General features: G+C 39.3%; 2 protein-coding genes across 2 annotated transcripts in view; one reads left to right on the forward strand and one right to left on the reverse strand.

Annotated features, from left to right (window-relative positions):
• Window positions 1-20,010: 20,010 nt before the first annotated feature.
• Window positions 20,011-57,319, reverse strand: LOC143023776 (chitinase domain-containing protein 1). Its single transcript, XM_076182391.1, has 10 exons — window positions 57,109-57,319; window positions 52,942-53,048; window positions 48,222-48,371; window positions 45,251-45,428; window positions 44,990-45,102; window positions 26,046-26,203; window positions 25,659-25,762; window positions 25,479-25,558; window positions 25,207-25,355; window positions 20,011-25,048 (listed from the first exon to the last, which is right to left on the reverse strand). The coding sequence occupies exons 2-10, from the start codon at window positions 53,029-53,031 to the stop codon at window positions 24,907-24,909; spliced, it is 1,164 nt and encodes a 387-aa protein (XP_076038506.1). The 5' UTR covers window positions 53,032-53,048; window positions 57,109-57,319; the 3' UTR covers window positions 20,011-24,906.
• An 11,018-nt stretch (window positions 57,320-68,337) lies between these two features.
• The window catches only part of LOC143023784 (uncharacterized), a 5,055-nt gene continuing 1,303 nt past the window's right edge, over window positions 68,338-72,089 (forward strand). The window contains exons 1-2 of the mRNA XM_076182400.1: window positions 68,338-68,526; window positions 68,772-69,552. Of these exons, the coding sequence (XP_076038515.1) occupies window positions 68,462-68,526; window positions 68,772-69,552 (846 nt within the window). The 5' untranslated portion in view covers window positions 68,338-68,461. The remainder of the gene's footprint in view (window positions 68,527-68,771; window positions 69,553-72,089) is intronic.

Below are 72,089 nucleotides of genomic sequence, written 5' to 3' on the forward strand. Positions count from 1 at the left end.
ATGGACCGTCTCCAAAACGAAGTGTTCAGACCTTCGTTATCCGAATTCATCGGACACTATTCAGATTGCAGCTGGACTACGAGCAACGCAACTCCTCTGTTGTTTCTCTGTTTAAGAAATATCATCAAATATCTATTTGTCCTTCACTACCAGAAGCTTCTACCAGAAGAAACTACTAGAATCTGCCCCCTTCCAGAAGTTATCGTTCACCTCAATCCACCACTACCAGAAGCTACCCCTACCAGAAGTTATCGTTCACCTCAAACCACCATTTCGTCCTCCTAATGACGGCTGGAAAGACTTGTCTACACCATAATACTTCGTTTCGGCCACCTGATCATATGAGATACAAATTACTTGGTAAATAATCTGAATCCTTTTATTATATGTTCATTTATGTATTATGTGTTATTTTTGTTAGTGTAATAATATTTAGTTTTAACAGAGAATTTAATTATCCTGCCTGAACTCTCTGTCATTCGTCTGAACTGCGCACGGCCTTAATTTTTTTTTTCTTTTTTCTTTTTTCTTTTTCGTGTCGCGACTAGCGTGCCCCATAGGTGATTCGTGACAGATAGGAACACAATTATATATATATATATATATATATATATATATATATATATATATATATATATATATATATATATATATATATATAAAAACTTCGGACCTGCATCACCTCTCACATTACATCACACAAAACAAAACGACTCCAGTAGTATTCAAGCTAAAGATCTACAAGCTACCTTCACTTCAGTACCCTAAAAAGACACATCCACACACAGATCATAAAACAAATGTTCATCCATAGATCACCAAATTCTATGCTTCAACAGACTCCCCCAGGAATCAACCCAACAGAGAAATCACTCCCAGGGTAAGCAAGATGTTGAGATCTGCCCTGCATTAAAACAATATCAACACAGATTTGCCTGACAGTATACATTAAGTCCATGATGCAACCGCTACTCAAAGACAGTGTACGTTATACTACATTGCCTTACACTCACTCCAGACAGCCCCACAAAATCTCTTCAGTAACCGGTGGTCACAGTCGGTAATCCCAGGAGCCGCGGATTATTCGCAAGGGAGAACCGAGGCAATGGATTTATTCATTTCACTTTTTTTTAACATAAGAAGAACTTATATAGGCACTGTAACCCTATTCCTACTCCTACTACCCGGTGCCCTAAAAACAAACCCATACACAAACGTTACAAGTATGTCATATGAATGAAATATATATTTACAAATGGATTAAGAAATATACCGGCCATCCAAATATTCCATGGACCGTTGAACAGGAAACACTCCATGGGATAACCAGATCACAATATCAGCTATCACCTGCTCCAGACGATCTGATTGTGCATCATAAGACCATCTACAACAGAAAGACAGCACTACGACCTGACCTACTGGCCCATAACTTCAAAACTAGTATCAAAGTGAAAGTGGTGGGTTTGTGCCATGGCGGTGCCAGCTGTTAAGTTCCTGGGCACCAACTGCAACTTCTGGACGGCAACTGCAACTCTTAAGCAGCCGATATGAACACTCACAACAGAGATGTTCTCTGACTGGGATCTTGTTCTGCGACGCCACGCAGATGACCCTACCTGGTTTCGATTTTTATAAATGTGTAGTGCATGCAAGTCACCGTATAACAATACTGTGACTATTTAGCAAATGGTATTTGCTCGTGAATCACCTCAAACTATATTAACGTATGTGAAATATAAAGAATGGCTATTTACAGTTATACACTAATGTTGTATCTAGAATTATGGCAATAACTGTCTTGTACCTCAATGTATACACACTTCTATGATATCATATGTTTACATTGTTCAATATATATATATATATATATATATATATATATATATATATATATATATATATATACATACACATTTATCAACCACAATTCATTTTAATTCTAAGCCATCAACATCGAGAAACTCGAGGAGGCATACATGCAGTTTCTCGATGTTGATGGCTTAGAATTAAAGTGAATTGTGGTTGATAAATGTAAATCTGTTCACTCGGACGCATTTAGTGTTGTATATATATATATATATATACATATATATATATATACGTATATGTATATATATATATAAATATATCATATACATATACTGTATATATATATATGTATATGTATATATATATAAATATATATATAATATGTGTGTGTACACATATAAGCAAATTTTCCGTGTATAGAAAAGCCACCAATATATATACATATACATATACATAAATACACACACACACACACACACACACACACACACACACACATATATATATATATATATATATATATATATATATATATATATATATATATATATATATATATATATATATATATATATATGGGTAGTAAGTTCTCATTGCACGTAACATTACATGCACTAACTCACACAACAAATTGGTTCTTATCATATACTACAAAAGTACAAAAGTCTCCAGCCTTGTCATTAGAAACAACTTGACTAAAGACAACAATCTCCTTAAACAGACTAATGTTATATACCAGTTCACTTCCCCCAGAAAGTTATAAACTTCTCCCCAATGCCTCATACATTGGTGGTACTACTACCTCTGTGAGCAGGAGACTCACTGCTCATGCTCGTGAAGGTAGTATACACAAACACATGACACAAGCACACAATAAAACTCCTACCAGGCAAGATCTAGTCAATAACACAAAAATACTTAAACAATACAACAACCACAAGAAACTACATATTTAGAAAGAATTTAAATCACACAATACACCCCTATCATCAATATACAGACTGAAACATTTACTTCTTTACAGCTACATGACTAGGCTGTATGGTAACAGCGAACATCCTCCAGTGACCAAATGTCCTGCTACCACGCGATCATACAAAACCCCTACCCTCTTTGACCTGACGTCCAGCTAATGCTAAGCCTCCACCCCCTTGACCTAACGTCTATTTCCAACTTACCTCTCCTAGCATCTTCATTCACCTATATTTAAATACTGATCTGTATGTTCATTGTTACTTACCTAAAGATGGTTGTATGAGTCAACCGAAAGCTTGTATTTTATTTTGTGTAATATTTTTCTGTCGAATAATACCATAGAACTCGGAAGCGTTGTGTTTAACCTCCCTTCAAGTTATAAACAATCCAATCTGAAAATCGAGGAAATCTCTAAGATAGTGGATAAAGAATTAGCTCTGGTATTCAATCAGACATATATATATATATATATATATATATATATATATATATTTATATATATATATATATATATATATATATATATATGTATGTATGTATCATTCACCATGGTCATGGACAAACTGTTGTTTCAAGAACTGTCTAATTTCTGCAACCGGGACTGACATTGGATGACCCTACAACTTGGCCATATAGGTAGTCGCTTGATAGATTTTCTCGATGACAATTACTTAGTTCAGCATGTAAAAGAGCCCACAAGACATGGAAACTTACTCGATCTATTGATCACTAGCCGCGAAAGCATGATAACCGATGTAGAAGTCGGTGAAACTATTGCAAATAGCAATCACAACTTAGTTAGATTCATACTGGAAATTTTTTAGAATAGATACTTGTGTTTCTAAAATACTCGATTTCAGTAAAGCTCAGTTCATAGGACTACGTCAGGAGCTTCAACTTACAGAATGGGAAGCAAAATTAAGCGAAAGACCTGTAGATCAGATGTGGGAAATATTTCAAAATACGCTTACTAAGATGATTCATACTTAAATTCCATTTAAGGACAGAGGTCCCCCAAATCAGGCTCGCCCAAAATGGCTTGACAAAGAAACTGAAAAAGGTATTGCTAAAAAGAGAAAGGCTTATAAGAAATACAAGTGCTCGGGTGCATTTAATGACTATCAAAGTTATTTATTAATACAGAGAGATTTAAAAAAGACAATAAAAAAACGAAAACGACAATACGAAATGAATATCGCTGATAAATCCAAAGAGAATCCCAAATAATTCTATAGTTACATTAGAGATAAAAAGGTTATTAGGAATCACATTGGTCCACTATTATCTCCTGACGGTCAACTTGAATATTCAAATGAAGAACATTGTGATATTTTAAACAATTATTTTAACTCAGTATTCGTAAACGGAACACCTCAAAGTGAACTCCAAACTGAAACCTGTGAAAAGTCTAGGGTGAACTTACTACGGTAAATATAACAAAAGAAAAAAAATTAATAGATGTATAGAAAAACTCAACGTTAATAAAACACCAGGGCCTGACGGTTGGCATACAATAATCTTAAAGGAAATGAAAAATGAGATTGTTGTTCCATTAGAAATTATTTTAAAAAACTCCATCATATCCGGAGATGTCCCAAGAGAATGGAAGCTAGCTAACGTGACTCCCATATTCAAAAAAGGTGACAAAAAGAAACCATATAACTACAGACCTATAAGTTTCACTTCAATCGTAGGAAAAATTATGGAAACTATCATTAGAGATACTATCGAACATCATTTAGAAAGTAACTGTCTGATAAATGATAGCCACCATGGTTTCAGACTGAAACGTTCTTGCGTGACTAACTCGAATTTTACAACACAGTCATCTCGAATTATGACAAAAGAAACAATATAGATTTAATATATCTAGGCTTTGCAAAAGCTTTTGATACCGTCCCCCACGAAAGACTACTTACTAAATTAGCCTCACACGGAATAAGTGGTAGCCTATTAGTTGGACTAGTAATTGGTTGAATAATCGAAAACAGAGTTATTTTAAATGGAAAAAACGTCTAGATGGAAAAATCGACCAAAACATATGAATCTGTCCCCCCCCCCCAAAAAAAAAAAAAAATAGACTCAGAAGTGACTTGATACTGGTATTGATTCTAAAGGGAATTGATAACATCAAAAGTGACAAATTTTTCACACTGAATGAGAATCCGACAAGAAACAATGGTCTCAAACTGTCAGGGAATAGATTTAATTTGGAAGTGGGTAGAAACAACTTCGCCAACCGTGTAGTTAAGTTAATGAATGGAATAAACTTCCTGCAGAGGCAGTGCAATGTAGTTCAGTTCGAAGCTTTAAGAATCATTTAGATAAACACCTAAGCAAGATGCTGTAATGACTCATTTATTTTATATTATTTATTTTTGTTATCATTTGTCCGTTTGTTTATTATTATTTGCTTGATTCTCATTTATTATTAGTTATATGTGAATCTATTATTATTTACTATTTATGTTTGTTTATTATTTAACTATACATATGCATTTATTCTATTTATTATTATTTACTTTATTATAGTTTTTAGTTATTCATTTATTTATTTATCATTATTAAAAAAAATTCACATCCGACCTTGATATGGACCTCTTTAATGATGTCTGAGTTTGCCATACACAGTCCCCAATGCATAAACCAAAACTATTCATCTAAATTTAGCCTATTACTATTTCAGATGTTAATTCCTCCACTCTTTCATTGTCCTTTCATTGATTAATTTCTAGTCTATGGGTCTTCTTTACTCTCTGGGTAGGAACACATTGCGAGTCGACATATTTTTGATTGAATGGCTCTTCTTATTACCCTCTAATATTCTCACTGAGCCTTCATGTGGAGCCCCATAGTTCTTGAATGTTATCAAATCTCTTTTTATGACTTTTTTCCCTCGACGTAGTTGTTTCTTTTGTTTTGCCTGTTCTCTGCGTATGTTTCTTAACGTTACAATTTCTTAGTTTCCTTTTCCCATAAAATGTATTGCCTAGTAAAAAGTATACATTGTCTTTTTCAAATAATTCCGTCCACTAATATTCACTGTATGTCGTTTGATCTTTTCATTTTCTCCTATCCAGATTTGATATGTTTTGTTCTTCCTGGTAAAATCACTTTCTCAAATTGAATTTCTTCCTTCTCTCGATTTCATTTTTTTTTTCTTTTTTCATTTATTAGATACGATTAGATACTTATGCCCGTGTTGTACATTTTTCACCCCCTGTACCTTTTCCCTTTATATGTTTATTTTGTAATAAAACAATATTTTTCCTTGTGTACGCATTTGTTCACTCCTCTTTGCACATAAATCATAAATTGCGCCAATTCGTTTTCAGTCCAGATTTGCTCTTTAATCACTCTAGTTCAACATGATTTCCGCTTCAATCAACATAAATATCTTTTATATTTTCAGTGTCAAAAGTTAAAACTTATATCGCGAATAAATAATAGATTGTTGCTTATTTGAAATCCAGCCCGATGTTTATCTTTTTATTCTCAATGAAAACAGGTCGATATATTCCTCCGAATTTTGTTGATTCCTCTGAAAACAATGGGAAACAGAGTTTGTAACCAAGCTCTACTCACCTTATTTCAGTCTTTATCTCTACAGACCGAATCAACACGATTTTACGTAAACATCTTTCAGTATTTTTTAATAATCTTTAATCTTCCCTTTATGTGCCCATAAGCTTTTATTCATCTTCTTCTTCGTTTTTCTTCTTCTTCTTCTTCCTCTTCTTTTCTACACGTCCTGGAACAAGAAACACGTGGCTTACGTGCAAAGTCTCTCCTCTCCGATCTTGATTTTAACTTTTATCGCTTATATTGAATTAATCACTTAAGACTCCGGCTACTGTGTGTGTGTGTGTGTGTGTGTGTGTGTGTGTGTGTGTGTGTGTGTGTGTGTGTGTGTGTGTGTGTGTGTGTGTGTGTGTGTGTGTGTGTGTGTGTGTGTGTGTGTGTGTGTGTGTGTGTGCGTGCGTATTTACCTAGTTGTATTTACCTAGTTGTATTTTACGGGAAGGGGAGCTATGCTAGTGGTGTCCCGTCTTTATATCTCATTTTATCTAAACTATTTTTAGATTCATGTATTGTTTTTGCACACACTACTTTCTCATCTAACTTGTTCCAAATGTCTATTACTCTGTGAGGAAAGCTATTCTTTTTCAGATCTCTTCTATAGCTGTCTTGATTTTCTTGTGTGTGTGTGTGTGTGTGTGTGTGTGTGTGTGTGTGTGTGTGTGTGTGTGTGTGTGTGTGTGTGTGTGTGTGTGTGTGTGTGTGTGTGTGTGTGTGTACGTGCATACGTGTAGGTGGGTGGGTTTAGGTTTGTGCGTATTTGTGGGCATTTACGTTTAAACGTATACATCGTACCTGAATGTATTCAAATGCACGATTTTGTTTACCACTGAATATTAATGTCCGTTATAATCATGATAGCAGAGGACAGCTTATACCATCATATTTGAATCAGATATGTACTTTAGTTAAATTACAGATTTTCATAAACTATAGTGTTTTCCCCATTTATCTTTAGAAATGGAGCAAGTGTCACTGACACACCGGGCAGCACTCACGTCAAACATGAGACAAACCCGTGTGCGTTTCTCGCTGTGTACGTATTACTGCCAGTCAACAGTTGCCAGATGTCGCTAGCCATTTATAGAATCGTCCTGTTTTCAAAAAAGGATGTGTTTGTTGGATAATCATTTCACTTTGTGTTAAATTAATAATTAACAATTAGACTCTATAGGTAACGTTTATTCTAGTTCTAGTTAGGTATATAATTTCAAATATGATAATGATGCCATAAGATAGCGCTGTGCAGGAATTTGCAAATAGAAGTACGTGTATCTGCAAACATATAGTCACGTGCTGGGAGGTTGGTACGATGCATTGCATGTAGCTAGATAATGTAGGCCCTTGTGGACACTTAGTTGTAAGCCGAGGTATTTAATATATACTATAATAAGGAGCAATGTGCCTCTGTGTATACTTCTTTCTGTGTGTGGTTGTGTACGTAATGTCTGACAAATAAGATACGCCGGAAAAACGATCTTCTAGAAAAAGGGAAGATGAAAATAGTGTGATTCAAAACTTAAACATTAAAAAAGACTAGGTAATAAAATCCTTATATGTCATTTGCAGCAACTCCACTTCACTACGGGACTTAAATCTCGTGGGCAGCATTAGCTGCCAGCCGTACGACGTGTCGTAATAATACTCGCATCATAAAATATAGTCACCGCTTATATCTATCGTTCTCTCTTTCACCCGTGAATTTTGAAAACCACAGAGAATGTGATTAAGAGCAGATTAGGGAGAATGTAAAAACACAGGGGCGACTATAATAAATATAATCAAGACTCCGATATGGTAGCGTCGCGAATCCACTTGCTCCTCATGACGCCTACGTGTGCGGCACCGTATGGTAGGGGTTAAATACTTGATTTTAGATGTTTGATGTATGCAACCCACTTACTTTAGCCTTAGATTTGAGCGTAATTTTAATGTAAATTTTTAATAATAGGAATTCTTGTAATTAACAAATTCATAATTGTAATGATTATTTCCTAATTGTGTACAGGAACAAGGCACACAACGGTGCACAGCTGCTGTTGGTAATGGCTGACGTTTACAACAATTACCTTCGTCTACGGTTGTCAGATGTCCTCCTCAAAAAGGACAGTTCTTGCGAACCTTCCACCAGCACCATTCCAATGTGCGCTGTCACTCATGCTGGAGGAACAGTTTATACGGTTAAGTCAGCTTCACAAGAGGGCATTTGTTACAATGTGGACCTCTCAATCGGCATGTGCAGCTGCCTCTGTGGAAACACAGGTAGCGTTTGCAAACATCAATTAGCAGCGTCGCAGTACAGCGCAGTTCGCCTTCCACAACTATACGCCTGCACTGTTGCTGAAAAAGAAGTCTTGTATAAGGTGATATACGGCGACAAACCGATGCCGACATCGAATTTTTTAGATGGCTTATTTGCTGATACACCTGTTAATGCAGTATCTCATGGTAATAAAGAACCAGCTGCATGTGACGATGAGGAAGATGTAGCTGTCGTTATCGAGACCCCCGCAGAGACAACAAATGAAAATCAATCAATTGACACCAGCATTGATGAGTTCACAAGCATGATCAATAGAGAATTAAAGAGAACTAAAACCACCTGCATGCTCAGCTCCTTTGCGGTATTTGAACAGAGGCTGAAAGCCTGCAGAAATCCTGCGCAGGTTACTACTTTCCTTCTGACTGCAGGTTGCACTATTTTTAAGGCATCGGAGGCGGCAAAGACAAAAATTCCTCGTCAGCCAACGACCATTGCTAGGCGTCAGTTTGGCCAACCAAGAGGCAAAGCTGCCTTACTGAAAGGCAAGATAACAAAAAGGAAAAGGAATTTAGCCTTAAACATATTAAAAATGTACCAAATGCTAAAATACATTGATGTTTCCATATTACTGTTTCATTTCCTATACCTAACTTATTTCAAATCAATCACAAATAAATACTAACTAATAATTAATGAAAACAATTTAGCATGAGGCATTCAAATAAATGTTCTCTAGGTAATTGCCTTTATTTTAGAATACAGTTACATTTTTATTTATTATTTAGGAAGATTATGAAATACTAGTGTAAACGCCCCTGAAAATCACGGGATGCTGATTTCTCTTAACTTCCAAATAATTCCATCATTTATAGCTTGCTATTACAGTAATTTCATTTGCGTGTTATTCGATTTCGATCTCCTTTAACTATTTATTAATAAATCAAAATGCACATTTTTTCGAAATAAATTTATTATTTCGTTGCTTAGGCGATTACTTTTGATATAACATTTTCAATTGTTATATTTTAAACCAAAAGCGCATCCTAGTCACTCTCAAATGACATAAAAGGATTTTATTACCTAGTCTTTTTTAATGTTTAAGTTTTGAATCACACTATTTTCATCTTCCCTTTTTCTAGAAGATCGTTTTTCCGGCGTATCTTATTTGTCAGACATTACGTACACAACCACACACAGAAAGAAGTATACACAGAGGCACATTGCTCCTTATTATAGTATATATTAAATACCTCGGCTTACAACTAAGTGTCCACAAGGGCCTACATTATCTAGCTACATGCAATGCATCGTACCAACCTCCCAGCACGTGACTATATGTTTGCAGATACACGTACTTCTATTTGCAAATTCCTGCACAGCGCTATCTTATGGCATCATTATCATATTTGAAATTATATACCTAACTAGAACTAGAATAAACGTTACCTATAGAGTCTAATTGTTAATTATTAATTTAACACAAAGTGAAATGATTATCCAACAAACACATCCTTTTTTGAAAACAGGACGATTCTATAAATGGCTAGCGACATCTGGCAACTGTTGACTGGCAGTAATACGTACACAGCGAGAAACGCACACGGGTTTGTCTCATGTTTGACGTGAGTGCCACCGGGCACACGTACCTGCTAAACCAAACGATGCTTCAGTCTTCAAACCATCACGGGTCAATGTGTCCATGCCACTTCATTCATACTCATACATGTTGTCCTATCTGTTGTTTATGAGCGTTGTAATACTTGCTATGCCATATGTATATACTGTAACGCAGTTTCCCTTCCCGCCTCTGAGTAGACATAACATCTCAGGCCAAGCGCGAACAAGTTCTGCAGTCTACTCTGGGGCTGGAGGCCTAAGGCGTCTTTGTTGTATCTTCGTGTCAAAATAAAGCCACATATTTAGGTCGCCAGTGTCGCTTCACGTAGGGGAGAGCACGGGGCACGACGTGAAGACCAGCAAGTTTTATGGTTAGGTGTCATGCTGAGATAAATACTAATGTTTTCCAATCTTTTATTTTTTCATTATCCTTCCATTACTATCGATGTTTTGTTCTCTTTTACTCTGGTGAATTTTTTTTTTTGTCAATCTAAGTGAAAACCTAAGTTGCTCCAACTGAAAAAGGCATTACTGTACAACAGAACAATTGATTAGAAACTAAATTTAAAAAAAAATTCTTATTCGTTTGAAAAAAAAAATGAAAGACATTTGGATAGAATTTTTTTTTCTTTACTGAAGTATATTGCATAAGTTCAATAATTTCACTTCTGGCGCGTTTCAATAGGCAACACAACAGAACTCGCATATGATCTTGATGGAATATTTTCGTAGTAACGCCGTCTACAGTACGTAATGGCCTGGTGACTGAATTTGAGGTGGAGCGAATCCATTGTCTTCTGCACATTAGATTACTAGAACTACACACAAGTTGGCCACAGACACATATACATCTTTTACAAAAGAGTAAACTAAGCTTTCACTGAAGAGACAGAACAACACTTCGAGATACTAAACAGTACACCTATCACAGACACATACACTGATGTGCACACCTTCAACACTGCTATACTAAACGTAGACAAGAAATACATCCCCAAGGACAACAGGAAATCACACAACCCAAATTTCACACCAGAAATTCAAAGCCCCTTCAGACACAGTTATAGTGCCAGAATGACGGCTACGACAGATTTATCAATTGGCTGGGCGATTTGTATAGTACGCCTTCATAAAATCGTGTTCAATCCCGAGCACCACGTATGAGGATGACAATTAGTCAAATATATCTATACAATGTTGATTGAGAAATCCTACGTTAAGTCGGATTATTTTGATTAGTAATCGCCGCCACCATCTCAATCACAAAACTAAATATATATTTTAGAATACGTGGTAGCTTGTGACCAACACACGGTTTATTCCATTCTCCCCCTTTAGGCCTTTTTTTTTCGAATTCCAGGAGGGAAATTAACTACCTCTCATATATTTTTGTTCTATTCTTATTACAATTTAATAATTAACTGATTGAAGCTTGAGATTTCCTTCAATCTAACTAACCTGGATACCGTTACTATAAGTAACATCAAAACGGCCTTACAAGGGGAATAGAATAAAATAATGTTTGTTCAGGAATTACCAGTCAAGTTATATTTATATTGTGGGAGTTTTGGGTGGTGGCAACGATTACTACTGAAAACTATTAGACTTAATATCAGATTTCCCAAATCACCATTATATATATGCTTAACTTTCCTCGTAAGAGGTGCTCTTGAAGAAACACTGTTTTATAAATAACTATGCATTTCGCCCATCCGTTCATTAATTTCATATTTTGACGGCAGATATGCCATTTTGACACTACATATTTTTTGGGTATCAGTGGTGGTATTACAATGCAGATAAAGGCACGCGAGATGGACTGGACTCGGCTCGACTGCTTTGCTACATACTAACAGTTGATAATAGTGTTATTAGATATATTTACAGTAAAATTATTCATAAAATTTACGTACTTGGAGCCAATCAAACATCTCTAATGATGGACTTACCAAATTGTGCCCTAAATTATTTATATGGTCATTCTAGATCTCGATGCATTCTCGAGTTGGTACAAACTTTCAACATGATGATTTGAGTACATTATTTCTCGTAAGTTTCCCCACCAATATGCTCACTCGTACCATACCGCATTTCGATTGCGCTATTTTTGCCTTTAATTTCCAGTCGGAAATAATTCAGGATTCTTTACCACAAGAGAAAAATGGAAAACTAAGGATAAATTTGGACTTTGCTATATATGTTCATAAAAACAATAATTTTACAGTTTGGTGACACGATTGGAATCATGTCAATAGACGGTAATAGAAGGGTCTTGCGTTGCATTAGAGGGTAGTTCATCGCAAACTAGCGTCAGGAACGTATGGGAATTAAGGAATGCAGTGCTCCAGATCACACTGTGTGACGAAGCTCGTTTTAAAGGGGTATATATTTGCATCACACCCTCAAATTATCATCTTCAATATTCTTTCAAGTTATATGCACGATGCCATGGGCCACTGGATGATTTACATCGAACCGACGAAATTTTACGGAATTCGCAGAAAGGCTAAAACTAGCAAAAATGTATTACCGCCGTTTACAAACGAAGCAACCACTCGTATGTGGGTTTTATTGTCTATTCTTTGCATCAAGCATAATTATAAGAGGTGTTAAACAAACGATGGATTCAGTATTTCATTATCAGATAAAAACATTAGTTATAATGATGCATAAGTTACTCGATTTATGTATAATAATTTTAATTTACCATCGTGTGGAAAGATGCTCTGTCGACCGAAAACGCCACAAGAGACGACGAGAGTGCTTGTTATATTAAATATTGTGCAGAAGTAGAGTGAAAAAAGGGAGGGTTGGTATGATGGTTTAGACTCCTACCCACTCCCACCGGGGGAGAGGAAAGTGTGATCGTCGCCTATATAAGGCCCCGTCCACACTGTGCCCCATGAACATAACCTTCCCCTCTCACAAAAACCGATCCCGCGCAAGCGGGTGGTCTTTCCTAGGAATTCAGAATTCAGAATTCAGAATCAACACAGTGCTCCTAGAGGTCGGACGTCTCTCCACTCCAGCTCTCTCGACAAACGCCCAGGAATCTTCGCCGGCCGGTGGTGGCGAGGAGATATATCTCCTTTGCTGCTGCCGGTCTGGCACAGGCCGACCTCTTCGTTGACGTCGGCAGGCGGGTTTACACCAAGACAAATACACACATTTCCCAAGTCACGTAATTCTCTGTTTTCAGAGTAGTGCTTGGAAGAAAAGAGGCACACGCACACTTGCTCGCTGGCTTAGCAGAGGCCCAACCCAGCTCTTAATCAGAGCCCTCATCTAATCGCAGGCTGGTCGATGGAGAGGAATGGGGACGCCTCTCTGTCCAACTGGCCCGCAACCTAACGCTGGCCTCTTCGCTGACGCTGGCGAGCGAGTTTACAATTCTGACATTTACACACAGTTCCCAATCACGTAATTCTCTGCTTTCAGAGTTGTGATTGGAAGGAGAGAGATAATACAACACCCGCCCGCCTGCCCCCCTCGCACCGACACTGACTCAACTCTACAGAATCTCAAACCCAACCTGGGGAAAAGCAGGCAACTCAGGCCTTACCTGTGGCTTATCAGGAACGCGCTCTACACGCGGTAAGTGAACTCTACTCACTTCCCGTAAGATACATACACACACCTCTCACGAACATAGCCACGACACACGCACAAACATCTGCACTTACTTTTTCTTCGACTAAAATTTGCTTCCTTTCTAACTTTCTCTTATACTACATCTCATTTCAGTTTACCTCCCGCTAAAGATTTTTTCGTTTTTCCACCTTTCTCTACTACTACGCCTCCTACCATTTTCTAAACTTTTGGTGATCCTAATCCCGACGTCGGCGCCGCCGTCCAAGTTCCTAGTCCATTTCTCCTGAGCCACGACCACCACCAACCCCTAATCGCTCGCTAAATCGCCCGGTGGCAATAGCTCTCTTTTATACACTACTATCTTTTCATTTTCTTACAGACATTCTTCTCCTCCCATAAAAACCGATCCCGCGCAAGCGGGTGGTCTTTCCTAGGAATTCAGAATTCAGAACCTAACCAACTACGCTTCGGATGTCGGCCATTGCCTCTTTAGAGACCAGGCGCCCATTGCCTCACCTGGGCTTAATCAGGAACGTGCTTTGCTTCACCTGGGGTTAATCAGGAATGTGCTTTGCCTCACCTGGGGTTAATCAGGAATGCTCTTTGCCTAGCTTGGGGTTAACACCAACACCACACGCGGAAACTAAACCCTACTCACTTCTCGTAAGATGCATGTCACGACTCGGCAGCACTGTTGGTAGAGTCACAGACTGTCACTACGGCGGTCCGGGTTCTAATCCTGCCCAGGGCTGAAATAATATCAGAATCGCTGCGCTTCGAGTCGTTACTCCAACTCTCGTGGGCGGGGAGTTGGGTGTGTGTGTGCGTGTAAGGTCACAGCATTATCCATAGATCGATCATACGAGCTCTGAGCTCTCTTCCGGGAGGGAAACAGCGGGTGATCACGAGTCCAGCACGTGATCCAAAGATCAAGGTGAATACATACACACACCTCTCACGAACATAGCCACGACCCACACACACACCACATACTTTTTCTTCGACTAAAATTAGCTTCCTTTCTAACTTTCTCTTATATTACATATCATCTCAATTTACCTCCCACTAAAGATTTTTCTGTTTTTCAATCTTTCTCTACTACTACGCCTCCTCCCATTTTCTCAACTTTTGGTGATTCTAATCGCAGGCGTCGGCGCCGCCGTCCAAGTTCCCTGCCCGTTTCTCCCGAGCCACCACCATCAATCGCCCCTTAGTATATCGCCCATGCAAAAAGCGTTTATTGGCAATAGCCCTCTTTTATATACTACTATATTCTAATTTTCTTACATTCTTCCCCTCCAACACAAACCGATCCCGCGCTAGTGGGTGGTCTGTCCCAAGAAGCCCATAGCCAACATACCCTGAAGATAATCACGACTAAAATTCGCTTCCTTTCTAACTTTCTCTCGACTACATCTCATTTCAGTTTACTATCTTATTCTATTTTTATTATTATTATTACTATTATTATTATTATTATTATTTTTTTATTTATTTTTTTTTTTTAACCTTTCTCTACCACTGCACCTCCCACCATTTTCTCAGCTTTTGGTGTACTTAGATACAGGCGTCGGCGTCGCTGTCCAAGTTCCCTGGCCATTCCTCCCGCGCCACGACCATCATCGCCCCTTAGTAAATCACCCCTGATATTGCACTTATTAGCAATAGCCGACTTTTATACACTACTATCTTTCCATTGTTTACAGACGGTTCTTCCCCTCCCACAAACACCGATCCCGCGCGAGCGAGTGGTCTTTCCTAGGTAGTCCATAGTCCATCAGGCTCAGCAGAGGTCAGACGTCGCTCCTAGCTCTAACTCTCACATTCACCGTCCACCGTTCTTCGCCGGCCGGTTGTGGCAGAGATTTTTTCTCTCCCCTGATGCTGACCGGTTCGACACACGCCTGACATCTTCGTTAACGCTGGCAAGCGGGCTTACATTTTAGACAAATACACATGTTTCCCGAATCACTTAATTCTCTGTTTACAGTTATGCTCGGAAGAAAAGAGACTCACACAAATCTACACTCGCCCGCTTACCCACCGCACTTCCCATCGAATCTACTCTTTAGACTACGCTCCAGTTATCGCCTGCTACCTCGCTAGATCTTTTTTCCTTTAGGGAACCGCCCGTCGCTGACTCAATACCACCCAGTACCGCTCTGCCTCGCTTGGAGCCAATCAGCACCACTATGCCTCGCTTGGGGCATATCAGCACCGCTCTTCCTCGCCCGATGACTTCTGTCAGCAATGCTACACTTATCACCCGCTGCCTCGCTAGAGGCCAACTCTCTTCTCCTTTTAGGGAACCGCCCGCCACTGACTCGTCAGCACCGCTCTGCCTCGCTCTGCCACGCACTGGTGTGCTTACTTCCCCATGTACCCTTTTTGTATCTCCTCTTAGTATACTTAACCCACTCTCTGTAAAACCACACTGAAGGGGATCACAGTGATCGCAATATACATATCTTCAAATATCTTTTTCTCTAATAGTAGGATAGTCAGCTCACATATATTTCTTCAACCATTTCTGGTGGACAGTTTGATCTTTTCAGAGGTTGTTGGGTTTGTGGACGGGGTTGGATTGGGTAGACTAATGATTGTATGGCTGCTGCATAGGATTTTGGGGTTGAATTGGTGAGAGTTAGGGTTGGTGTTAGTTGTGGGGCTAAGCAGGGAGGTGGTTGAGGTGGGCTGGTAGTTGGACTGGAAGATGAATGAGGTGGGTTTGCGGGGGTTGGGGTTTGTTGTGGGGGTGAATTGAGAAGTGGGTTAGTTGAAAAAGAGGAGTTTGGGGTGGTAGTCGGGACCGATGGGGAGGTGGGCAAGGTGAGCTGGGTGTTGGGGTTGGTGGATGTCTGGGTTGGGTGAGGTGGGTTGGTAGGAACTGAGGTCAGTTGTGAGGTTGGGTGGTGGGAATTGGAATTAGTGTGGGGTTGTTCCACAGGATCTATGTTCATTGTTTGTAGCCACGCACGGGAGAGTCACTCCAGTGGGAATATTGTTGGAGAGTCGAACTGGATTTACAAGTTGTAGTGCTTCAGCATAGGTTGTTCCGGGGTTGGCCAACATAGCTCAGGTTCGAGCTTCCCAGAAACTGGTTCATTCTTTGTCTCGGAGACAAAGTACTTCTCGTTTGTAGCAATATACAGTGCAGTCCCATGAGGAAGACACATGGTCTCCTCCATAGTTATTACATTTGAGGGGGTTGTTGCCTGGGGATCTATGTTTGGGAGCGGAGCAGTGAACAAAGGATTACAAAGGAGGAGCATGCCGACAGGAGACCTTTTGGTCCATAACTAGGTCGGATGCGCATAAAATTGATAATAATGATAAATGAAAAATGTAATAATATAAATAATAATTAGAGAATTAAATAGGTAAAGTTAGATGATAAACAAACAGGTAAATAATAATAGATTGACAGATGACAATAAATGATAATCAAAGAAATAATATTAAACAGACAATAATAAATAATATAAAATAAATGGTACACATTAGAGCATCTTGCTTAAGTATTTATCTAAACGAATCTTAAAGCTTCAAGCTGAACTACCTTGCACTGCCTCTACAGGAAGTTTATTCCATTCATTAACTACATGGTTGGCAAAATTGTTTCTACCCACATCCAAATAAAATCTATTTCCTGACAGTTTGAGTCCATTATTTCTTGTTGGATTCTCATTCAGTGTAAAAATTTTGTCACTTTTGATGTTATCAATTCCCTTTAGAATCTTAAAGACCTGTTCCAAGTCACCTTTGAGTCTACACTTTTTTAGGGAAAACAGATTAATATATTTTAGTTTATTTTTGTATGATTTATTTTTCTATATTTGGAATCAGTTTTATGGCTCCTCGTTGTACTTTTTCCAATCTGAGAGAGATGGACTTTTGAAGTCAAAAGATCGCGCAATCAGTCCTAGAATATTATTTGCTTTCTCAGAGGCTGAAATACACTGCTTGGATGATTTGAGATCATTACGGATTATGGCGAGATCCTTTTCACTATCAACATTTGTTAATGAATTTCCAAATAACTTGTAATCGTACTTAGTTATTTTTACCAATGTGCATAACCTTGCTTTGTGTGAAATTTTATTAGCCACCTTTCAGACCATTGCTGTAGTTTATCTAAATCTTCTTGAATATCTAATTAGTTTGAGTTATCATTTGCCATTCCTCAGAGTTTTGTATCATCAGTAAATCTGGAGACAATAGATTTCAGTCTGTGGACTATACCATTTTTATATACTATGAATAGAAGTGACCCAAGAACAGAACCCTGAGGAACTCCACTCATAACATTTTGCCATCTAGAAGTTTTGCCATTTAGAACAGCTCTGTTTTCAATCCTTCAACTAATTACTAGTCCAACTTAATAGGCTACCACTTATTCCGTGTGAAGCTACCGGTAGTTCAGTAAGTAGTCTTTTGTGGGGGATGGTATCAAAAGCTTTTGCAAAGTCTAGATATATTAAATCTATATAGTTTTTTTTTTGTCATAATTTGAGATGACTGTGTTGTAGAATTTGAGTAAGTCATGCAAGAATGTTTCTGTATGAATCCATGCTGGCTATCATTTTTCCCACAATTGAGGTCAAGCTTATAGGCCTGTAGTTATTTGGTTTCTTTTTGTCATCTTTTTTTGAATGTGGGAGTAACATTAGCTAGCTTCCATTCTCTTGGGACATCGAATATGATGGATTTCTTGAAAAAAAAATTTAATGGAACAACAATCTCATTTTTCATTTCCTTTAAGATTCTTGAATGCCAACCATCAGGCCCTTGTGTTTTATTAACTTTGAGTTTTTCTATACACCTTTTAATTTTTTCTTTTATTATATTTACCATATTAAGTTTGCCCTAGACTTTTCACAGGTTTCAGTCTGGAGTTCACTTTGAGGTGTTTCATTTACGAATACTGAACTAATTGTTTAAAATATCACCGAGAAAATCTATCAAGCAACTACCTATATGGTCATGTTCAAAGGTCATCCAATCAATGTCAGTAAAATTGAAATCACCCATTATTTATAAGTCCCAGTTGCAGTTCTTGAAACAACATTTTGTCTTCTGCTAATGATAATATCTTTAGCCTATATATTACACCTACATTCATTTTTTGTCCATTTGTTTGGGTTTATTTTACCCACAAACTATCCTATGCATCCCGTTTCACTTTCTCTATAACACAGGCATAGACATTGCTTTTAATGTACAACAGAACAGCCCAACTTTTCTTTTGGTTTCTATCTTGAAAGTATTTAAATCCCACAATATTAAATTCAGCTTCAAACTCTCCACTGCTTAACCATGTCTTGGTTATTCCTACCATACTGAAATTTCTGTTTTTGACATACACCTGGATTTCTGCGTAGATCCTCTCATTGATCCCCATGGCTCTACTATTCCAACATGAGCCTGCATAGATCTTCAGAAGGATCTCACAGACTATGTGACAGCTCCCACATTCCTTCATCTCCTGAAAGAGGACCTTGTAACCCCAAACTAGTTCCTCAGATCTCACCCTATCCACATCATTACTTCCCATGTAAACAATCGTAACCGTCTTCATCCACCTTTGCTCCCTGATGGTCTGGATACAATTGGCAATCCCACGGCCTGGTGGACATACAAGCTTACAACATTGTTTAGTCTTCCGCTGAAGGATGTTATCATAACCTTGCACCATGGAGTCCATCACCAAGAACTCCTGATTTCCAGCCGAGCACATATTACCTCTTGGCAGTGATATCGCTGTTTGGTATGGCCAAAGTGTTGGCAATTAAAACAACAATGGGGGTGAGGGTATCTTGTATAGAGGTGAATAGGCTTGGGAAAACATAGTTTGAGGGTTGGGTATCAGTATTAGTGGCAGTATGAGGCATAGCGGTGAGCAAGTACAAGGGGAATAGGAGAGAATGGGAAACAAATTTTGGGGTTTTGGTTCGCAAAGTCTGGGGAGATGGTATAGCTTGGTAGAATTAAAAAATACCCAGGCTGCTCCTTTCTTAATCTCCCAGCTGCAGAAAGGTGAGCCCCTTTGGGGGTGCATGGCATATACACCACCTCATGCCAGAGCACTCCATTAGGAGAGCTATGTCAAAAGGCCAAACTTGTCTATCTGATCTAATATGTATGCTGATTTCTTTGGAATTCAAACCATTCAATACTGTTTCTTTTCAATCTTTATGAATATGGCACACTCCATGCCTACATTAAAAAATTACCATAAAGAGGAAATTTTAATTTTTTTTTCTTAATTTGGAAATTTATCAAAGTGAAGTGCTTTTGATAGTAGAATTGCTATAAAAAAACAGAGAAACTGATACAAATTAGCTGAGCAATCTATACATATGATTTCATACATGGGTTATATTAAACATCCTATTTTCCTACATAACTAGTGGTCATCACTGATCTCACAGTAAATATTCATTCTTGAAGGGAAACAAGTGAGAAGTGCTAATTATCAATAGGATGAGTTGGTTCTAGGAACTCAAAATCTTGTCAGTCCAAAGGAATTAAAAGAATAATGAAATATACAAAACTGATGTGTGTAACAGACCAAACAGTTCAGAAGTGATAAACAAGGCAAGGCATTGTGCATATTTTTGTTTTGTACATCCTCTTCCTTGGATATAAACCTAAATGTTTTTCAGTACTTTTCTATTCTCACTAAGTACATTATATATAGATTAGTTTTAGTGTTTTCACAAAGCACAAGTAAAAATGTAGATACAATTTAAAATCTAATTTTACTGGTGCAGTGTTTTTATATCGTTTTCCACTGATAAATAAATTTATATTATAACAAAGAATAATTTCACTTCAAGCACATACAACTGCTGTACAACATGTGACAGTACATTCTTGTGCACACACGAATTGAAAAATATAATAAACTCATTCCTTTAGTGACAAAAATGTAGCAATAACACAACATATGTGAATATAGAAGTAATAACAACACACATGTGATACTGTTTAAAAAGAAGGCAACTCTCTTCCAAACAGTCAGTATTTGATTTAATCTCTTTCTAGTGCAGAGTAAAGACATTCTTCTCTGATTGTCTCTCAATGAATAAGACTCTTATATAAATCATGACAGCAGCCCTACATCAATGTTGCACCAATCATTTGTCACAATTTCCTAAAGTACATCACAACTAAGGCACATTTTGTTCACCTACTGAAAAGATATTCATAGGTGTGGAGTGAAAATCAACTGACAATACATCTAAAATTAACTGTTACAAGTATCTCGGGTCAATTATAGTGGTGAATGCAGTAATTAATGAAGTGAGTTGAAGAAGGAAAAGAGTAAAATGTAAATGAGCAATGAAAAGTGCATCAAGGAAAAGTAATTTGTAAATAAATATAAAGAAAAGGTATGAAGAGGTCATTATGCCTATGATACTATAGAGAACAGATGCTTTGAATACATATTTACCTAATTGTAGTATACAGGAAAGGAGCATTGTGCGATTCTGACTTAATCTATATCCTTGATTTCCAATTATCATATTTAGATTTGAACTTGTGTATTGTTTGAACTTGAGCTATATCACCTTCTCAGCTATTCCATACATTTATTTATCTATATGGAAAAACTGTATTTACTCACATCCTTTAGACATGTAAGCTTCTTAATTTGCTCCCATGACCTCTTAAAGCCCACACCTCCCTTTAGTGACCTGAATAATGTAATCTATCACCTCAATCTCTTCGAAATTTCAAAGTCGGCAGACCCAGTGCAATTAGTCTTTCCTCATATGGTCTATCTGCCTGGCTGGGGACCAGTTTGTTTGCTGCCCTTTGTACGTACATACATATACCAAGGCTTTTTCCCCCTTACAAGGGAGGTAGCCAGCTTCCCTATGTATTTACCTAATTGTAGTATAAAGGAAAGGAGCTTGTTGGGTCCCATCTCATATTTTCTAATTTTCTAACATACCTAGACACAAATTCATGTGCAGTTCCAACATAACCTATGTCTTTGGTTTCCAATTATCATATTTAGATTTGAACTCATGCATTCTCTTTATCTTGCTTATATGTCCTTTACTCTGTGTGGGGACCATACTACTGATGTATATTCCAGTCTTGGATGTATCAGGGTTTCAATGAGTTTTTCATTATCTCTTCATCCATATAATGAAATTGCATCTTAATCTTCTGTAATAGTCCATATGTCTCTCCCACAATCCTACTGATATGTCTGTTAGGTGACAGGCTGTCTTTTATCAACACTCCCAAATCCTTCTCTTTTTGCTTCTGTAACGATTTCACTTTCCAAGGAATATGCGTATCTATCTAATTGTATTTACTTAACTGTAGCATATAGGAAAAGTGCCTCAAATTGATGTACAGTTCCAACATAGTCTATATTCTTGATTTCCAATTATCATATTTAGATCTTAATTCACATATGGTTCCACTTTAGGCTATATCACCTTCGAAGTTATTCCAAGTATCTAAACATACAGAAAACTTTATTTATTCATATCCTTTAGACACAATCTTCCTTATATTGTTCAAATTCTCGCACGCAGCATTAGCTGCCTAACATATGATGATGCATCACAATACCTGCATTACAAAATATAAAGTTACAGATGTATTACTTATTCTCTTTCACTCTGAATATTAATAACCACGGAAAACATGATCAGGCCAGTTCACAGAATATGGGGATCATTCAGCTACAACTACAAAATAAATATAATCAAGATGCCAACATCCTTTTATACCCACTCACTCCTCATGACACCTACGTAGACGTCATTGTACTGAAGGCTTAATAATATGCATGGAAAATGTAAATGAGAGGGAAAGAATACACTAAATTTACAACCTAACCCTGTCAGCTCACTGTAGGCTTATAAGTACATACCTAGTTGTACCTAGTTGTATTATACGGGAAGGGAGCTATGCTCGTGGTGACCCGTCTTTGTATCTTTCAGCATCAATTTTTTTTCTTAAAATCTTGAATAGTGTTTGCACACATGGTTTCTTTATCTAAATTATTCCAGGTATCCAGCACTCTGTGAGGGAAGCTATTTTTTTTTTTCAGATCTCTTCTATAGTTATCCTTTTTGAGTTTCTTTTCGTGTCCTCTTGTTTTTCCATTGTCACATTTAAGTAAATCATTCCTATCATGATTCTATAGATTGTCAGTAGATCTCCTCTTTCTCTTCTCTGCTCCAGTGTAGGTAATTTCAATTTGGACAATCTTTGTTTGTATGTTAATTTGGAAGGAGCTGGTACAGTGAGTCCTCCTTATATGGTAATTCTTTATCCGGTCAATTCACAGTTACGGTATTTGGTAATTACTACCCTCGATTCTATTTAAGAAAAATTCACCGATACGGTATCTGCTCTTCTTTTGTTTACACTGTACCGTAGCACCACCATGCCATCCAGCCACCACAACAGTCTCTTCCTGCGTTCGGTATACGGTAATTTCAATTTGCAGTAAGGTTTTTAGGAACACATATGTACCGTATAACGAGGACTTACTGTATCAACTTTGTCGTTGCTCTTTGTATTCTTTCTAATTTCTTTATATTCTTTTTTGTACTGGGTGTCCATAGTGTTGCTGTGCACTCCAGAGCTTGCTCCAGACGGCGGTTCATCAGTGTGTGGATGTGTTCTGTGTCTTCTGTGTAGTAACTGCATCTGGAGAAATTTTATTCTGTGACCAGGCCTCTTCAGTGGTGCTTGAAGAATACAATGGGTGTTTCAAGAATGGATAGTGCACAATGTGAAGGCGAGGCAGAGCTTGAGTGTTGGAAAAATGAGGATAAAACAGACCAGGGTGGCAAGAATGAATGAGAATCTGACTTGTAAAGGGAATGAAGAAAGCAGAAGTAGAATAAGACCATGATGATGATCTAGGTTCTAGAATGAGATGGATGGATTGGATGAAAAGAACCTTGGATGTACATGGTATGTCAGTAGAACAGTGAAGTGAGTAAAAGTGATAAGAATGTGTGGAGATTGTGAATGGATGATGCCTAAAAGAACATTCCCCTACATTTACTCTGTACTGGAGTAGGTGGGGAGGATGAGGAATCACCATATGACGAAGCAAGAGAAGTAGGCCAGATTCAGTTGTTGGGCCTTGTTGTGGAGCAGTGGGTCATTGCATTGTATATTCACCTTTTCACCTTGGTCTTTGGATCACGTGTTGGACTTGTGATCGAAAGCTATTTCCCTCCCAGAAGAGAGCTCAGAGCTCGTATGACCGATCCATGGGTAATGCTATGACCTTACACGCACACACACCCCCAACTCCCCGCCCACAAGAGTTGGAGTAACGACTCGAAGCGCAGCGATACTGAAACAATTTTAGCCCTGGGCAGGATTCGAACCAGGTACTGCCAGCACCGCCGTACTGACAGTCTGGGACTCTACCATCCGTGCCATTCAAGCAGTGTGACAGGGTAGGGCAACCTTTTATCCCCAAGGTGAGTTAGTAAGAGCAGGTGAATGGCTCTTTTGGGATGAGTGTTAGCTATGAGATTGACTTTTTGTATGGGAAAAAATATTGTAGGGAATCCCTAGTCCCCTCACACCATCCCATTAGTCACCTTCTATGATATGTATGGAAACAGAGTGACAGCAGCCTTCTCTTCCCCACTACTGGACAAGGTTGACCTTTCATCTATAATGAGTTAAGATAGGAGGAACAATGGATGGGTTTTTGGATAGGTGTGGGACATGTGCTTTGTCTTGGCTATCCCCCTTATATAGAGGGCTGCAGAAAGAAAGAAATAAAGAAAAAAAATCACTACACTTAGTTAACTCATTAAAAATAGTTTACAGGATTATTTTCTTTGATAACTTCAGCATTTTTTACATTTGTCTAGTTCTGAACAATCAGCCTCAAATTCCTGAGAATATCTTTACATTTGAAAATAACAGCTTTTGCACAACAAATATCACAAGATTCTCTAGAATTATATCCATTTACAAAATGTCCCCAATTTAGTATATTTTCTTTGATGATTGGAATATGAAAATCTCAAATTTGGACAAATGGTTGAAAACTACCATTTCATCTATACAAGGTCATAGAAATAGTCAAGTCCTTGCCCAAGTTCCCACACTGAAAGCCCTGTATATAGCTCCTTTGCAAGATTAACTCTGGCATTAATGGAGAACAAGGTTGGGTAGAAAATTTTCCTCTTGCCTGTTGATGACCTGTACAATGAATTACAAAGTTATTAATAATTTCACAGATAAATTGCAAAACTATTTCAGCAATATATGAATAAATGATCAAACAAAGTCTAAATATTTTGGTCAAAACACCTTATAGGAATATAATATGTCATATATTTTTGGCCATGTGAACTTACTGGTACTCAAAAAAGTGTTCCACAGACACATCATCATATGAAAACTTGGGCTTATGAGTAGACAGAATATTAATATACTGTTGGTGCGTGACATGGTTTCCTCCTGTAGTGCTATGATCCATTCCATAGAAATTCAAGCCCATAAGGATCTGCAGTTTTCAAATGCAGACAGAATGAAATAAAAGCTTACTGGGACATCAAAGTATACTCTGAAGATGAGAATTAATTCAGATTATGTGTTGTCAAAAAAGAAAAGTAAACAAAAGATATACCTTATGGCGTTTCACAGATGACTCCTCTGGAACCAGTTTCTCCACACACTGACGCATCCACCTGATTGGACTGTTGGGCCCTATAATATGCATTAATTGAATAGCACTTTAATAAAGCCTATATCTATGTTTCATACTTCATTAAATTTTAAACTATATGAAGAACACAAAGTTGCAAACCTGGGGCATCAAATGTTGCAAAATCATACGTCATCAGAGAAAATGCATCAACGTCATTCACCAACTGTTCAAATCGTTCTTTTCCAAAAGAACCTTCTATGCCCCTGCAAAAATTAAAAAACATTTGTCTCAAATGTAACTCAAAGTACAATAAAAGGCAATAACTGCAAAACATGATGCAGTTTCCCTAAGCTCTGCAATTAATTATATGAAAATTGCAAATATATTTTATCACATCCAGAAATCAATATCTGCCTATCTCTAAAATCTAATGACACTATTTATGAGAAGAAGAAACTGTCCATAATTTTTCCAGATATGCTTTTTCCCTATGCCCCTATCCTCATTATGTTCCTTCATTACCTTCAATGTCTATAAAATACATACCCAGGGTAAATGGGTGGTGGAATGACCAATATAAAGACGAAACCAGCTCTTCTTATCTCTTTTGCAATGTATTGGATAGTATCTGTCAACTTATAGTAAAGAGATGGTAGTGGTACTTGGCTCCAGATTTCCAGAACAATTCCATCAAATTTATTTATCTGCAAAATACATACACCAACAAGATTAAATGAATGGATGCATGAATATAATTTATTTTTTAATCTCTGGACACAATTCAAATTACAGTATCAACCTTTCTGTTACACATTGGATTTCCCTCAACTATATAAAATCTGACAGCAGCCATAATAAATGTACAAGTCATGAATTGAAGAGAAAGGATTAATGAAGACAGGTTTAAACATTTTGCTGTGTAAGGGATTCCCTCAGTTGAATAAAATTGCCTGCTGGCAGCCAGAACAAATGTAAAGGTTGCAAACAGCAGTGAAATGATCAAACAGGGTAAATACTAGGGCAATAACTGCAAAGGATTACAAAGGTGGAGCAGGGCGACAGGAGACCTTTTGGTCCATATCAAGGTCAGATGCAAAAAAAAATTATAATGATAAATAAATAAAAACAATAATACAGTAAATAATAATAAATAAAATAAATGCATAGATATAATTATATAATAACCAAACAGATAAAATAGTACATAATAATAAATTCACATAAGACTAATAATAAATGAGAATCAAGCAAATAATAATAAACAGACAAATGATAACAAAACAAATAAACAAATAATATAAAATAAATGACAGTCATTACAGCATCTTGCATAGGTGCTTATCTAAATAATTCTTAAAGCTTCGAACTAAACTACATTGCACTGCCTCTGCAGGAAGTTTATTCCATTCATTAACTACACAGATGGCAAAGTTGTTTCTACCCACTTCCAAATTAAATCTATTCCCTGACAGTTTGAGACCATTGTTTCTTGTCAGATTCCCATTCAGTGTGAAAATTTTGTCACTTTTGATGTTATCAATTCAAAGTGCATAGTTTTATTCAGTGAATACTTAAGGGTCTTCAGTGGCATCCCCATGGATCAACACCCTGGTCCTTCTTACAGATATTACCCACAGCCTCAGGAAACTGGCAACAGCCCCTAAGCAAGACCATATGTCATTTCAGAAAGAGATTTTGTGCTGTCCAGGGATCGTTAGTGTGGGGTGTTGTGGTATTTAGCTAATTGTATTTACCTACATACATATACTAATGGATTTTCCCCCTTACAAGTGAGGTAGCCAGAGTCAAAGGCATAAATCCACTCCCACCCATTTCATCCACACATACTACACTCCCATGTTCGCCTTCCCTCCCTCTCTCTTTCCTTTGCTCCTCCTGGATGATGGGTCATCCCTGCATCTCACCTACTGCCCTAGGTCTGAAGCAATATAGCAAGACAGCATATCTACAGCAAGGCTGGTTCATTTATTCAGCGACCCCCTTCTCTGTCCCCTCATGAAAAAAAAAAAAAAAAGAGAGAAGATGGAGAAATCTTTTTGGGCTGCATCAAAATATTATTAATTCAAACTCCTTCACCCCCCCATCCAACACCCATGCATCACAGCATCATCCATGTGGAAGGTTGGGCTCCAAACTTTGGGGGTAATGAGAGTAGCTGATTAAGTAAAGGTTGTTTGGTTCTACAGATTTACTCTAGTGAATTGTAACCATATGTCCTATCCAGTCAGTTGAGATCTGTGCTAAGAAGCAAGGCAACTGACCACAAAGGCTGTTGTATACACCACATACACCATCACCATTCCCATGCACCCAGACATCGCGGGCACATTGACATCCGTTCTGATCGTCAAACTGACGCCACTTGAATCAGCAGTTTAGCCGGGTGCCCGGAAGCAAGCACACACACACACACACGAACACACACAATAGATACCATCAATCACCAACCCGGATTAACACACGGGAACACAATACTGTTCAACCCTTTCCCCCTGGATATATTATGTATACAACATATCATGTTTGTACCAATTTTGAACCAAGAACAAATTTATATAGGGCGAAACAACCCGACTAAAAACGTTAACAAAGTGACTGAGAGCACCTAAAAATTCACCAGACTCAGCATTTCCGGGAAGAAAACCGGAGTGCACACGACCAGGAGGAGGTTGGTGTGAGACGTGCCCTAAGGACTAGAGGTTGGTGTGTGAGGTGCCCTAGTGCCCAAAACTGTATAGAAAACAATTGTGATAGAAAGGTGTGCAACGTGTGTTAGTGATCTTTTCTTTTTTGAATAAGACTGTATCATAAGTGTATTAAACTAGATAAACTCCAATTTTGTAATAAATAAGAAGAAAAGTGACGTTTTGGAAGTTTATCCAGCCCGCACTAAGTCCTCCTTATGTAACCCCCAACCTAAAAAGGTTACACTGTGATGGTTGCCACTATATAAATTTTTTGTCATACAGTAATATTTACAATGTGACAGAAGTAGGTGTTTACATGATTGAGTGATACACTCAATATTAAACAAGAATATATACAATTATGATACATAGAAGGACACGGCATACTTTAATAATACATGGTGAAAGATCAAATATATGGATAATTCCTTCTGTGGACATACACTTCTCAACTGTTGTCTCTTGTGTGGACCAGGTGTCCTAAGAGGTCAAGGTCAGGTCGACCTACTTCCATTGTTAAGTGCCTTCTGGTTGGGTTCTGGTTAAACCTGACACTCAACAGTCATTTGGTGCTACTGCTGTGGCATATGCAACATCATATGCTTGATATCTATCTTTTCAGAGTGTGATGTCCTGTGACATGTTATATATCTTTCAACATCCATACACAATTCTTTACTCACCCCTTTCTTCTGTCTTTTCCCTTCCTTCCTCAACAGACTTTCCCCTCTCTCCGAATGCCCCTTTCACCTCATCCCAAACACCTACTTATAGTATAAAGGAAAGGAGAAACACTTGTTGGGTCCTGTCTCCTATTCTCTAATTTTCTAACATACTAATTAGGAGATCTCTTCTATCAATGCAATCTATCCCCTTTGGTGACCTGAACACTGTAATCATGTCACCTCTTTCTCTTTGATCTTACAAAGTTGGCGGACTCAGTACCTTTAGTCTTTCCTCATATGGTTTATCTGCCAGGCTGGGGACCAATTTGGTTGCTACCCTTTGTATTCTCTCAATCTTGCTTATCCTTCACTCTGTGTGGGGACTCTACTGATGCATATTCCAGTCTTGGACATATCGGAGTTTCAGTGAGTTTTTTCATCACCTCTTCATCCATATAATGCGCTGCTTTAATCTTCTGCAGTAGTCCGTTTGTGTCTCCCACAATCCTACTGATATGTCTGTCAGGTGACAAGATGTCTTTTATCAAGACTCCCAAGTCTTTCTCCTCTTTTGCTTTTGTAATGTGTTTTCTTCCCAAGGAATAGTTTAAGGATGGCCTTTTGTAACCATTGCCCATTTCCATTACTTTGCATTTTTTGTTATTGAACTTCATTTCCCATTTTTGGCTCCATGCATAAAAAGTGTCTAGATCTTTTTGCATTATTCTATCACCTTCCTCATTTTTCATTCTTCTCATGGTTTTTGCATCATCTGTGAACATGTCTGCATAGCTTGTTGTACCTTCCATCATGTCATTGACATAGACAAGAAACACTGGTGCAAGCACTGATCTAAGGTTTTCTGTGTCTTCTGTGTGGTGGTTCCATCTGGGGCAGTTTGAATCTGTGGCCAAGCCTATTCTTTGTTGGTACTGTCTTCATGCTGGTGTCCTGAGAGAGGATGTGTTCGTGTGGTTCTTGTCAGGTGTAGGAGGGCTTTCTGTGGAGCTTACATCTGGGGGTTATTGTTGGAATACTGGGTTTGGCAGTCTTTCTTGAAGGGCTTGTTTAATTATCTGGATGTATTTACCTAGTTGTATTATATGGGAAGGGAGCTATGCTCGTGGTGACCCATCTTTGTACCTTTCAGCATAAAGTTTTTTCTTAAAATCTTGAATAGTGTTTGCAAACACTGTTTCCTTATCTAATTTATTCCAGGAATCCACCACTCTACATGGGAAGCTATTCTTTTTCAGATCTCTTCTATAATTATCCTTTTTGAGTTTCTTTTCATATCCTCTTGTTTTTCTGCTGTCCCATTTCAATAAATCATCCCTAGGATTTCCATTCCTTTCATGATTCTATAGTCAGCAGATCGCCTCTTTCTCTTCTTTGTTCTAGAGTTGGTAGTTCCAATCTGGACAATCTTTATTTGTATGTTAATTTGGAGAGAGTTGGTGCCAACTTTGTTGTTGCTCTTTGTATCTTATTTTAATTTCCTTACATTCTTTTTAGTACTGGGTGTCCATAGTGTTGCTGCATACTCCAGTTTTGGTCTTACTAGTGTAACTAGTATTTTTTTTTTAAATAATTTCCTCATCCAAATAGTCAAATGCCACTTTCATTGCCCTTAATAGGTTGAAGGTTTCTCCGACTATTTTATTGATATGTTTGTCCAGTGACATGTCTTTGCTCATTATTACTCCAAGGTCTCTTTCCGAGTTCACTTTTTTTTACTTTGTCTTCACCAATTTTATAATTTCTTGATATTCTATTTTTACCTTTTCCAAACTCCATTATACTACACTTCTTGATACTGAAGTTTACTTCCCACTTTTGACTCCATTTCCAGATTTTGTCTAGGTCTATCTGTAATGATTCACAATCTTCCTCTGTTCATATAACATTCCACTCCTTCATCCATGTCATTTATATATATGGTAAACATGATTGGAGACAATAATGAATGCAGGACACCACTTATCATTTCTTCCCAGGTCAAGTATTTGTCTCTAATTACTACCCTTATTTTCCTTCCAGTCAAGAAGTCTTCCATCCATTCTAATAATTTTCCTTTGATGCCACCTGTTGGTTTTTTTTTTTTTTTTTTTTTTTTTTTTTTGTGTGGTACTTTATCAAATGCTTTTTGTAGGTCTAGAAAAGCAGTCTGCCCATCCATCCCTTTCTTGTATTATGTCAAGAAGTCTTCCATCCATTCTTATAATTTTCCTTTGATGCCACCTATTGATTCTATTTTTCTTGATTATTTTTTTGTGTGGTACTTTATCAAATGCTTTTTGTAGGTCTAGAAAAGCACAGTCTGCCCATCCATCCCTTTCTTGTATTATTTCTATTAGTCTCAAACAGAAGCAGATTAGGTTTGTTGTACATGATCTTCTTCGTCTAAATCCAAATTGATTTGGATTCAGTATATTTTTTTCTACCATCTACTTTTGATAACTTTTTCACATATTTTTGCTATTGTGCTTGTAAGGGAGACCAGTCTGTAGTTGGTTGGATTTTCCTTGTTCCCTCCTTTATATATTGGTACAATATTTGCATTTTTCCAGTCCTGTGGTACCTTTCCTTCTTTGAGTGTTTAATTATATTGTATATTTTGTCCATCAACTCCTCTGTGCATTCTTTCAATATCCAATTTGCAATTCCATACGGACCATGTGATTTTCAGACATCACGGGTTTTTTATTTGATCTCTGATTTCATTCTGTGTCACAGTGATTTCCTTCATTTGGGGGTATTTCTCTCTCCCTATTTCCTCACATTTTTGTGAACTTTCAATTGTGAATACTGTTTTTGTGTGAACGTTTTGTGTGGTACAGGTGTTAGGCTCTTCTAGATGTTAGCCGTTTGCCCCTAGAGTAGATTTTTTGTTGCATTCTGTTGGTGGTGCTTGTTAAACATAGTGTGAAGGGTGTGTAGTGTTTAGGGTTCTGGCATAGAATTATGTTTCTGTCATTTCCATGCAAGTTCTGTTGAGAGGATTTTGGTTTCTGTATGTTGGTGTCCTATAGGTGTTTGTATTTAATTTGCTGATTGTTGGGAACTATGCTGTGGAGCTGTATTCTAGGGAGATTCTTATGAACTATTTATAGATGATTATTAGATTTTCTTTTAGTTTTCCAAAGTCATTGTCAATAATGGTTTTTAGTAGGTTTGTTTTCTTGTTGATTTTTGCTGTCTGAGCTTTGATATGTTGGGTGACTGTCATATGAATATATGGACCAGTCATGTAGCATTACTTTATATCTAAAGATTAATTTCCACTCAGAGAAATATCAAACCATTTTCTAATTTTCATTATCACTCATTTCTGTTGTCCTTAAAGGATTACAAAGTATTACAAATGAGGTGCATGCTGACAGGAGGTCTTTTGATACATAACTAGGTTGAAAGCAAAAAAATATATACATACATATACCAAGGCTTTTTCCCCTTACAAGGGAGGTAACCAAAAAGAAAAAGGCATAAAATCATTCCCACCCATTCCATCCCTGAATACACTCCACACCCCTCCACCCTCCCTCTTATCTTAGCACCTTAGCTAAGATAAAAAAATATATATAATAAAGATAAATAATAAAAATAAATATATAATAATATAAATAATAATAAATAAATGCATAAGTATAGTTAAATAATAAACAAACACGTAAATAGTCAATAATAATAAATTGACAGATAACTAATGATGAATGAAAATCAAGTAAATAATAATAAACAGCAAATAATAACCAACAAATAATATAAAATAAATGGCAGGCATTACATCTTCCTTAAGTGTTTATATGAATCTTAAAGCTTTGAACTAGACTACATGGCACTGCCACTGCAGGATGTTTATTCCACTCATTAACTACAAGATTGGTGAAATAGTTTCTACCCACTTCCAAATTAAATCTATTTCCTGAATGTTTGAGACCATTGTTTCTTGTCCGATTCTCATTCAGTGTGAAAATTTTGTCACTTTTGATGTTGACAATTTCCTTTAGAATCTTAAAGACCTGTATCAAGTCACCTCTGAGTCTATGTTTTTTTTTAGGGGAAAACAGATTCATATGTCTTAGTCAATTTTCGTATGAATTATTTTTTATATTTGGAATCAGTTTTGTGGCTTGCCATTGTACTTTTTCCAATCTGTCAATGTCTTTAATGAGATTCAGTGACCATACGGATACAGCATATTCCAAATGTGGATAAACTAATGAGCTTGTTAACGAGAGATGGACTTTTACAGTTAAAAGATCATGCAATCTGTCCTAGAATCTCCTTTGCTTTTTCAGAGGCTGAAATACACTGCTTAGATGATTTGAGATCGTTACTGATAATTACACAGAGATCCTTTTCACTATCCACTTTTGTTAATGAATTTCCAAATAACTTGTAATCGTACTTACTGTTATTTTTACCTATGTGCATAACCTTGCATTTATTTGTGTTAAATTTCATTAGCCACTTTTCAGACCAATGCAGTAATTGATCTAAATCTTCTTGAATATCTAATTTATTTAAGTGATCCTTTGCCATTCCACACAGTTTTGCATCATCAGCAAATTTGGAGACAATAGATTTTAGTCCATGGTCTATATTATCTATATATACCATGAATAGAAGTGGCCCACAAACGGAACATTGAGGAACTCCACTAAACATGTTTCCATCTAGAAGTTTTGCCATTTAAAACAACTCTGTTCTTGATCATTCAACCAATTTCTAGTCCAACTTAATAGGCTACCACTTATTTTATGTGAAGCTAATTTAGTAAGTAGCCTTTTGTGGGGGACGGTATCAAAAGCTCTTCCAAAGTCTAGATATATTAAGTCTATATTGTTTCTTTTGTCATAATTCGAGATGACTGTTGTAGAATTCGAGTAAATTAGTCACGCAAGAACGTTTCCATCTGAATCCATGCCAGCTATTATTTATCAAACAGTTACCTTTCTAAATGATGTTTGACAGCATCTCTGATGATAGTTTCCATCATTTTTCCTACGATTGAATTCAATCTTATAGGCTTGTAGTTATCTGGTTTCTTTTTGTCACCTTTTATGAATATGGGAGTAAAGTCTGCTAGCTTCCATTCTCTTTGGACATCTCCAGATATGACGAATTTCTTGAAAATAATTTCTAATGGAACAACAATCTCATTTTTCATTTCCTTTAAGATTCTTGAATGCCAACCATCAGGCCCTAGTGTTTGATCAATTTTGAGTTTCTCTATACACCTTTTAATTTTTTCTTTTGCTATATTCACTGTAATGAGTAAGTTCACCCCTATGACTTTTTTCTCATGCTCCTATAATGTAAGAATGCTCACACCATGTTCCCAAGAGCGTCATAAAAAGCAACTAAAGGTGGCAGAACAAGAGAACTGGAGAGTTCCCTTTCTGGATTTATATACCCCAATGAGCTAAGATATTATTCCACTTGATCACCAGTACATACAAATACTGATTTCAATGAGCTTCCTTCTTATAGGGATTCATGAAATTACAGAAAAGAGCAAAGGCTTTCAGAAAAATCTTTACCCAACCTAATGCTTGATAAGTGGAAATACAAAGAAAACACTCCATAAGCATAGCTCCAATCTTGTCTATTACAATTGAGTAAATGCACTTTTTTTATTTATATTCCACGAGTCAAGGTATGCATTCACTTGACCACCCTATTCCCAAGTGGTAAGAGGCCCATACAAATACAGAATTCACTGAGCTCCCTTCTTAAAGGTTTGCATAAAAAAAAAAAAAAAAAAAAAAAAAAAAATTGTGTCTGATGAGCACAAGCATAAAGCTCCAATCATGTGCATGAAAATTAGGTAAATATACCCTTTCTGGATTTATATCCTACAAGAAGCCAAGGTATACTTTATCACCCAATTTCCAAGGGGTAAGAAGCCACTGGTACAGTGTTCAATGAGCTCCCATCTTACAGGGTTGCATGAAACTGCAAAAATAGAGCAAAGGCTGTCACAAAAATTTTAACTGAACCTTGAGTCTGATAAGTGGAGATACCAAGAAAAGAACCCATGAACATAGCTCCAATCCTGTATACTACAATTAGGTAAATACACCAACAAGCCACTAAATTATAAAACAAAATTACAAGAAACAAATCATGTGACAAGTGCCTACAATTTCATCCTAGCTAACATCTAAGTTTTATTTCTTTTTGAGAATGTACATATACAATATACACAAGAAATTGATTCAGGAAGAAGCTGAACTCTATACTAGCATCTCAGCAATAAGGACAGATAACATAAGTCCAACAGAAGGATGTGTGCATCCATCAGCATGCTTGGTATTGGGGAAGAGCAGAATGCACCAGCTGCTACACGAACACCGAAATGGTGTACCAAGTTCAACACATGAAGTCAAGCTTCAGTGGCAGATGAGTAATTTCACAGCCGTACTCCAACTTTGATAGGAAAATTGTTTGGTGTAATAATAGCAGTGTTTGTCAGTGCCCAAAGAGGTATGGGCTAAAATTCAAAGGAGTGACATTGTTTTCATACAAGTTGTCAAATATTGGTCCTAGGATATGGATTTCCTCCACACAAGAGATTTTTCTTTCATGTTGGTGTAAGTTTGGATCAGGACGAACACCATGGAAATGGTAAAAGTGTAGGGCTGCGGTCTTTGAAGCATAGAAATGAAGTCCTCAAGTTGTGACCCACTCAGAGATTCAATTAATTGTTAATTGCAGTTTCCTCTCAATTAATAGCATCCATGCTACAGAAAAAGAGATTGATAAGTCATCAACATATAAGCTACCACAAACTCTTTCTGGAAGAACATTGATGATACTGTTTATGGCCACAGTGAAAAGTGTCACACAAGTATACTTCCTTGTGGTATGCCATTTTCAAGTGAATGAGCTTCAGTAGTTATTTTTGCTATCTATACTATTTGATTTGATTATTTCAACAATGAGGTTGTTATCTCCAAGATGTAGAGAATTTATTACCCCACATGCAGTTTTTGTAGTATTGTCAGATGTGAAAGCCACATAGCATCAACTTGAGAGACAGTCATATTTCAGACAGATATGGAGGACTTTTCTGAAAGGCTTGAAAGCAGAGTGGATTGCATATGACAGTGATTGGTAGATATTTGATATCTTGATTATATCAAGACAAGACTCAATAGGTGACCCATAGGGTCTTCCAACTTTGGACACAGTGGCAGCAGGAATGCAACCTCCAGCTTGCTCGTGTGTTTCTCTTCCATTACAACCAGGTGGGGTAATCCAAATGGCCTAATTGACCACCTCTCAGTGGTTTTGAGTGTGGCTTGTCTCCAATGGCTATGGGATACTTGATTTTAGCTACAGGGAACAACGGGAACTGCCTACTGGGATTATGAAGGGAGTGAATGCTAGTCACCATGGATGAGGTACGAGTACCTTGTCCCCATGGGGGTCGTTCATTTTAAAAAGCACTCACTCTTGATATAAGACCTTCCTCCACAACTCATCCCAGCCCAGAAACCCAACCATCCAGCACAGGATGACCTTACATGGTGGTCCCTCTGGTGGACAACAACACTGGCTTGTATGGGTAGCCTAGCACTGGGAACCTTTAGTCTGGTCCCTTACTGGCGATCATGCTTCCATGGGTTACCCTCTCCCTCTTAGTAGGGAGGAGCAGGGGCCGAAGACCCCTCTAACCTTGCTTGCCAGGTCATTTGGATAATCAACACCCCACACCACAACAAGACAGCTCCTGTAAGGGGGGGGGGGGGGGGAGGCAATCATACTGCTTACTGGAGCAGCCACTATCATCTCTGTGGTGCTGGCAGTTTCAGTTTTCAAACTGTATTAACTTTCTGTTGCTGTGATTCCTAGGATTCAATACTTTTTTATTGTTCTTATCACTATGGCTCCTAAAAGACTGACTAGCAACCTATTTATCAACAAGTACCACTAGTGCAGGTCTTGAGATTCATACACCAAAACTGGTGGGCGAACTGAAGAGATTATTCCCGTAGGGGAGTTCTGATGAGCAGTCAGGTACTCCAAGATGAAGGCAGGAAGTACAGGAGACGGGACAGTGAGCCTTGATGTTGACTAAATTACAATTCGTTAGGCACTGGAGAGTTACCCTTAATGCTGCCTGAATGAAGATTCGTTAGGCACAGATATTGGGAATGATTGTTTGCCACTGTCTCAGTGAGATTGAGTAGTTAGGAGGCAGATATGTGATAACCTCTCCGCCAGGAAAATTCTTGTAGATGTTAGGGAAACACTAGGAATTTGGTTAGTGTTTGTTGAAATGACAACTAGTAATCTACATAGTATTCAGATGACAACTGTGGCATTTTCTCAGGTCTGCTTTGGACTCTTCTGTTTCTTTCTGTCTCTGTCTTTACTGTCTGTTGGCTGCCCTATATATAACTATGAATGAGTCAATCATTTTGACACCTGTCTAAACATCTGAAATGACCTTGCAAGAATTTAATAATAAGGAAGACACAGATTCAGATGCTGATAATGATGACGATTGCCTAATGGATATGAATACACCAGAGCTAGCTGAACTGCAGTCTATAACAATCTGTTTTGGGATGACACCAAAGACAAGGATTTTGATGGTTTTCTCAGGGAGGAATACAACAGCAATCAAAGATAGATTTTAGGACTAACGCTTACCGGTATGTATGCTAAGTGCAGTAAATTTTTCTATGGTGATGTTGGTTGATCACCTAATCTTGTTGGATATTTTATGTCCTTCTGGCATGGAAACTAAATCAGTACTGTCTCTGTGTCTCATACAAAGGTGTGCCTCTTATATGGATTTACTAGAGGCCTTGGGAGGGTGTGCCTTTAAATTGGTGTGCCTGATACACTGAAAAATATGGTACATGTTTTTTTCATATAACATTTATATATATACTGGTTATAATTCATGCATTTTGATTACACGGATAATTCAATCTTACAGAATGGTTAAAGTTCTATGGGTTCCTTAAAACAAGAGGATCAAGGGAAGGACTAAAATGTTCCAAGGTTGAGAGAATACTATGAGTCACTAAAAATTGTAAAAGATGAAACAGGAAGGCTAAAGATGATTCTTAAAGCTAAAATAATGGCAGACAGTTCAACCATGAAAACTGAAGCTACATTGGGGAGGCCACCACCTCAACCGAATGAAGGGAATATAACACCAAATCCTACCCTAGTGTAAAACTTTCAACAGTGGCAGCTTGTGTATAGGCACTGTGGAACTGCAGTATCCCCAATTTCCACTGGATATTATTGATACCATACAATATAATGAGTCTTTTTTTTAATTCTTTCTTTATACTTGTACAAGTACAATATATAGTCCTTAAGCTTAAAAAATAATTCACTATGACTTCATAAAGCCCCAGTTTATGAAAAAAAAAAAAAAATACAAGAATCTTTGCATGGAACTGTGCACTTCATAGTTCCAGTGGCGGGGTGTTTGGCTGTTGTGCGCATGCGCACATAGGAAGCTGTATGTGAGGCAGTGATGAAGAGAAAGCACTGTTGCTCCCACAGTGCCCTAATGGGTTTTTTTTTTTTTTTACTCCATGTGTATTTACCTAGTTCTATCATACAGGAAGGAAGCTATGCTCATAGTGACCCATCTTTGTATCTTTCAGCATTAAGTTTGAGTCTTGTATGTATTGTACTTATTGTATGTATGATTGTATCTGAATAAAATTCAATTCAATTCTTAAATTCTTGTATAGTTTTTGCATTGCATACACTTGCCTCATCCAATTTGTTTCAAATATCCACCACTCTGTGTGGGAAACTATTCTTTTTTAGAGCTCTTCTATAATTATCCTTGATTTTCTTTTCATATCCTCTTGTTTTTCTCTTATCCCACTTTAATAAACATTCTCTGTCGAGGATTTCCATCCTTTTCATAATTCTGTAAATGGTCAGTGTTGTGCTTAAAAACCATGTACTATAATCTATAATATGATAAAGTGTAGAATTAGATTATTATTCTGCTTCCAGCTAGTCTATTTAATTTTTTTTTTTTTTTCAATTCTTTCATTTTACAGAAAACTTAAGCCATGGCCTTGCATCCCCAAGAAATAAGTTCTGTGACTGTTAATGAACTTCAACAGCTTAAGTTTTCACAGCTGTCTCTCCAAGAGAAAGTTACAGTTAAGAAAAGAGGTTGTTCAACACCTGATATTCAAATATCTCAGCCAGGCATAAGCAACAAGAAATATATTCATAGCTATAATTCTGAACGGTACCAACAGAAAAGTTGGCTTTGTGTTTGTAAAGTAAAAAATGCACTGTTTTGCTTCTCGTGTTTGCTGTTTGGAGGTGATGTAACATGGACAAAAGATGGTTTTAAAAATATAAACAAAATGAAAGAAAAAAGTGAAAAGCATGAGAAGTCAAAGAAGCATGTTGATAATGTGGTTTCACTGTCCCTTTTACGAACCGTAAATATTAAGGAAAAACTTAGTGAGGCACACAGACTTTTAATCAATGAGCATAATATAAAGGTTAGAAAAAAAAAATTGAAATTTTGTCCAAAATAAAAGACTGTATTTTCTTTTGTGGAAACTTTGAAACTATCTTATGTGGACATGATGAAAAAGGCGATTCAGTAAATCCAGGGGTATTTAAAGAATCAGTATATTTTGTATCTAAATTAGATCCAGATTTGAAGAATCATTTAGAAATCAGTAGTCTTCAAAAGTGCTTCTAAGACCATTCAGAATGAGATATTTGACTGCCTGCTACAAATATAACATGAGATAAGGACGGAAATTAAAAAAGACTCCTTTATAGCTGCTATGGCTGATGACACAACAGATGTTTCTGAACACACTCAAATGGTCCTTGTTCTATGGTACGTATTGAATGGAGAAATATTTGAGCATTTGTGGGGATTCTTTATTCCAGAAAATCAAACTGCAGATGGCATATCAAAATGTATTTTAGAACAAGTGAACATAATCCTTCAAGGAAATGGACAAAAACTGATAGCTCAGAAATTTGTTGGTGCAAATGTGTTATATTCAACGTATGCAACACTTCAATGACTAGCTTGCACACACAATATGCTACAAGATGTAGTTTCAACAATGAGACTAGCCTCTCCTAGGGAATCCCATTGTTCTGTGACCAAACTCACTGACCCTTCCGACTACACCCGTTTGATGAAGAATAGATTCTTGGCATCTCAGGTCAAGTCTCTACCTTCTTGAACAATAGGCCTAGCTGCGTCTCGGGTCAGCCATCTGACACCTCAACTGACGCAACCCAACTTTTCAAATAGTCTTTATATGGCAACAACAAGCATGATAGTGGGTAAAAAAAAAAAAAAAAAAAAAAAAAAATCCCGGGAGTCCAGGGACAGAGACCCGGGTGGGGATCAGGGGGCGAAGCCTCCTGGAGCCCCTGCACTTCTGCTCTTTCATGAGCAAATTTAAAGGTGTCTAGTAGGCATTTTGGGGGGAAATTTTTATATATCTGTAAAGGCAAAAGACTGGGTTGATTGACTTAGATCCCTTCATCCCTTTTCCTGACATGTTTTGAAAAGCATACAAATCGCGGGCCTAGGCCGAGTCCCTGGGTTGAATCGCTCAATCTACTTACTACTTCCACTCCCTCTCCTGCCACATGCCCCTCCAAGTATCTAAAGCTATTCACTTCCTCCAGACTCTCTCCCTTAATGCCCACCTCCAATTTCCTGCCACCCTCTCCCCTTGTATATCTCATCATCTTACTTTACCCACATATATCTTCAACTTCCTTCTTTCATAAACCTTCCCAAACTCCTTCACTAACTTCCTTAATCCTTCCTCTGATCCTGCCACAAGTGCAGTGTTGTCAGCAAACAGCAACTGGCTTACCCTTGCATTTACCTCCTGCACCACTCCATCCAGGTACACATTGAACAGCCATGGTGACATGACATATCCCTGGTGAAGTCCCACCTTTACCTCAAACCATTCACTTTCTTCATTTCTAACTCTAACACTAGGCTTATGATAGGGTAGACAGAAAAGCACTGTGGGAGGTTATGCAGATATATGGGATAGGAGGAAAGCTTCTAGGAGCTATCAAGAGTTTTTATGAGATTAGTAGAGCTTGTGTCAGGATTAGAAATGGAGAGAGTGAGTGGTTCGAGGTAAAGGTGGGACTTCGTCAAGGATGCGTTATGTCGCCCTGGCTGTTCAACTTGTACATGGATGGGGTAGTGCGAGAGGTAAATGCAAGGGTAGTGGGTCAGGGATTGGAGATGGTTAAAGAAAATAGAGAAAAGTGGGAGGTGAGCCAGCTGTTGTTTGCTGACGACATGCGCTTGTGGCAGGATCGGAAGAGGGACTGAGGAAGTTGGTGACAGAGTTCGGGAGAGTATGTAATAGAAGAAAGCTAGAGATAAATGTGGGTAAAAGTAAGGTGATGAGATGTACAAGGGGTGAAAGTGGCAGTAGACTGGAAGTGAGCATTAAGGGAGAGCGACTGGAGGAAGTGGATAGTTTTAGATACTTGGGTGCAAATGTGGCAGGAAAAGGTGGAGTGAAGGTGGAGGTAGAATGTAGGGTGAGAGAAGCGAGTAAATGCCTAGGTGGATTGAAGAGTGTAATGAGGAATAGACATTTGGGAATGGATGCTAAGAGGAGACTGTATGAAGGAGTGATTGTGCCAACAGCACTGTATGGGGCAGAAACATGGAACATAAGAGAGGAAGAGAGAAGGAGTTTGAATGTGTTTGAGATGAGGTGTCTGAGAAGTATGATGGGGGTTACTAGGCTAGACAGAGTGAGAAATGAGGAGGTGAGGAGAAGAACGGGGGTGGAAAGGAAGTTGGGAGATAGGGTTGATGAAAGAGTATTAGGATGGTTTGGACACATGGAAAGAATGAGTGAAGAAAGACTAGTAAAAGAAGTATGGAAGGCAGATGTAGAGAGAGTGAACATGAGGGGATGTTCTAGGATGAGGTGGATGGATGGGGTGAAGGGGGCTTTGGGGAACAGGGGAATGTCTGTTGAGGAAGGACGGGAGAGACAGAAGACGGGTGAATGGAGAATGGTTGTATATGGATGATGTTGTGATGCATGAGGTGGAATGGGTGGGGGGATGAGGGGTGAGGTAGTATGTGTGAGCAACATTTGACGCAGCCTGAAGGGATTTCTCCCCGTCTTCTCCTTTTATGCATGGGGGAACGGAGAGGGGGGGTCGCCGATTTAATGAAGCGGCCTTGCTGTGGATGTGCAGTGTCTTGCGACACTGCTTCTGACCCAGGGCAGTGGACAAGGTGCAGGGATGACCCGTCATCCAGGAGGTGCTAAGATAAGAGGGAGGGTGGAGGGGTGTGGAGTGTATTCAGGGATGGAATGGGTGGGAATGATTTTATGCCTTTTCCTTTTTGGTTACCTCCCTTGTAAGGGGGAGAAAGCCTTGGTATATGTATGCTAACTCTAACACAGGCTCTACTACTTTCATAAAAATTCCTGACTGCTCTTAAAAGCTTTCCTCCTATCCCATACATCTGCAATACCTCCCACAGTGCCTTCTTGTCTACCCTGTCATAAACCTTTTCCAAATCCATAAGGCCCCAAAAAATTCTTACCTTTTCCTAAATCTTTCTCACAAATCTGCCTTACCACAAAAATCTGATCCATGCAACCCCTACCTTTCCTTAACCCACACTATTTTTCACCAACTATCACTGTAATCCTTTTCTAATCCTCTCAATCAAAACACTCCCATAAGTCTTCTCAACTAAACAAATTGATCACTTGTCTGTTTTTCCCATGTAAAGTGGAACTATACTGGCACTCCTCCAGTACTCTGGCACTCTACCCTCTTTTAGACAAATATTAAACAACCTCACCAGCCAGTCCATCACCACTGTACCCCCCTCACCCCTTTCACCCATCTAACCCAGGGGCCTTGCTTGCTCTCATTTTAACAACTACTTTCACTTTCTTTTTATATATACAGTATATAGCAATACTTTTGGAAAATTATTTCAGCAAGTGCACAGCTGTCTTCTGTGATGAAGACATGTTCACATAAGGTATTTACCTAGTTTTACCTAGTTGTATTATATGGGAAGGAAGCTATGCTCATGGTGACCTGTCTTTGTATCTTTCAGCATCAAGTTTTTTCTTAAAATTTTGAAGTGTTTGCACACATTGTTTCTTTATCTAAATTATTCCAGGTATCCAGTACTCTATATGGAAATCTATTTCTTTTTCAGATCTCTCCTATAGTTATCTTTTTTTTAGTTTCTTTTTGTGTCCTCGTTTTTCCATTGTCCCATTTTAATAAATCATTCCTATCTAGGATTTCCATTCCTTTCATGATTCTATAAATAGTCACCAGATCTCCTCTTTCTCTTCTTTGATCCAGAGTTGATAATTCCAATTTGGACAATCTTTGTTCATATGTTAATTTGAAGAGAGGTGCAACTTTGTTGTTGCTCTTTGTATTCTTTCTAATTTCTTTATATTCTTTTTAGTACTGGGTGCTTGCTATATCATGCAAACTAGAGTCACGGAAGAAACTGAAGGCTGTCATTTCAAGAAATTAAATAATGGAAGAGTTTAACATGAGCTCTTCCACAACTTATGACATTAAGAAACAAAAGAATGAACTGTAAATTCTGTTCACTTGTCCAGAATACTATGCACTTACCCATACCAGCAAGAGCTCACCCAAAATCTCTATACACCATAAAAAGGCCTTCATTCAAGTTAGAGTTAGTTTACATATGTAAATAAAAAACATGTTGCTCATCAATTACTCATTACTTATAGTTGAAGACAATCACACTCTAGAAAACAGTCCATAGTATTAGCACATTCAATATTTTGGGCAAATGTTTGGTCCTCAAGCTCCCAAAAGACAAGACTTCTACTGCAACAATAAAAACTCTAACTGCCTGTCTTAGGTGGTTTAGTTATGTTATGAAAATGAGAGTAGATATCATCAAATGATTCATGAGTTTGTAGTAACTGAAGTGAAAGCAAATGCAAAAGGTGGATATATGGGGTGAATAAAGCACCTGGTAAGGATGTCAATAAAAATGTGTACTGATTACAGAATAAACTGCAAAAGAAAAAAGAAGAATGTATAAAATAAAGTAATAACCTGCTCCATGACAGGGGAGTACCAACGATAAGCTACATTAATTGTTGCCAAAGCTTCACTGACTGAAAACCTCAAGACCCATAGTGGCTGGCAACAGTCTTTGGTCCCTCTCAAAGATCTCTCTGGGATGAAACTTTGGACTGTTGTGTTGTATCAGTGTATGACAGTTTCTATATCACTGGCTTATAATAGCAGGAGGGGAGTACTTGATAAAAAGAAATCTTGGGCCTCGTTCAGAAACTGAGTGTCAGTACCTTGGGATTACACCTCCACATGGTGATGACAGTACAAACAAGTACTTGACACTGATCCCACCAAGGATAAATTGGTAATAATGTTAGAGGAAAATATATCTGATTTCCTCATAGTTATGGCAGAAAGAAATTAAAAATTATGAGTGAAGTTGAAATGAAAAGGGTGAGATTTCCTCTCCCATTCCCAGCTACCTTGTATTGCAGGAAAAACCAAGCAGGTTGAAAATAAAAATTAGTTGTTACTACTGTCTGTACTTACAAAATAAAAAATTTCAAAAGTTATACAACACTTCTAACAAATTAAAATGAAAGCTGAATGACAGTAATGATTGTTGCCTCAAAGTTCACTGACTGAAAACCTGCAACCCAGCAGTGGCTGGTAACAGCCATTGGGCCTTCCCAGAGATCTCTCTGGAAAGAAATTTTGAACTGCTGTTTGTGCTGTATTAGTGTGTGACTGTTTCTATGTCACTGGTTTGTTGTAGTAATTGGAAGGGAGTGGCCATCAGCTCTCAGCTCTCCTTATATGAAAAGGTAGAGGAAATACAATTGAGACTAACAGAGAGATCTTGAGCCTGGTCCCAAGACCTCATGGCTACACCTCAAGATGGAGGTGAGGGCATTGTCAAGTTTTGCTCTCTCTGGCATTCATCTTACAAGACAACCACTTGTAGGTCCCAGTTACTGGTCCCTAGAAGATCTTGTATCATAAAAATTATCTTTAAAACATTGGAGATACATACCTTGAGAACATGGAGAATCTCTTGTATTGCGAGGTCCTGTTCACTCTGAGAGCTGACAAACTGTTCTAATGCCCTGTTGTTCCATGAATTATCAATGATGATTCGTGGCACAACTGCATATTAAAAAAAAAAAAAAAAAAAAAAAACAGATGACAGACAGGAAGAAGAAGAAGAAGAGTAAAAATCTGGATTAAAAAAATATATATACATATATATATTTAACGTCATTTTATGTTCCAAATGGCTGTCTGCACCACCTACTTTTAGTTTTCGCTTTCAGCCCTGATTTCTTGACTGAATTCATCCACCTTGTATCAACATCATGCAATCCCGAGATGTGATAACCTTTTGGATGATATTTCAGTTGAAGCCATACAGGTGATATATGTGTAAACTTATTGGCAAATGTCTTTGCAATATCATACCCATGGTTGTTCCACTGAAATATAAGAAAGTGTGAAAGGAACAAGGACCTACATGTCAAAAGAAAGTTTTATACTAAATGAATCAAAAAACAGATTTACCTATAGTTAAGTTATGGTACAAAGGGAGCTGGCAGATAGGGCTGATTACAGATTATTGGGATGGTTTTGGAACATGGAAAGAACAAGTAAAGAGAGGCTAGCAAAAAGTATGGAAAACAGAGGTGGATGGAGTAAACTTGAGGGGACAACCAAAACTGAGACAGATGGAAGGGGTGAAAGGAGCTTTGATCATGAGAAGAATGTCTGTTGAACAGGCAAGGGAGAAGGAAGGGTATAGGCATCACTAAAGAATGGGTACAGATAATATTTTGATGAAGCCTGAAAGGATTTTTTCCCATCTCTAATTTTTGCATGATGGGACAAGGAGGGAGGGTCTCAGTGTAAATGATGGAGCCCTGCCATGGATGTGATGTGTCTTGCTGCATTGCTTGACCCAGGCATTAGGCAAGAGACAAGGATGACACAAGAGGAGCTAAGATAAGAGGGAGACAATAGGTGTTGGATGGGAATGGAATGGGTGGGAGTGGGTGTGTGCCTTGGCTGGCTACCTCCCTTATATGGGGAGTCTCACTAGCGTGAACACATGATGGCAGAAAGGGGATATAGTAGCAAATCCCTGAGCTGTGACATAGACATCAATACCTAACCACCTTGCACTCAACCACACCCATCCTACAACCACTTGTTATCCATTACTCTTTTGTCTTAGCTTCTTCTGGATGAAGGGTCATCCTTGTCCCCTGCCCATTGCCTACATCAGAAGCAATGCAGCAAGACACAGTGCATCCACAGCAGGACCTGCCTGATTAATAACACTTATAAGACCAAACTTGCTCCAGTCACCTCTTCCTTTATACTGGGGACCCAGCACTCCACATAGCAGCTCAACAACACTGCCACCTTGTGTCTGTTCACTGAACCACACGAATAAAATATGGCTGCCCTCAACCAAATGACAACAATGAACACTCCAATAATGCTCGGTCTTTTCTCTCTCTCTCTCTCTTTTTTTTTTCCAAAGTATTTATAAGCCAAGGAAACCTATTAACCAGAGAGGACTGCTCGCAAATGCTTGGCTGAGGCCCCCCTCTTAGTAAGACAGTCAGCAAATTGCTCTGAGGTTCTGACCCAAGAAACAGAGTTAATCTCACCATGTGACAACATATCCTTCAGTAGTGTAATGTCAATGCAAAGATGACTATTCTCCACACCATGAGAAGAATTCAAGGCCTCCACCAAACTCTTGTTTTCAACCAAGCAGTGTACAGCTAAGGTCTGGCATTTGTCAATGTTCCTGATAATCTGTCCAAGATGGGAAGCAGCCTCAGCGCACTCAACAAGCACCAAGGTCTCAGCAGACAAAGTGGATTTAACCACTTGGCACAATTTCCTTGACTGCCAATAAATTGGGCGTCTTTTTCCTTCCCCATTCTTGAGAAAAATCACAAATCCTCCCTGGGAGTCACCATCAGATAGGTTCCCAAAGAAAGTTTCTGAGAAGCACTCAATTATAGTCTTCTACAGCTGACAGCTTTCTAAACAGGTTTTGAAAATGGGCAGCTCCACTGTTCTAGGACCCAAATAATAAGACAAGAAAATATATATATCCAAAAGATCAGGAAATGCTGGGTTGTACAGTTTAGTCATGCAAAGAAAGGTTGGAAAATTTTGGACTAACATCTGAAAGAGAGAGAGGAATTCTATCAACTTTATGCTAATGCACAGCTACTTCTAATAAGTGAGTGGAATGACTATGGAGTGCATCAAATACTGTACCTATCCCAGCCCAACAAGACATAGTTATATAAAATAAGCAGGTACATAAACTTGTGTTATGCCCAAGTAAATGATATATTTGACATTTATAGGACTTAATACATGCAGACCATAAAATTACAACATATACAGAACTTTTTACACTATTACTGATATGAAATACTACAAATTCCTTATGAATTTTTTTACATATTAATTCTCTGATCATTTCCAATGTCATTTGGAAAAAACAATGTTATGTTTCATGCATAAATCTCTTCAATATGAGTCAAATTCTGGTGTGCAGCATTGAGTCCCTGATTTACAATGATTCAATTATGCATCACAATAATCGCATTTTAAAACATAAAGCCACAGCTGTACTACTCATTCTCTTTCACTCTGAATATTAATAACCTCAGAAAGAGCAACCAAGCCAGCTGACAGAATACAGGGGTCCCTCAGCTACAACTACAAAATGAATACAATCTATACTCACATACCCACTCTCACCTCATGATGCCTATGTAGGCATCATTGTATGGAAGAAGTTAACATATCAATGCAATATTCATAAAACTTCTTTTGACAACAGTGAAGAAGTTATGAAGTACAGAATTACCCAAATCAAAATTTCAAAAAGTTATACAATACTAATATCAGTCAAAAAGAAGATTACTCACAGCAGACCTGTCTTCCCTTGCCATTGTAAATTATCAAAATATGACATGTGACTGTGGATACAAGCCAATGAACCACTTCAGTATGGTGATGCCTATGTAGGCATCATGAAGCACAAGTGGGTATATGAGCATGCCGGTGTTTGTGTCTTGGTTATATATTTTTTGTAGTTGAACACGAGTTAACTCTGGATTCTGTGAACTGGTTTGATCACGTTTTCTGTGTTTATCATTACTCAGAGTAAAAGAGAATGTGACTATATTTGAGTCATACTGAAGTGGTTAAAAGCAACATGACAGAGACCTACTTACTGGTGTCACAAAGCCCAAAGTCATTTGTGCTATGTTGCGACGTGATGTGTCTTTGCTGTAGGTATCATGATTTGTGACAATGTCCTTCCATTTTACCTTCTCAGTCACGAGACCTTTGGTAATAACACTCTCACTCACTGCACCTGATGGCTGCAAAAGTAAAAAAATCTTGTTCATTTACTTATTTATTTGTTTTACTTATTTATTTTACATATTTTTTTCTTACTAATGTACTGCATCTTAAATCTCAGTACCAAACACAGCATGATAAAAGTCAGTACAGTAGAGAGCCATTTATCCAGCATTTGATGTATTGGCAATGTCTTAACAACAGCTGATTCAAGTTGTGGACAAACTGCTCTACTTTCTCTGTCATTAAGCCATTTGTTTGGGGTTCTCCTGTCATCATTAGTGAAGTGAGACTGTTATTCATTAACAAGATGCTTAAGGTAACTGGCTACCAACAAGCTTGTCAGCAAAACTGTGGGCAAGATATACAGCCTATTGATGACCATACAAATTGCTTTCCACTACATGGACAGGCTATCCATCTACTCACCAAAGGCTTCTTCCCCCTAACAAGGGAAGTAGCCAGCCAAGGCATGCACCCATTCCCACCTATCCTACTCCCATCGTAAGCCCTGTCTCCTGCCCACTGCCCAAGTCATAAGCAATGCAGCAAGACAAAGTACATCTACAACTGGGCCCCTTCACTTCATTTAACATGGTGACCCTCCCTCCTCGTCCCATCATGTGAAAATAGTAGAAAAGGAGAAATCCCTTTGAGCCACATCAATTTGTAGGCCATTCACAACCATCCTCCACCCACATTATCTTTTGCTCTTTTCCCCTGCTCGACAGACATTACCCTTTTACTCAAGGCACACTTCATACTATCCATCCATTCATCTCATTTTCAGTCTTCCCCTCAGGTTCACTCCATCCACCTCTGCATTCCCCACTCTTTTTGCTAGTCTTTCTTCACTCATTCTATCCATGTGCCCAAACCCTCCCAGTATTCTTTCATGAGCCCTATCTGCCAGCTCCTTTTCCACCGCTCTTCTTGTCACCTCTTTATATCCTTGTAACAACCACCATGGTTCATCTCAAACACATTAAAAATTTTCCTTTCTGCCTCCCTTAAATTCCAAGTCTCCACCCCATACAATGCCATGAGTACAATCACCTTTTCATATAATCTCTTTGCATCTATCCCCAGATACCTATTTCTCACTACACTTTTCAAAGACATGAACAATGATGATGAAAAAATCATTGAGGACCTGATCTGCCTTAGATCAGAATATATAGCACTGGTGTGGTTCCTACACAAAACAAAAGATGGAAGATAAAAAGCCTGCAACAAAACTGGTTCTCAGCCAGACAGACAAACCATGCAAGCATGGATTAATGGGCAACAGGACTGTAGTGTTCAGATCAATGAAAGAAGTATACAAAATTGACAGACGAACTCAGGTTTGGGATGGGAGAGCATCACAATGTAAAAAAATAAATTAAATAAAAATAATAAATAGAAAATAAAAAGTAAAAAGGCTACATTCCTGAGGGATACAAAGAAACACAGTTTTCCATATAATCCATACAATGGGACAACAACAAGAACAATAATAATAATAATAACAATAATAATAATAACAATAATAATACATACATATACATATACCAATGGCCATTTCCTCCTACCTATTCCATCTCCACTCACTCCCCTCCCTCCCTCTTATTTTGGCTCCTCTTGGAGACTCCTCTTGGAGACTCCTGGAGGAGGAGGAGGAGGAGGAGGAGGAGGAGGAGGAGGAGGAGGAGGAGGAGGAGGAGGAGGAGAGGGTGGAGTAGGAGCAGCAGCAATGATGATGATGATGATGATGATTATGATGATAATAATGTACTGCCAAAAATGTGGGGTGGTCAGCTGTCAAGTAGATGGCTCCTGCTCGTTTTTTCTTTTAGAAGATAGTTACGGTGGCCAGGTAACGTGGATAGTGCTCATCCCGATCCACCCATGGGTAATTATTTCAACAAACTTCCATTGTCTGTGCTAACTCTATCTCCAGGACGGGAAAAGAAAAGAAAAATATCTAAAGGAACTCAAATACGTATTCCAATTTTCAACTATGAAAGTAAAAAGAATCTGTCAATAGGTAGCTGCCACCATCCTTCTTAGTTCAATAGGACCGTTAGACATGGATTTTCCTCCCCTTCTATTTCTCCTGTGGGTCCTCAGGATTCTATCCAGTTAATGGTTTTTATATTGCCATACATTGGGTGGTTGGAAAAAAAATAATACCCCATTAATTTCTATTCTCTGCACATTTTCTTTTTATATATATATATATATATATACAACCACTCCTCGTTTAACGACGACAATTGGGACAAGCGCACCGTCGTTAACAGAATTGGTCGTTAAGCGAAAGTGTATACATATACGTTCATGTACTGTATGTACAATGTCCAGCAATACATGTATCTTTATTTTCGTGTATTTTCCCTCTTTTATACATTACATTAAAGCTTTATTTACTGTTTATTTACGGTGGTTAGGTTCCTAAAATTACCGTATATGACCAAATCCGCGTATGCTGACATTCCATATTGAATACCGGGGTATTTTTTTAGTTTCGACCATGGGCGCAATATAGCAATAGAAAATTAATTATTAATTTTGTAAATTAAAATGTATCAACGTAATATGCAATTTTGTGGGCAGAAATGAAAGTAAAAAATACCTTGCTACAAGAAAATATGCAAATGAACGAAGTCGGTAGCATAGGCTCGGGACGCCATCTTGTCGTCTGCCAACGTCTCTCACGATGACGACAACGAGGACGAGCCGGATGACATTTAATTTGTAGGTAATGATTTATTAAACACAGGTTAGGTTAGTTTAGTTTAGGTTAGACGAATTAATTTATCATCCTTTCATTTCTTCGACATCGGCATCTATCATAACAAACATGGTGTACCATTCGTCCGACATGACTTCGTTACGTACGAAATCTGTTTTAGCATTTTTTTTTTCATTTCCGCTCACAAAATTGCATATTACATTGATACATTATAATTTACAAAATTAATAATTAATTTTCTATTGCTATATTGCGCCCATGGTCGAAACTAAAAATTTACCACTACCGGTATACACTGTACCCCAGGTAGTTTTTGCAGCTTGCAGGATGGTAATGTAGACCTAAGCTTCAGAACACTTTACCTCACAGCTAATATCCACCGTACAAGTTCATTTATAACATCATACAAATTTGCCTCAGCCAACTTAATTATCGTACACGACGTCGTAACTTCGGGAGATTTACGTTAAACGACGTCATAAAGCCCGTCGTTACTCCGAGTTGTTGTTAACCGAGTAGGTCGTTAAACGAGGAGTGGGTGTATATATATATATATATCAAAAAGAGGGAGAATTACATCCATATCATAGATTGTAATAAGACTAATGTCATACATAAACAAACACTGGAGCATACAACTCTCACTCTCTCCTGCATTCACATCTCTGGGCCTAGGTGTATTCAACTCTCACTGTTTTCCCTTTTCACCACTATTGGACCAAACGTAGTTACATACAGATCAATATAACTATCAAAAAATAAGAAAATGAACTGAGTTAATTCTACAATTTTTAGGAAGTGTTTTTAAGTTGTGGGATATTACTGCACCTAACCTCCAGCCATCTTACTCCGTATCAAGTAACCAATTACCACTCAAACTGAGGGGACGGTGGGTCACGATCATTACAATATTCATTGGTAATGGTTTATGTTCCTGGCCATGTACAACACTGGAGGTCAGTACACCTTTACTACCTTTCACTTTCCCTAAGGGTAAACCTTGTAATATTTTATTCACTCTAAGCACTCCCCCCCTATCATATATAATTGTGACACCTCACCCCTAGGGGACCCTTTCCCTGTTTCTACTAAGTGTAAATTAAATGGGCATTTCTCTCTCACTATTTCTTAGGATATCCCTTTCCTGCAACGTAAGGATCCAGCAATGTAAGTCTTTATGGTCTATGTTCACATTATTTCACATTATAATCAAGTATGCCCATAGGATAAGGTCACTCACCTGCAACGTAATGATCCTGCAATGTAAGTGACGCTTTCAGGCACCCGCGGGCTTTTGGTACCCAGCCTATCATTCGAATGTTCTTTGGCATCTGGCTACAATTCAAGTGTGGGGGAATGAGACTCCCTATTATAGCCTATCAATGTGAGGTGAACCATAAGAATTGTTCCTGAGAAGTCGACTAACCGAAATCCTGAACTATGTGGCAGGAATTTTTCTTATTTTGTCTACAACCTATAGTAAGGATTATACCCACTATCTGAATGAGGCTAATGACATCACTCCCTTTTGGCAGGACAACCCATGGCATGAATTGTTTTAGTTACATACACACAAAAAAACTAATACTTACCAAATGTATCAAAATAGAATTTTCCATCCTTACACTAATACATACAAAAGTGACAAAAACAGAATTATTATTATTATTATTATTGTTGTTATTATTCTTATTATGATAATAATAATAATAATAATAATAATAATAATAAATGTGTACCAGGAGACAGGACCCCCACAAGCATATTCTTTCCTATACATTACAATTAAGTAAAATTTTATATCATTTTGTTGCAAAGTAATTTCATTACTGTATCATTTGAATATACCTTACCTTTTCTTTCTTCTTCTTGTCTTTGCTTGTCAGTGTTGCTGCAACTAATGCCAAGTACATCCAGAGCAAAAGTGTGGATTTCATTTTCATGGACTATGATGACAATTCTGAAAAAACAGGAACACCTGCTTCTTACACAGACAATTCAGGAATTTAATACGAAAGATCCCAATACAAACATTTAACAACCAATCAGTATCATATATCCTTTCATACATACATACATATACCAAGGCTTTTTCCCCCTTACTAGGGCGGTAGCCAAAAAGGAAAAGGCATAAAATCATTCCCACCCATTCCATCCCTGAAAACACTCCACACCCCTCCACCCTCCCTCCCATCTTAGCACCTCCTAGATGACGGGTCATCCCTGCACCCTGTCCACTGCCCTGGAGAGAAGGAAGTTTCTACACAAACCCCATGCTGATTTTGCCTATGCAAGGCTTATGTGTAGGCCTGTAACATGTATATGGTCACATTTGTTAACAGGCAAAATGGAAGCCTGCACAAAGTGATCTTATAAGATGGATGTCAAAAGGAATTATTTCCCAGCCACTCATCTTCATTCTCAACAATACCGTCACCTCTATCTAGAAATGCAGCCTTAAGGAGCTAACACTCAGTCTCTGGACCAGTCCAAAAGTCTTTATCAGCTTCAACTACCTTTGCTCAACTTTTACTAAAGTGACTGCTCCTCTCCCCTTTCTTCTACTGGTCAGTGTTACATACAGACCCATGCTAATAAAACAGACAACAGTCTAATATCTCTTCTTGGAGAGAGCTGGAGGAGAGGGGTGAAAGGACCATTGCTGCCCATTATAGGACCACAGGTTTCCTGTAAAAGAAACTCAAAGCAACAGATATGCAGGAAGTTTTTAGCTAAAGGCAAGGATGTCTTTTGGGCTTTTATGGATCCAGAGGAGGCATATGACAAGGTCAACAGGAATGCATTGTAGGATGTGAGGAGATTAGGAATTTTTATATTAATTTTATTAATCAAAATCAATCCCACTGCTGCTTTCACTATGCCTCTCCAGACTGGCATGTCTTCAGCTGTTTCTTTCCAGTCTTGCAGGTTAAGATTAATTTGTACTGTGTCACTCGCTATGCCATCATTCCATCGATATCTTGGTTTTCCTAATGAGCACCTACCCCTGACTCTTCCTTCCATCTCCATCTTTGGCTGGTTAACTCCATCCTGGCACAGTAACCAGCCCACCTTGCTCTTCTTCCACATACAACATACTGCAGTAATTGCTGTCCTGTCTCCTCTCTAATTTCTCTACTGCATTCTCTAGTCTCTTCATCATACACTGGTCCCAAGATTCTTCTAAAAATGTTGTTTTCAAAGACTTCTAGCTTTCTTTTTCGTTGTTCCATCAAGGTCCAGGTCTCACAACTATATAACACAGTTGGTTGAATTACTTTACATTCTAAGTTGTCTTTTCTAAATTTTCTGTTCCTCATGATGGAACGGTAATATCTATTTCCTGCTGTAAACCTTTCATTTATTTGTGTCCATTTAATTTTTTTCAGAGACTATGACTCCTAGGTATTAGGTTCCCAACTTGTTCAACACCTCCATTGCCAACCTCTTCACTCATTTCCATAATTACTGTCTTCTCATTACATACAAGTCTGATCTGGTGAAAACAAATTGTCGAGTTCATCCTTATTCTCCGTTATTGTTACCACATCATCTCCTTGGGCTAATAGTCCAACACTAACTGTACCCAACCTCACTCCTGATAGGGTTTGGCTTTCTCTTACCGCTTTTACCATTATCAGATTAAATAGCACTGGTGACAGATGGCACCCTTATCTTAATCTACCAATAACTTCAATTTCTTTAGTTTCTGTCCCTCCTACCTTCACTGCATATCAGTTGTCTATATAGCATGCCTTTATCAGGGAAATACAATTTCTCTGGTACTCCAAATTCCTTTAGAATATGCCATAATGATTGTCAGTGTATGCTGTCGTACGCTTGTTGAAAAGCTATAAATAGCTGGTAGAGTTCCTTGTTGTATTTGTAGTATTTTTCCATTATCTGCCTTACTGTATGTATATGATCAATTGTCGATCTGTTATGCTTGAAGCTGCATTGGTATTCGCCAAGCGTTGCATTGGTGTATAGTGTTAGTCGTTTTAGAAGTACTTTCGTGAAGACTTTGTACAAGATGCACAATAAACTTATCCTTCTGTAGTTGACACTCCTGTTTGGTACTGTTTTTATGTATAAGAGTAATAATGCCTTTCCTCTATCGGTGTGGTATCTCTTCTTCCCTCCAAATCTTTACTATCAATCTATGGATTTCTGTCTCCAACCATTCCCCTCCTCTTTTAAGCAGTTCTGCTGGGATTCCATCACACACTGGAACTTTATTGTTCTTTAGTTCCTTTATACATTGTCTTACTTCACCTAGTGTTGGTTTCTCTATTTCATTTTCAATTTCTCTTACATTTACTCCTTCAATATGTTGGAATGATGGTGTAGAGTTGGCTGGTTCTTGCCTGTTTAGCAATTCTGTGAAATACTGTAGACACTGCAAGATACAAAGGCGGGACACCACAAGCGTAGCTCCCCTTCCCGCAAAATACAACTAGGTAAATATACCATTTCTCCATCAGCACTTTAATCATCCAGCTACATGCCTGGAAACCTTTCTTCACTGCATTATGGTGTTCCCTAATCCTTCCTTCCCTCCTGTCCCTTTCTAGATTAGGTTAGGTTCGGTTAGGTAGGTTAAGTTTGGTTTATGTTATGTAGGTTAGGTTAATACCCGATCATAATAGCAAATATGGCACAATATTTGCTATTATGATTGGCTATGAATAAGGCAGTAAGCCACAACATTGCATTTGTGCACATTCAGAACAGTGCCGTACTCCTAGCCATGAAAATTTGGAGTACAGCTGCCATACCTATATCCAGCATGTTTTTGTTATTGATTTCTGCTGAGAAAAACAGATATTACATTGATGTACTTTAATTTACCAAATTAATATTCAATTTCCATTGATGTTTCCCATAGGTATGAACTCCCTTAGTAATACTGATAAAACTTACTTCTTTACTTATTTCTATGTATATGATGGAAATCATTTTCACCACAAAAACAAGCATTATCATGATTATGTTACTTTATATGCGGCTTGTCAATCATTTTGAATTACTTGTCAGTCCTTGTCAGTCGTATGACCCTATCTAGATGGTAGCATACAGTGTCCAGACAATATCTTGACAGTTTTGGACAGTCTCCTGACAGTGTCTGGATGGCCCTGGATGATGTCCAAACGGCTCTGGACAGTGTCCTGACAGCTCTGGACAGTAATTAGACCCATATGAACAAATAACATGTACAATGGTACTTAACAACAGTGCACTATGAAATTGCCTTTTACTTACTTTTTTGTGTTATCCTCGGCAATTATAATTGTTATTTCGAACTATGTGTTCTTTTCATTATCTGCATTTCATGTATTTGATTCATTGGCATTGCCAAATAAACTTATTATTATTGGTATTTAATCCTTGATAATGAGGGGACTGGGAAAATGGTTGCTGGCCAGTTCAGCCCACTGACAACTCAGGCCATCACCAACTCAATCCATCAACTGCCTGAGGCACTATCTTTGCTCTGACAGATGCGGAGGTTGACGAAATTAAAGTATGATAAATTTGTCTTCTCTAACCCAACCTAGGACCAACTTGGTCAAGTAGATGGGCCAAGTTGGTGATGGGGACCCCATTGGGGTGAGCTGACCCTACACTGGAGAAGCCAGTTCATTCACTTTTCCCAGTATATCTAATCTGGGAAGTGATCATTCTTACTTTTGGCATCATGTCTAACAGACCATCTTTCTATACTAAGTCCAAGGTAAGCACCCTATTATGATGTCATGGGCTGAGCTTGTTACCTGTTAGTGCAACTAAAATTCAGGTATTTTTCATGCATGTAATTGTAAATGGAACTTGTGTGCTCATAATATTTCCATCAGCTTTGTTTGATGATAAGAGTATTGAATCTAAATTGAACTTTTAACTAAACTGGGAGTACTGGTGATGTTTCAAAAGGGTGTCGTTTCTCTGACATGCTATAATCCTCTTTTTTCACCAGCATGAAACTGTTTTCATGACTGAAACTTTGTTTCATATGTACTTACCTAACGTTGTTGAATGAATATTGCAAGAGTTTACTTTGTCTCTCCGCCAGTAATATTATCGAGATCCCTTGAAGTAACGCCAATCCACTCCTCTCAAACGACACGTGTTAATGCCACCCGGCACCGTTTCAACATATGTTCCAAATTGACACAGCTGTCTGCCACCGCTACATACACGCGTTATAGTAGCATTCGTCACACAACAACAAAACACAGCTGTTTGGTCTTCGAAACCAATGGCCTGACTTAGCTTGCATTTACAATCTAAAACTCGACAATAATTATCTCAATATCTTAAAGAAAATCAAAGACAATCAATTTGTGTGTGTGTGTATTTACCTAACTGTAGTACACAGGAAAGGAGCAACACTTGTTAGGTCCTGTCTCCTAGTCTCTCATTGTGACTGTCTAACATACATGGACTAAGATTTATGTACGGTTCCAGCTTAATCTGTATCTATGATTCCCAATTATCATATATATAGATATGAATTCACGTATTGTTTGAGTTTAGGATATATCTCCTAAGCTATTCCACATATTTACATATCTATATGGAAAACTGTATTTCTTCACATGCTTTCGACATGTTTTCCTAATTTACTTCCATGACTTCTTAAAGCCCTTCCATCTTTAATTAGGAGATATATTCTATCAGTGCAATCTACCCCCTTTAGTGACCTGAACATTGTAATCATGTCACCTCTTTCTCTTCGATCTTTCAAGAAAAGTCGGCAAACCCAGTAGTCTACTTTTAGTTTTTCATCATATGATGTACTTGCCAGGCTGTGGACCAGTTTGGTTGCTGCCCTTTGTATTCTTTAATCTTGCTTATATCCTTCATTCTGTGTGGGAACCATTCTACTGATGTATATTTCAGTCTTAGACGTATCAGGGTTTCGGTGAAGTTTTTCATAATCTCTTCTTCCATATAATGGAACACCACTTTAATCTTCTGCAGTAGTCCATATGTCTCTCCCACAATCCTGCTGACATGTCTGTCAGATGACAGGTCGTCTTTTATCAACACTCCCAAGTCTTTCTCCTCTTTTGCTTTTGTAATATGTTCGCCTCCCAATAAATAATTTAAGGGCAGCTTTTTGCTGTTATTGTCCATTTCCAGTACTTTGCATTTTTTGGTATTAAACTTGATTTCCCGTTCTTGGCTATACAAAAAATCTAGATATATTTGCAATAATCTATTGTCCTCCTCCTTTTCATTCTTCTCGTGATTTTTGGATCATCTTTAAACATGTTGATTCCTTCCATCATGTCATTAACATAGACAAGAAATATTATTGGTGCAAACACTGAACCTTGTGGTACTCCGCTCGTTACTGCTCTCCATCTTGACATTTTGTCCTTTAATATGTCCTCATGTATTTTTCCTTCAAAAAGTTTTTAATCCATTCTAATATTTTGCCTCTCAGTCCTCAAACATGCTCCAATTTCCACACAATTCGACTGTGAGGTACTTTATCAAATGCCTTCTCTAGGTCCAGATGCATTCAGTCCACCCATCCCTCTCTCTCTTGCAGAACATCAATCACTCGAATAAAAGCTTAAAAGGTTTGAAAAACATAACCTTCCAGATATGAAGCCAAACTGACTTTGTCAGAATGTTCATATTTTCAAAATATTTGGTCCATCGATCTTTCACAATCCTTTCACATAATTTCACTATTGTGCTGGTTAGTGATACTGGCCTATAATTTAGTAGTGTCTCCTTGTCTCCGCCTTTGTGAATTGGCGCCACATTTACCACTTTCTAATCAAGTGGCACAATGCGTTCTTTTAATGAACATGCGATAACACTGGATCTTGTCCGCTAGTTGTTCGCTACATTCCTTAAGTATCCAGTCTGAGATCCCCTCAGATCCTGAAGCTTTTGTCACATCCAATGGTCTCAGGAGATTGAGCACTACCCTCACCTCTACATTAGTGTCTGCTAAACTTTTTTTTCTCTCTCTCTCCCATCGCTTTTCTCCAATAAGTTACTTTCCTTTGTGAAGACCGATTGGAAACCTTCATTTATTATTTCTGCCTAAGCTGAGGCCTTTTCAAAGACTTCACCATCTACTACTAACTTGGTCATTTTTTCCCTGTGTCTCAGTTTACCATTTATAAACTTGTAAAACAGTTTTGGTTCATCTTTGCATTGTTCTGCCACACCTCTTTCAAAATTGCTTTCTTCCTCCTTGTGAGTTCTTGTATAGTCATTCCTAGCTTGTTTTTAAACTTCTTTTGTTTTATTGCTTCTTTTCTTTCTCCATTTGCCCCAAGCCACATCCCTGACCTTTTTCGTAATTTATTTTTTGTTAAACCAATCCTGTTTTCTTCCCTTCTCTAGTCTTTGGCACATGTTTGTTCACTGCTAGGTTGTAAATGTCAAGAAAGATTTCCCATTTCCTCCTTATTCCTGTGGTAATCATGAGTCTCCCAGTTTGTTTCATCAAGTAATTTTCTCAACCCTAAGAAATCAGCTTTCCTAAAATTGAGGCTCCCATTCCTATATGATTCATTCCTTGGCTCTATTTCCTCATCCTCCAGGTGAAATTCAATTGTAACATGGCCACTTTTTCCTATTGGGCAAAGGCAGTTCAAGGAGCTGATGATGTCTGGTTCTTTGATTAGTAACTAATATAATCTTGTTGGAGTGTCATTTCTTCTTACTCAGGTTATTTCCTTTAGCCACTGGGTCATTGTGTTCTCCATTGCTATACTGAACAGTGTATTTCCCCAGGAATCTGCTTAGCCACTTCCTCGCAGTTGACGTCACTACAATTAAAATATCTAATAAGGACTATGTTACTACTTTGCTCAAAATTTTTCTTTAGGAAAAGAGTTGTGTCCCGTAACATTTCTTGATATTCTGTTTCATCCCAAGCACATGTTTTGGGGGTAACATATGCCACCATGAAGTCTCTTTTATTGTATCCTTTAGTTCTGGGCGAGTTCCTATGTGCGTTTCTCAGTGCGTTCCGCTTTAGTTTGGCCGCGGTTAGTGTTCCCAAACTAGCAATATACTGTAGGTGTCGGTATAGTATGTGGCCTACGTTTTAGATGTGGCCCATTACTAAAGTTTTCATTGGTATAGTATTATGTGGCCTACCGGATTTTTATTTCGGTATGAACCTGTCTCAAGCTTTAATCATTTGGGAGCGCTAACCGCAGCCAAACTAAAGTGGAGGAATGCACCTGAGAACGCACCGAGGAACGCGCACAGCTCTGCTCTATTTCTCCCATCCTGTGATTCACCATGGTCTTGTATCACGTGTTGGGCTCGTGATCGACAGCTATTACCTTCCCGGATGAGAGATCAGAGCTCATATATGGCCGATCTATGGGGTGATGCTGTGACCTTACACGCACACACACCCAACTCCCCGCCCACGAGAGTTGGAGTAACGACTCGCAGCGCAGTGATACTGAAATTATTTCAGCCCTGGGTGGGATTCGAACTCGGACCGATGTAGTAGCAGCTGCGAACGCTACCACTGCGCCGTCGAGTCGTGTGTGTGTATGTATTCACCTAGTTGTGTTTACCTAGTTGTATTTTACGGAAAGGGGAGCTATGCTCGTTGTATCCCGTCTTCATATCTCGTTTTATCTAGACTGTTTCTAAATTCGTGTATCGTTTTTGCACACACCACATTCTCATCTAATTTGTTCCAGACGTCTATTACCCTGTGGGGAAAGCTATTTTTTCAGGTCTCTTCTATAACTGTCTTTCTTGATTTTCTTTCCGTGTCTCTGCGTACTCTTGTAGTCCTCCTTCTCTGGTCATGATTCAACCCGATCCAGGAACCAGTCAAGTCCAATGCTGAGGATGTCTAACAGAAGGTGGGATTCCGGATCAATGAGATCTACTAGTGTGGTCTTGGCTGTCACCTTCTGAGACACAGGTTTTCCCCTTCTGAAGCTGTCTGGATTCTGAGTGGCTTGCAGTTGAGCTTTAATGCCCTGTTTTTGCTTGTCACTCAGCCTGCTGCTGAAAAGCGCGAATGACACAAACTGGTTCAAGTACCACTTGCGATTTTCCATCTTCCGAAGAACTGCTTCAGCAACCTCTGGGTCTGATATCTTGTACCTCAACATGTCCTGGATGAGCTGAAGATCATTCACAGGAGCATCCGCAGCAGATGTTGACACCATCCACATTGGTGTGTAGAACAGCGCCAGGAAGATGTTTTCCCCACACATCCTTGAAGAGTCTGAACCGGGGATTCTCTAGACTCTTCACCTTGCCAAGCAGCTTTTCCCAGACTGCTCCAATTAGCACTTCCAGGATGTGGTGTCTGCATGCTAGGTAAAACACCTTAGTGCTTAGCTTTTCCTCAAGTAGTTTGGCAACTCCCCTGTGTACTCCACTGTTACTGGATGTAGTGTCAAAAACAAGGGCATTCACTACACCTGTAAGCCCCCATGTCTCCAACAAGTCCATTGATGCCTCAGCCTGATAGGCAGGTGGTCCAGACACGAGCACAGCTAAAGTTTCTGAAGTGGTCCCAGGTTCACTACCCAGGACGTCTCTGATCATCTTCCCATCCCAGTGTAGAGCAGCAAGCTGGGGAAGGTCCTCACTGAAGTCCGCCATGTAACTCTGGCTAATGTTGTACCTGGACAGCATTCTATTAACACGTGTTGTTGATCTAGAAATGATTGACGTGTCTAGATCAGCCCCACCGGCTTTCAAGGTGGCAGAAATTAGGACAGTAACTTGATTGTCAGACAAGCCAAGACAATCAGCTCTACTGCAGATGGCATCATATTCCATGACTTTCCCGAGGAATGCCAAAATCACGGTGTCTTCATGGTAAGAACATCCAGAACGAGGCTGCTGGTAATCCATATCCTCTGTGTTAGCGTCACTGTCATTGGAATCACCCCATGTAATGTCATACACGTCAATAACTGCCTCTTGTTCTGCTACAGCTGCAAAATAATATAATGTGGTAAGCATGTAAAACTGGAAAATAATACAACGTGGTAAGCATGTAAAACTTCCGAGTTATTGTGATATTCAAAAGCATGATTAGTAAAAGTATGAAAGTATGATTATCTTGTTCCTGCCTCTGCAGTTGCCTACTAGTCCGGCCAACTTATTGCTGGGATCTTATTTCAAAGATCTTGTTATGACCTGACATGCGACCTTTCCTCTCAATCCTCTGGTCCTGGTAGAACCTGATGTCCTCATTTTTCTTCTCTCTGGAGAACAGTCTGTTGCTCTTTACATCCTGGACAACATCTGGAACTTCTATGTCGAATAGGCTGTTCAATTCCAAGACAAAGGCTCCTCTTTCCTCCAGGGTCGTTTGCTCTTCCTTTGCTCTTCATCAGTGCTCTGTGTTTGTCATGGAATTTCACAAAGAGTTTCATGCAGTTCTGTCTGGTTATCGTCTTGATCCTAGCCATCTGCCAGAATGGGATGATAGCTTTAACCGTTTCATAGGCGAGGTCTTGAACCATGGGTTTCCTTGTATTTTCTGGTAAACTTTGGAGATAAAGGAAGTACTGGTACAATTGTAACAGGATTACGTAAAGATACAGAAAAAAAATTAGGGAGAAGGGTGACAAGACAATACAAAAGTCACCTGTGCTTTTTTTACAGTGTGCCTGGTTGAAATTTTCAAAGAACTGAATTAGGAAGGGGTTTGAAGATTAATGGGTAATATCAAAATTACCTTAGATTTCCAGATAACATTCTCATATCAGGATCAGCAGAAGGCTTGTAAGATATGCTGAGCGATCTCAACAAGGGAAGTCTCGATGTAGGTTTGAAAACAAGAATATATTCAAAATAATGTTCAACTCGAAAGTTCAAAGATAGCAATCATAAGTGATAGTGGGAACCTAGAAGTTGAGGAGTATAATAATTTAGGCCAAATCCTTAAAACAAATTAAAGACCATGAAAATTAGACAAAAGGGCAAAACATAGATAAATGGGAAATGTTCGGTGAATATATTGGAACAACAATAGTGGCTCGTTGCGCTTATATCCGAAACACAAAATCAGCATATTGTTTCAGCTATGACCTACGGATATGAGACTTGGAAACTGACGAAAGCAATAAAGACAAAGCTAAAGTTCACAAAAGAGAATAGGGAGATTAGTGCTGGCAATAACGCTGAACGCCTAGGAGAGGTAAAGCTGGGTGAGAGTAGACTGAATCGGAAGTAGCGAGAGTGGAATTGGACAGAGAAGCTAGCCAGAAAAGAAGAGAGGATATTGAGGAAGTGTGCTCTTGACTGGATGCTGCTAAATGGGAAATGTAGAAAAAGAAGACCAGACAGAAGGTGGAGAGATGAGGTAGAAAAATTTGCGGGTGACGTGATGATAATTACGCCGAGATCCTTTTCACTACCCACTTTTGTTAACAAATTTCCAAATAACTTGTAATCGTACTTACTGTTATTTTTACCTATGCGCATTACCTTGCATTTACTTGTGTTAAATTTCATTTGCCACTTTTCAGACCATTGCTGTAATTTATCTAAATCTTCTTGAATATCTAATTGGTTTAATTTGGTTAACTACCTCCCGTATAAGGGGGGAGAACTTTTTTGATAGATTGATAGTTAGATAGAGAGATAGACTTACTGTTAGGGATTATTAGGCTGAAAACGTTTGGACCCGTTTGCAAAAGGAAGAAGCTGGCAGTGAGTTAGCCCTCCTGTGTTCCATGGAAACGGTTCCCCTCTGCTTCTCATAAAATCCCCTGCCACTCTCAGGCTTCCACCTTGCCACCGATTCTGTCCACGTTTCGGAGTTACTTGCATAAGTTCAGCGTCTGTTTGTTTGTTTAATACATCGCCTACCCTATCTTATTTATCTTGACCACAGCGGCTGGCCTCACGTTTCTGAAGCCCAGGTTCAGCGTCTGTTTGATTGCTTGTTTGTTTGTTTTATACATCGCCTAACCTATCTTATTTATCTTGACCACAACGGCCGGCCTCATGTCTCTGAAGTCCGTTGGATGTCGTTACTGCTGCGCTTCAGTTCAGGGAAATGATTGATGAAGGTTGGAATGACATTAAATGATTATCGGCGCAGATGCGCCCATTTTCCAACAAAATCGCTAAACAGCTCATTTGTTGCCTATGCATAATTGTGCTCACCCTAAAGAAGAGGAGATTGTTGGATGAATGTCGTGCATTTAAATATAAAATGAAGAAAACTAAAAACGTGTGGGGACGACAGGCCTAATAAATTTCCTTGTGCGTCATTGCTAATTAACTTTTTAACTCATTAACTCTGTCTTAAAGATGGGGCACCACATAGCTGACTAAAATAGCCCGGCGAAAGCTAACTTAACATAAAAAGTATTGTGTATACATTGTGACGAATGTGGATAGGAGGTAAAGGGAACACGGGCTGGGGGAAATACTTTTATTCCTGACTAGCTTCGCCTGAGTGGCTTCTTCAGCCCATGTTCCCTTTACCTCCTATCCACATAAAAATTATTCTTTGACTCGGAAAGGGGTTGGTTAACGAATCGGTAATATTTAACTTCTAAATGAATAAAATCGTTTAGCGATAGATAGGATATTTAAGTTAGGATATTTAGAAATATCACGAGTTCAGAAAGGTACATTTTATTCCTTGAGTGGTATACTTTTCCCCCATCGGTTGAATAAAATAACTTTGTGGTAGCTAGATTTTAAAATTCTAAAGGGAATTGTCAACATCAAAAGAGACCAAATTTATTTTCACACTGAATGAGAATCAGACAAGAAACAATAGTCTCAAGCTGTCCGGAAATAGATTTAGTTTGGAAGTGGGTAGAAATAACTTCGTCAACCGTGTAGTTAATGAATGGAATACACTTCCTGCAGAGGAAGTGCAATGTAGTTCAGTTCGAAGCTTGAACCATTTAGATAAGCACCTAAGCAAGATGCTGTAATGACTATCATTTATTTTATATTATTTATTTGTTTTGTTATAATTTGTCTCTTTTATTATTATTTGCTTGATTATTATTTATTATTAGTTATATGTCAATTTATTATTATTTACTATTTACCTGTTTGTTTATTATTTAATTATATACCAATGCATTTAAGTATTTTATTTACTATTATTTACATTGTCATATCTTTTAATTTATCATTATTTTTATTTATTTATTTATTTATTTATCATTATTATAGTTTTTTTTTCGCATCCGATCTAGATATGAACCAAAAGGTCTGTCGGCATGCTCCGCCATCCACTTCCGTGAGTACTTGTAAACTACACCGTGTCCATCACAATGTTGTTCCTCTCTCTTCTGTTCTCTGGCTTCTTGTGTTAGTGTTCTTGAACTTGATAATGGACCTCACTCACCCCTAGGAGGCTATAGTACTAGGATGGAAAATATCAGCTTTGTTCTGTACAAACACATTTTCCGACAGTCTACTAAAATACTTGCTCCTTTCCCTCCATTGGAAGGCTCTGAAATTTTCTTCCAATGGACACCTTTCTTACACCGATGGAATTCGAGTTTAGCCTTTGAGTAGATCGAGGTATATTCATTTGTAGACGAACCATGTAGGGGTCATGAATTTCATTGTACTTCTTCAGGTACGAAACCACAAGGGAAGTTACAGAATATGAACAGCAGATGTGGTTAATTCTACGCGAACGGTGCCTGAAAAATTAGTTGGGCTAATTTGGTTTCTAACTGGCTAACTTAGCCAGCTGCCGCTCGGCCAACCGATTTATTTGGTCCTCCCGCCAACGACATTCCCTGTTTCAAACAATGAGGAATTTTGTCTCTTTCAGCAATTAAATCTGATTTAGTATATTTTCCTCTCTATTCTTTCCGAGAAAATAATCTACATATCATTTCAGCTCTAATTGTTCTTTGTTATATGCACACAGTAAAGGAAACAAAATGCTGAACAGGCTGTCAAGAATAATCACTGGAAATTCAAACAATGAGGAATTTTGTCTCTTTCGACAATTAAATCGGATTTAGTATATTTTCGTTCCTATTCTCTCCGAGAAAATAGTTTACATATATATCATTTCAGCTCTAATTGTTCTTTGTTATATGCACACAGTAAAGGAAACAAAATGCTGAACAGGCTATCAAGAATAATCACTGGAAATTCTCAATCATAAATTTTTTATATATTATAGGCAAAATTTGGCGAATAACCTGGATTAGAATCGTGACAAAAGAATTTCAGGCGAAGTGAATGCGCCATAGAGAGCATATTCAAAACAAAAATACGAAGTTAGAAGAAATAAAACATCAGCTTTATCGGCTGAGAAGAAACCTGCACAGCGAAGCTATAGCGGTAATCCCCTACCACACTCCTGGCCAAATGGCCACTTCCGGAAGGGAGTGTGTGGTTGGACATTCCGCATAAATCATCGGAAATTTAAAATTCCCGGCTCTGTGCAGGTGGCGCAAGCGTCTACAAACCCACCCTCCCCCTCCCTATCCCCTCCCTTCTTTACTCGGCTGCACGGATTGAGCGTCACTTAGCATCGCGGAACCAGACGAGTCGGTCACTCAACAACCCACCTTCTTTTCATGCAGTAAGTCTGGTTCCTGCTCGTGCTCGTGTTCTCGTAGGGAGCTCTACCTGTTCTCCTGCAGTTTTTCCCCTTCGGTGTTGTGTCCAGACACCTTTGGGACACCCCGTCTATGATTACCATTATTCTATTTTCAGACCAAACGCTTGTGTGTGGAATCCGGCTGCACAGCCAGGATCTCGTCAGACGGCCACCACGGCCTCTGCTCCCGCCATACCCCTTGTTTCTCACAAGCTGGCGTTGTGTGCAAAGCGCGGGTTGAGGAGATTCGTGCTGCTCCTCCCAAAACCCGTTCCAAGCTAGCTGCCCTCGAACTCCTTCGGGAGGCATGGCGCAGAGCTCGGAAATTGAAATCCGCTGACGACCCCCCCCCCCCCGAGTGTGGGCGGATCCGGCGTTAGGCGTGGAATTGGGCCTCGTTCGCCCTCGCCATCCGTCTCCCTATGTCTCCGAGACTTCCGTTGGTGCACAACCTGGGCCTCTCGGAGTACAAGGGGACGAGTCTGATGTTGCGGAGTATGGTGTCCCCGAGCGTCCTCAGGCCTCTCGGCAGCCCCATACATCCGACCATCAAGGGTCCTTAAAACCCTTACGGCTTGCTTTGTCAAGCACCCCCACGACCTCTGCTCCCGCCATACCCCTTGTTTCTCACAAGCTGGCGTTGTGTGCAAAGCGCGGGTTGAGGAGAGTCGTGCTGCTCCTCCCAAAACCCGTTCCAAGCTAGCTGCCCTCGAACTCCTTCGGGAGGCATGGCGCAGAGCTCGGAAATTGAAATCCGCTGACGACCCCCCCCCCCCCTAGTGTGGGCGGATCCGGCGTTAGGCGTGGAATTGGGCCTCGTTCGCCCTCGCCATCCGTCTCCCTATGTCTCCGAGACTTCCGTTGGTGCACAACCTGGGCCTCTCGGAGTACAAGGGGACGAGTCTGATGTTGCGGAGTATGGTGTCCCCGAGCGTCCTCAGGCCTCTCGGCAGCCCCATACATCCGACCATCAAGGGTCCTTAAAACCCTTACGGCTTGCTTTGTCAAGCACCCCCACGAACTCGTCTTCCTCCCTAGTTCACTCGCGTGAACCCGGCAGGAAATCTCGCTCGAAAAAAGAGGTCTGCCTCACCGAGGTCCAGGACGCTCAGCTTGTCCCCACCTCCACAGCCTCTCCCCCCAACTCACCCTCCCTTCCTCGCTCTCCTTTTCCTTGCCGTAAATCCCACAAGGGCAGGGAGCCGGAGGACGAAACGAGGGGAGAGGGAACTCTGGCTGCCCAAGTGGCTGCCCTCCTTCCGTCCCTGATAGGCCCCGTCCTTGAATCGGCCCTATCACATTATCCGGCCTTTCAGGCCGCGCAAATCATAACGCACCCCTCTCCAGAGCAACCTCCTATTGAACCTACGGCTCTAGCCCCCCCCTCCCACTCTCCCTCCTGGTCCTTCCCTCCGCCCCTCCGTGCCGGCGACAGGTATAGGACTAGAAGGCCCCTCTCAGGAGGAACCCCCCAATCAGACGTCCGTCGGGTTGGACGGGGTGGAGGACCACTACAGTTATTCTTTACCTTATCCTCCTACCATGACGGACTCTTTTGAGTTCCGCCCCTTCTCATGGTGTGACCTTCCCCGGTCCTGGGAGTACTCGTTTGGGAGAAGGCCACAAGCTAGTGGCCTGGTCTCCCGACTACTCGCTACCGGAGGGCTGGAAGGAGGAGAGATGACGTTATCCTAAAGTGGGCCAACGACGAGGAGGGGGCTAAGGTTCTATATAAGTTGCTGACGACGGAGGCCTCGACCAGACAAGACCTTGCCTCTACCATCTCGACCGTCACGGCAATCGCGATGATGAGGAACTGGCTGACGACGCTCGCCACGAGCTTTGAGGACTTCCCGCGGGAAGAATTGAGGTGAGTGGGATATATTCAATCTATACAGAGGGTCCAGACCTGTCCTGGCGAGAGACGCTCAGGTAGCGTCTTCACCCAGGACGGAGCCTCTTGACTAGCGCCCGAGGACGAGGTCGTTCGGAAACGACCTCGGCCTCGCATATGTTATACGTTCTACAATTGAGCGATGTGACTTTATTACACCCTCCGGGGATCGGGATCCTTCCTCGCCCTACTAATTTGATTCGCGTGTTTTCTGTATGCAGACACACCCTGGCGGCACTCTCTACCGTGGCAGAGGGTACAGCCAACATGGCGTCATCAGCCCTACCCCCAGCAGCGAGGGCCTTCACCGCGGCTCGTTTGGCAGCTCGTCAGTCTGCAACGCGGTCGGCCCCGGAGATAGCTCGCCGGGGCGTGGTGAGAGCAGCTCCCCTTTCCCGTGGTCTGTTCGACCAGGAAGCGACAGACCGCGTCTTCGCTACGGTCCCGACCGTCATCCAGATCCAACAACCCTCCCAACCTTCGGAGACAATGGAGGGGGAACACTTCCTTCAACGTGCCGTCTTTCTGCTCGCCCTGGCTACGGGTTATAGGGCGTCACAGCTGGCGGCGATCACCCGCCACCAGTCCTTCTCCAACCTGGAGGAGGACTGCTCTGCCCTAACTCTCGCTCCATCACCTACATTCCTAGCCAAGAATGAGCAGGCGGACGACATGATTGGCCCTATCAGAATACCATCCTTCCTGGAGGAAGGAAACCCACACCCGCTGTGCCCGGTCCGTGCGTTTAAAGACTACGTGGAACGCACGGAAGGGGTGTCCGAGGATCATCTCTTCTACAATTCGAAATCTCGGAACCCCCTAACCCCGAGGTCCCTGGCGCGTCTACTTTTCCGCATTATAGAGAAGGCCGACCCGGGCCATGCCCCCCACGCCCACAACATCAGAGGCCTCGCGGCATCGCTGGCATTTCTCCGCACCCACTCTGTGGAACGGGTGCAGGACCTCGGGGGGCTGGGCATCAGCAACTTCCTTCAAGACACGGTATCTCTACCACTCGATCACCCCTGTCCCATGTGTCGCCATGGGAACGGCTCCACCCCTCTCTTCGCAAAAGAAGGGGGCAAAGGGCGACCGAGGGGTAGGGGAAGGCCCAGGAACCGCTGAGCAAGATACAATATTCTACATAGAATTTATGCACTATGTAAATTGTACAATATTATTTTTATAAAAAATAAACATATGAATATATATATATATTGATATTGATATCGATATAAGTACTTGATGCTTTTTGTCTCCCCTCTACTGAATGATAAGATGAATAGTCTCCCATACGAGGCACACGTAATAACGGCTTGAGCCCTGTCCTCGACTACATTTGGGCTTCACCTTCTCCTCCCACCTATCCTCGTCTCATGCTTAGCTTCGCTGTGCAGGTTTCTTCTCGGCCGATAATACTTCTTTGTCGCGGCTAGTGCGCTTAAATTGTTTTTATCGGCTTAAGAAACCTGCACAGATTTAGGGTCCTCCCTCCTCCCACAGGCGAAGCCTTCATTTCTCATTGAAGTGACGGCTCAATCCCGTGCAGCCGAGTAAGAAGGGAGGGGATAGGGAGGGGGAGGTGGGGTTGTAGACGCTTGCGCCACCTGCACAGAGCGGGAATTTTTAAATTTCCGATGATTTATGCGGAATGTCCAACCACACACTCCCTTCCGGAAGTGGCCATTTGGCCAGGAGTGTGGTAGGGGGATTACCGCTATAGCTTCGCTGTGCAGGTTTCTTAAGCCGATAAAAACAATTTAAGCGGCACTAGCCGCGACAAAGAAGTACTTTATCTAGATTTTATGGCAACAATTTTTGCAGTGTGTCACAAGGAAGGAGGAAAAACAATACTAGTGTATTTGTATGTAAATAAACCTATAATCAAACCTCAGCGTTGTGATGGTGGGTCGTGAAGTCAAATTGGAGAAGAATTGGACTCCTCTGATCGAACGTCCGCGGCCATGAAGACGATGGTGATATCCACCCGTTTATTTCAGAGATATTTTTAGTCAATCAATCAATCAGCCATTTCGGGTCCACTGCTGAACAAAGTCCTCTCTCATAACATTTCATGACTCGAACGACCACGCAAATATCTGCCACGTCACTCCTGCAAACTTCTCTATCTCGTCCCTCCAACTTCTGGTCTCCTTACACGCTTCCCATCCCTCAGCGTCCACCCGCTCCTCATTCTCTCGTGCTAACCTACCCGCCCCGCCTCCAGAATATATTTCACTCCAGTTTGCACTCTCATCCAGCTTTCTTCCTGTCTTGTCTTTCAACGTTATTCCTACCATTGGTCCCTGCATTCTCCTCCATGCGCTCGTCAACTTTGGATCCATCACCTTCGTTAGTTTCCAAATCTTACATCCATGGATTATTGCTCACATTATACAAAGACTGTAAACTTTGCGTTTCAAACATAGAGGTTAAAAACCTCTCATGATCTTTTTATACTTACCAAACATTTTCCAACCAATTGTTATATGCCTTTTTACTTCATTATCATGATCTTTAGTCATTTTTATCATCTAGTCTAAATAAGTAGGCTATACTCTTCAGCTTCTTCAAAACTCTCACCATCGATTACACTGGACAACAAAGATTTTGCTACTGGAGTTAAATTATGTGTTTTAGACTAAGTTAAGATTGCTGGTTCCAAACCCCTACTCAGAATTGTTCTAGCACGTCAGAATTTTGAGTTATGCGCATGCGCAAGATTACAACTTTACTTTCGGTTATAGGCCGTATTATAAAATATGCTAAAACGAAAGCAGTCGAAATTAGAAATTAAAGAGATAACAGCAATAAAAAAAGTGATGAGAAAGTTCATTATTTAGTTTAGCGATAGATGGCGCTGACGCATTGTCTGCAAACGCCAAGTACATCAGTTTGTTCTTGGTAACCCTCAATGTACATCTCACCGCCTTACTTTTACCCACATTTATCTTCTACTTCCTTCTTTCGAACACCTTCCCAAACCCTGTCACTAACTTCCTCAAGCGCAGTGTCGTCAGCAAATAACAATTGGCTTATTTCCCACTTTTCGCCATTTTCTTTGACCATCTCCAACCCCTGACCCACCACCCTTGCATTTACCTCTCACACCACCCCATCCATGTACAAGTTGAACAGCCAGGGCGACATAACACATCCCGGGGGATGTCCCACCTTTACCTGAAACCACTCACTCTCTCCATTTCTAATCCTAACACAAGCTCCCGTAAAAGCTTTCCTCCTATCCTATATATCTGCAGTACCTACCACAGTGCCCTCCTGTGTACCCTGTCATAAACCTTTTCCAAATCCATAAACCCCAAAAAACATCCTTACCTTTTCCTATAGGTTTCATATATATATATCTGTCTTACCACAAAAATCTGATCCACACAACTCCTACCTGTCCTAAATCCACACTGTTTCTCACCAATTACTCCCTCTGTTCCTCTCCTAATCCTCTCAATCAAGACCTACCCATAAGCCTTCCCAACCACACTTAACAAACTGATCCCTCTGAAACTACTACATTCACACTT

Source organism: Oratosquilla oratoria, unplaced genomic scaffold (assembly GCF_046742065.1).
Source record: "Oratosquilla oratoria isolate Oo_2021 unplaced genomic scaffold, ASM4674206v1 SCAFFOLD60, whole genome shotgun sequence".
Taxonomy (NCBI): Eukaryota; Metazoa; Arthropoda; class Malacostraca; order Stomatopoda; family Squillidae; genus Oratosquilla; species Oratosquilla oratoria.

Excerpts from the sequence above, each read along its gene's own strand:
- LOC143023776 (XM_076182391.1), bottom strand. The coding sequence starts at position 53,031 with ATGAAAATGAAATCCACACTTTTGCTCTGGATGTACTTGGCATTAGTT. Across the intron at positions 25,763-26,045 it reads CCACCACCCATTTACCCTGG|GGGCATAGAAGGTTCTTTTG; the intron begins GTATGTATTTTA and ends TAATTTTTGCAG. Across the intron at positions 25,356-25,478 it reads CATCTGTGAAACGCCATAAG|ATCCTTATGGGCTTGAATTT; the intron begins GTATATCTTTTG and ends TGAAAACTGCAG.